The 72,089-nt window shown below is 41.9% G+C and overlaps 1 protein-coding gene and 1 long non-coding RNA gene across 2 annotated transcripts; both read right to left on the reverse strand.

Annotated features, from left to right (window-relative positions):
- Positions 1 to 2,984: 2,984 nt before the first annotated feature.
- IQCJ (IQ motif containing J) lies at positions 2,985 to 12,940 on the reverse strand. Its single transcript, XM_065670376.1, has 5 exons — positions 12,860 to 12,940; positions 9,895 to 9,959; positions 7,435 to 7,515; positions 4,206 to 4,356; positions 2,985 to 3,695 (listed from the first exon to the last, which is right to left on the reverse strand). Exons 1-5 carry the CDS (start codon positions 12,938 to 12,940, stop codon positions 3,639 to 3,641), a joined length of 435 nt encoding a protein of 144 aa, XP_065526448.1. The 3' UTR covers positions 2,985 to 3,638.
- Positions 12,941 to 26,495: 13,555 nt separating this feature from the next.
- Positions 26,496 to 57,931, reverse strand: LOC136011997 (uncharacterized). Its single transcript, XR_010611538.1, has 3 exons — positions 57,837 to 57,931; positions 27,232 to 27,369; positions 26,496 to 26,524 (listed from the first exon to the last, which is right to left on the reverse strand). It is a non-coding gene; the product is annotated as an uncharacterized LOC136011997 (long non-coding RNA).
- Between the last annotated feature and the right edge of the window lie 14,158 nt (positions 57,932 to 72,089).

Raw genomic sequence — 72,089 nt, forward strand, 5'->3', positions numbered from 1 at the left:
ACTGAAACATCGGTGTGTTATCAGCATTGTTCTCAGACTAAAGCCAAAACACAGCACTGCACCAGCTACTAAGAAGGAGAAAAATGACTGTTACAGCTGAACCCAGGACAGCATGCTAGCTGCTTTCAACCTCTTTGAAAAAGAAATGGGGAAACTTCCAAAGAGTCATGGTTTCAGTCTTTCTCTCTCCTCCCAGCTTTTCAGAGAAAGACTGCCAGGCAACAAAAGAAATCTAGGGGACCCCATGTTGCTCAGCACAGCATACATTTGTGCAAAGACTAGCAATACGTATATTAGGGCACCAGCAGCATTACTAATGCAAAAGAAATGTAATAACAACTAATTTGCCTCATTTAAAAAAGTTCTAGTTCTGGAATGCTGGCCAAATTGAGGACTTGGGAGATGGATGTTTCTGACTGCTTGGTTATTCCTCAACTCACTCTCCCCTCCACCTCCCCCCCCCCCCCAAATTTGCATCTGGGGTCTTAAAAGCACAGAACTTCAAGAGAGTGTAACATTACAGATGAGTCTAGAAGTGGTTTCTCTGCTTAGATTTTTTTTTTTTTCTTTTCTTCTTCCTTAAGTTTACCTCATACCTGAGCAAAAATGCAGCTTAATCTCATTGGAGCATTTCATTCTGCCGAAGTCTTTATTTGATTAAAACAATCAATTACTCTCCTGGTCATATGTCAACAGTTCAAGGTTAATTGACCCTGTTTTGCTCTGGCCTTATCCCTGCCCTGCTCTGAATATGACAGTATCAATTTCAAACCAAAAATATGTGACATTTGTCATCAGGAAGGCATATGTGTATTATACAGGAACATACTCACTACTGCATATGATCAGAGTCTGCCCTTAGTGTGTGTGTCCAAGGGCTATCAAGGGTGACCCAGCCCACCTTCAAGAGGAAATGCACTGATAGCATTTCTGTGCACACAACTGGGTGCTCAGCCACGCGCCCTAAAAGCCAAGACCATGATTCACACAGGGCCAGCACTATTTTACTTCATCAGGAGCAATCAGGAGACAAACTACCCCAAACGGTGTTGCTGCCTTTTTGCTTTGTATCAGTAGCTGTTCCCAGACCTTAACCACAGAGTGCCCCCCCACCAGATCTCACACCTTCAACCGTCTCCCTCTTAGGGCACCTGCTGAGCCCCCACAATAAAGTCTTCTCCTCACCTCTGTCATCTTCTCTCTACTTTCATGGTGCCCTGTAGGCCTCTCTGTTGCAGACAGAAAAACATCTTAATTCAGTAGGTCTCATTTTGAGAAGTTTGTGATGTCTTTGAAACATCATTTGCCTGGAGTTACAGTGCCTCATCCCAGAACTGAGTACAGAATCACAGAATCACAGAATCCCAAGGGTTGGAAGGGACCTAAAAAGATCATCTAGTCCAACCCCCCTGCAAGAGCAGGGTAACCTACAGTACATCACACAGGAACTTGTCCAGGCGGGTCCAGTGTAGGAGACTCCACAACCCCCCTGGGCAACCTGTTCCAGTGCTTTGTCACTCTTACAGTAAAGAAGTTCTTCCTGATGTTAACGTGGAACTTCCTATGCTCCAGTTTACACCCATTGCCCCTTGTCCTATCACTGGATATCACTGAAAAAAGCCTAGCTCCATCATCCTGACACCTACCCTTTACATATTTGTAAACATTGATGAGGTCACCCCTCAGTCTCCTCTTCTCCAAGCTAAAGAGACCCAGCTCCCTCAGCCTCTCCTCATAAGGGAGATGTTCCACTCCCTTAATCATCTTTGTGGCTCTGCGCTGGACTCCTTCAAGCAATTCCCTGTCCTTCTTGAACAGAGGGGCCCAGAACTGGACGCAATATTCCAGATGCGGCCTCACCAAGGCTGAGTAGAGGGGGAGGAGAACCTCTCTTGACCTACTAACCACTCCCTTTCTAATGCACCCTAAGATGCCATTTGCCTTCTTGGCCACAAGAGCACATTGCTGGCTCATGGTCATCCTCCTGTCCACCAGGACCCCCAGGTCTCTTTCCCCTTCGCTACTTTCCAGCAGGTCAACCCCCAACCTGTACTGGTACATGGCGTTGTTCTTCCCCAGATGCAAGACTCTACACTTGCCCTTGTTAAATTTCATCAAGTTTCTCCCCGCCCAACTCTCCAGCCTGTCCAGGTCTCGCTGAATGGCAGCACAGTCCTCTGGTGTGTCAGCCACTCCTCCCAGTTTTGTGTCATCAGCAAACTTGCTGAGGGTGCACTCAGTTCCCTCATCCAGGTCACTGATGAAAATATTAAACAGCACCGGTCCCAGCACCGACCTCTGAGGAACTCCACTAGTCACAGACCTCCAGCTAGATTCTGCGCCATTGACCACAACTCTCTGCCTTCTTCCTTTCAACCAGTTCTCGATCCATCCTGCACATCAAAGTATGGGTCCCTCACAGCCTCAGTTACCACAGTAATCAAAGACACATTAAATAGACTGGGGTTCCTTTGCCTTCAGAGCAAACTGGAGGGTTTTTCAAAGGTTATTGACAGGCTTGGCACTAGAAAAGTGAAAGAAAATACTCGCATCTTTTGCATTAAACACGTAGGATGCAAAATTTCATTAATACAAATTAAGTAGCAATTCTGGTATCCAAGCTTAATTTTCTCACAAACATATAATTCTGAGGCTTACTCGTTTTACCTTGAAAATACTGAAAATGCATCCTCTCCCAAATCAAGTTACTGCTGGAGAACCTCTGAGAGCATCCGGGAGACTCTGCGCAGGGTACGAGGGACCTCTTGTGGTGGCCAAGCTGCTGGCCTAGCTCTCCCGTACGGCAAATACCAGCAGCAGATAAAAAATTATATCCAAGTTTATATTGCTCGTTAGAGGAACCTAATTCATTTAATACATGAGACCACGAGTGTATAACCCAATACCAGAACCCAGTTTATCATTCTGGTCGCCAGCTCTGAACTCAAGGAAGGCATCTGAAAATAACACGGTGCACTCTCAGTAATATTTTATTAATGTTGCCCAATCTAATGCAGCCTGCCTAACCACAGTGTCACAAAAAAAAGCAGTTGAATGGAGGAAAGAGTCAAAATGTCTCCATAAGTGCAAGACCAGGGTTCTTTGAACAAAAAAGCTCTGTTGGATCTGTGAGCCTGTGTTGTGTTTCACATTCAGTGGCATTGCTCCAATGTTGCAACTGAAGGCAGTTAAACCAACAAACATCTCTTCCTTGCATAGCAGCTCCACCTACTTGAAGAAACCCACTATCAGTGATTTCTAGATGCTTGTGGTGACTTCAGAAGCTACCAAATGCTGTCCTATGCCTGGCAACAGAGCTTCCTGTAGCTGAGCAATACACACTCCTATCAGGGATTCAAACGACGTGTTTGTACCTCTCCCTGCACATCTCAGTCCAGCTTCTGTTTAACTGTGGCAATTTCCATCTCATGTACTTTCTTTAAACTATTGAACTATTTCACGTGCTCTAGTCTACAGTTCCCTCAAACCTGATATATTGTCACAAAGTTGAAAGCAATATTTATAGACTCTATATCTGCTGATTTGTTGACCTGAAAGATCCCACTCCAGAGACAGTCACAGAACCACTTGTTTTCAAAAAACAGGCTGTATACTTGGGTTTCTAGTTTTGAGTCTCATCAAAAGAAGTTCAGCCTCCAGCCACTGGTCACCCAGTCTGCAAGGTAGCACAAATACTTATTTCAAAACCAATTTTAATTTTTAATCTCTAGATCAACTTCTTTAAGTCTCTTTTAGGGGAAAAAAAACAACCAACCAACCACAAAACACCAACCAACCAACCACAAAACACCAAAAACCCCAAGCAAAACCAAACAAAAACAACACAAACAATATTTATTTGTAGGAAAATCACCACAATGTAGGTTTTTGGAGAACACAAAGTGCTAAACACATGTGAAGATCCCTGCTTTCTGCAGAAGAACACACCACCATTTGGAAACACCTTTTTCCCATCAAAACCATTGTTAATATCTGCTGAGATCCAGGTCTAACATGCCCAGTCACACGTTCAACTGTACTTACAAGAGGCACATCTATTTGCAAGGTTTTTTGAGCCACTACTACTCCCCTGAAAGTCTCTTTCATGATTAGCCCATAATTTCACCTTCATTCATTCAAAGTTCTAGAAAGGAGCCCAATGAAAAGCAACAAATAGGAAAAATGGGCCCAATTGCTGTACTCACCGGTGTGCTGCTGTCGGAAAAGGTGTTCATGCTGATGGACCTGCTCATCTTGTCAGAGGAGAGGGACGATGGAGAGGGACTGCGCTTGTCCAACTGCTCGTGGTGTGACAGGTCCTGGCGCTGCAGGTACTCACGCCATGCTCGCTGGATGCTGAGGCAGACACCGAGGCAGAGGGGTGCAGCCACAAAAAGGACGTAAAATAAATATTCTTGACTGAAGAGGTGGGCTTGGGTGGTTTTCTCTCTTTTTTTTTCTTTCTGCGCTTTGGTTTTTGATTTGTGTAATGATCGCATATAACTACCCTCCATAGGTCTTATACTAATCACTACTAGTATAACTTGAGGTAGTAGAAGTAATTCCTTATTTCAGATCCCTAAACCTACAGGAGTGATTTAAATTTGAAACTGCACATAACTCAGCAAACCTCTTACATCTTGCAAACACAATTTTGCATTTATCTTTAAAAGAATGAACAGCCTTTGGCATCTTATATCAGCTTTCAGTTTACAAATGCAGATATGGTTGGAAATTCAGAGCCAGAACAACATCCTTTAAAATCTCCTCCAAAGAAACATTTGGGAACTGTGATAGGATCTCTGCTTCTGAACTCGAAACTGACCAGATTTCTAAAATCTGGTGTGAAGTTCCATAAACAAATTCTGTTTTCTGTGCCAGCCAGCATCTGGCGATTTAGAGTAAAGCAGGGTGGCTCTCACCAGGTGGCAGTGCTGGACCACCCGTGCCTTTCTGGAGGTGCCAGGGAGACCAGTGACTGGTGCTGGGAATTAAAACTGCGTTTACAATAGTAATGGCATTGACACAAAGCGTGTGGGTGTTCTGTGAATTCTGCAGAAAAGCTGTGCTAAAATCTGACCTGAGGCTCAGCTGCAGCGCAGTGCAATGAGCTAGAAAGAGATCTCGTCAGGATTTTGTAGTAATTGAGAGTTTATTCAGGGTGATATCAAGTCAGTAAAGCCTTCAGTGTGTCTGTTAATCAGCTACAGTACCCTGGCCTTTGCTTAAGCTGTTCTCAGACTAGCAGGTGGTGCAAAGCTCTTGTCTGGGCGGCTCTGCAGGGAGCAGGTGGGAGCCAGTGTTCTTCCATCCTGCCTGCTCCCAAGGGGCTTGGCACCCATTCTTGCTGCTGCGATGCTCCCCGGTAGGGCTTCCATGCCCAAAACCAGCCTGTCCCTGCTACCACCCACAGTTCCTGCACCCAGGACAGTGCTCCTTCCTGAAGGAACCTCACCATGTATGGTATGGTTCAAACCAAAGGGTCCAAAGCGTTTGGCACAGATTTACATTGCCTTAAGAATCCCTTTTTTTCCCCTTTCTATTGCCTATTTAACAGCTGTCATATCTGTCATATGGCCATCTCCATAAGCCAGAAAAACATTTAGTATCCAGACACTGCTGAAAAGGCATTTGACACTGGCATGTCCAAATTCTTGGCTTTGCAGGAGGAGGAGGGTCAACACCAGCACACCTACAACTTCTCATTGACTGCCTACAGCACCGGGAGCTCCAGGGAGTGGGAAGTGCCTCTTGGCATGCAATTTTACTGGTCAGGGAGCAACGCTCCCAATGCACATAGACATTTTGAACACCCCAAGGTTAAGGAAGTCACATATATGTATTTTGTTATTTTTTTAGGACAATACCATATTCGAAACAAAACTATATTGTTAAAACCTCACCAGGATGGTCGCACTTCCGAGCCAGTCAGGTAGGTTAAGGCCTGTGTTGTTTTCATACAACAGCCTCAAAAAGGACAGAAATATCTACCAGAGCTCCCAAGTGTGAGTGCCAATGAAGAAGCTTTCAGTAAATTAATTTTGCTTAATAACCCCCACATCTTCACAGCTCAAGTATTTACACTTTGCATTGTTTCGGTTTCAAGGTTTACTGCATAATACGGACAAGTAGTATTTACACATTTATGTTTACATGTACTTCCTATTTTAAAGCTTGGGAACATACTGAGGTTAAGTCATAACTACTCTTCTAGAAAGCTCTCTGAAAATTTGTTCTTTTGTCTGGCTGCATGACTGAAAGACACTGGCTGGATTTTAATTTGAAGCTTCATGTCTTTTTAATATTTTAATATAGCATTAATATTTTAATGTCCTGTAGTAGTGAGTTAGCTGTAGCTTTTCAACTGAAAGTGAAATTCAGTGTGTAGTATCGCAATGCATATAACTCTGTGTAAAGCTGTGCCTGGTGTCACAAAACTTTGCCATTTTAGCTCCCAAGTAGTTGGGGGCTTCAGCATAAAGATGTTCATATTTTTTTATGAAAATGGAGTCATTTTAAGCTTTCTCTGTCTGCTGGGAAGTCCATGGGGAACATATTGTTGCAGAGTTTGTGCCTACTGAATGGAACTAGCACCTGCTGGAGGAGCAATGCTGGAAAAGGTGCAAAGAGGAGTCCTCTGCTCTGACAGAAATGGGTAAGTTTTAAGTTATATCCCCCGTATTACCACCTGTTCTGTTACAGCACAATCAAGCCTTTTAGAATAATTGACCCCATGGTAAACTATACAACATGTGGGAAATGTATTACAAAGACTAAAATTATTGCATTTGGAAGTTGTGGAGTTCATTACCAGAACAGAGTGATACTTTTCCTTCCAGGTGATGCAGCTAGGTGTCATGCATATGCCTTGGCTGAGTGCTACCAACTGCCTCACTTTCCAGCAAAAACCTCCAGATTTCTTACTGACATATAGCTATGGGGCACCCCCCAGCCTGGAAGCTTGGGTCCCTCAGACTTACACCTCTATCCCCATGCAGACCAAAGACTGCTTCTTGCAGAGGAGTCCCATGAGCTGCCTGGGGAACTCTAACTAAGCTTCATGTTAGATGTGAATACTACTACTGAAAAGACTCCTATTTGCTTCTGCTATAGTTCTCCCCCCCCCCCCCCCCCCCCCCCCCGGATGTTTTCTGTATATATGAAAAATCTAGCAGATTCTCAAATATTCTTTAGTTTCACAGAGGAAATCACAAAATTAGTGCAACACGGAAGTTTAGCATTTGAAACTCAGTTCAAAGAGAATATTCACTTACTTAAAGGTAAGCAAGAGCTTAGTTAAATTGCTAAATTGAGGCTTTTTTAAACTTAAAGTTATGAAGAAGTCCATAATGGGTTCAGTCTCAATTCTGCAGTTCAAGAATCAGACAAACTCTGCTGCATTCAAAGGCAGAAATGATATTCTTCATTACTTACATTTTCACTTTTGATTCCAAGGGCTGTAAGTTGATATGATATTTTTCAATATTATTTTCTTCATCCATGGCGAGGTGATGGCTATGAAAAAGAAAAGGAGTTTGAAGTGTCTCAGCGTGATATTTTTGTAATCGCTGTGAATTAATGCTGAAATTTTGACAAGAGCATGTAAGAGCTGCTTATTATAAGGTGTTGCTGTCTTCAGAGGAAGGCATTTGGGTTCCTGTGTCCAGCCCCATTTGACTGTTAACAAAAAGTACGAATTTGGATCCAGTTTCCAGATCAGAGTCTTCCCAAGTCCTTGCACTAAACCTTCCAGATGCCACAGCTCCAGAGACAGACACACCCAGCAAAGAAACTGCTGCAAATAAAAACCCCACTGGCAAATATAATAGATATTCGTGCTAAATTAACTTTCATCCCTGGGGCTACATTTGAAAAGCTGGAGAGTCAAATGGAAAGTAACAATGGTAATGCTGGTAGCAAATGAATTACATCAGCAAAAGCCATACAGGAATATGAAGAAAAAATTCTTTGTAATAAATCATGATCAAGGAATTGGTGCTGCAAACCAATTGCTTTGAGAAAGCAATTTCAAAATGCTAGAAGATCAAAATCAAACATCTTGGGACACTGCTTTGGATGGGACTAGCAACATGAATGAAAGGTCTTCGCATGAAAATTTGTAAGATTAGACCCCAACCTGTGGAGTTTTTTGAGACTTTACTGGGCACTAATTACATCATTCAATCAGCAGCAGTTTTCAGAAATTATCCTCCTGTAACTAAAAATAAGAATTATTTATGGGGAGAGATGCAAAATCTGGACTGGTTAGTGTATTACTAAGTGAAAAAACATTTTCTACAACAAAGAGACTGTCCCTCATAAAAGGCTTGTTGCCTTCGAAAAAAGCCTTTTCACTTTATCGTGTGTGATATAGTGCAGAAATCACACAGAATCACAGAATCCCAAGGGTTGGAAGGGACCTAAAAAGATCATCTAGTCCAACCCCCCTGCAAGAGCAGGGTAACCTACAGTACATCACACAGGAACTTGTCCAGGCGGGCCTTGAATATCTCCAGTGTAGGAGACTCCACAACCCCCCTGGGCAACCTGTTCCAGTGCTCTGTCACTCTTACAGTAAAGAAGTTCTTCCTGATGTTAACGTGGAACTTCCTATGTTCCAGTTTACACCCATTGCCCCTTGTCCTATCACTGGATATCACTGAAAAAAGCCTAGCTCCATCATCCTGACACCTACCCTTTACATATTTGTAAACATTGATGAGGTCACCCCTCAGTCTCCTCTTCTCCAAGCTAAAGAGACCCAGCTCCCTCAGCCTCTCCTCATAAGGGAGATGTTCCACTCCCTTAGTCGTCTTTGTGGCTCTGCGCTGGACTCCTTCAAGCAATTCCCTGTCCTTCTTGAACAGAGGGGCCCAGAACTGGACGCAATATTCCAGATGCGGCCTCACCAAGGCTGAGTAGAGGGGGAGGAGAACCTCTCTTGACCTACTAACCACTCCCTTTCTAATGCACCCTAAGATGCCATTTGCCTTCTTGGCCACAAGAACACAGTGCTGGCTCATGGTCATCCTCCTATCCACCAGGACCCCCAGGTCCCTTTCCCCTTCACTACTTTCCAGCAGGTCAACCCCCAACCTGTACTGGTACATGGGGTTGTTCTTCCCCAGATGCAAGACTCTACACTTGCCCTTGTTAAATTTCATCAAGTTTCTCCCCGCCCAACTCTCCAGCCTGTCCAGGTCTCGCTGAATGGCAGCACAGTCCTCTGGTGTGTCAGCCACTCCTCCCAGTTTTGTGTCATCAGCGAACTTGCTGAGGGTGCACTCAGTTCCCTCATCCAGGTCATTGATGAAAATATTAAACAGCACCGGTCCCAGCACCGACCCCTGAGGAACTCCACTAGTCACAGACCTCCAGCTAGATTCTGCGCCATTGACCACAACTCTCTGCCTTCTTCCTTTCAACCAGTTCTCGATCCACCTCACTACTTGATCGTCAAGCCCACACTTCCTTAGCTTATCTATGAGGATGCTGTGGGAGACAGTATCAAATGCCTTACTGAAATCAAGAAAAACTACATCTACCGCTCTACCATCATCCCTCCACCTAGTCACTTCCTCGTAGAAGGCTATAAGGTTGGTCATACATGACTTCCCCCTCATAAAACCATGTTGGCTGTTCTTAATGACCCCCTCATCCTTGATATGCCTAGTGATGGAGTCAAGAATAAGTTGTTCCATCACCTTTCCAGGGATGGAGGTAAGGCTGACCGGTCTATAATTACCTGGGTCCTCCTTCTTGCCCTTCTTATAGATTGGTGTGACCTTTGCCATCCGCCAATCCTCAGGCACCTCGCCCATTTCCCACGACTTACCAAAGATGATGGAAAGTGGCCTAGCAATGACCCTTTTTACCTTTGAATGACACATTTACCTTTGAAGCGAGTCTTTGCCATCATTGACCTGTCCCAAGGTGTGCTGGAGCCTTTTGAGTTCTTCCTACAAGGAGAGAAAAAACATTTCAATGCGCTTATGGGAAATCCTTGGTTGACATTGAAGATTCCCTCTCAACCTCAAAACATTGTGAATCAACCACCAAACAAAACAGTTCATGTCTATGGGGTTGCTTTCAAAAATAGATATCCAAAATAATTACAAAGAAACCAATATATTTATCAATATGTCCTGCACAAGTCTGAAAAAAATATAAGACCTAAAAAACCAATAGGCAGAGCAAAAGAGGAAACCATTCTTTCATGTCTTAGGTGCGCAGCTGCTTTGATTTGATAGAAGATGGTCTTGGTAAGAAGAGAGCATCAGCTCATACTTTCAGGCAATCAAACAGCATTCAGTCTCATAATTAAGAGAGTCACTGGCTGAGATTTACAGCCTGATGCCTTTACCAGGATATTTGCATCAGATCCAGTTTCAATAGCAGAGATGTCGCAAATTTAACTGCAGATGCATAGCTGGGATTCCCATGCTAATGTTCTGAGAAAAATCAGCGCAGAGATTTGGCTTTAAGAAATAAATCGTATCTGACTGGCAAAGTTTTACTGTTCAGAAGGGGTGGGAGCTGATGCATAAGTGAGAACCTGGTTGCGATGAAGTGCATGATCCAGGAGATGCAATTCCTGGGCTGAGCTTTCCGTTCCCTTGCAGCGCACAGTCCCACAGAGTGCCCTGGAATGCATGGGACATGCATGTGCAGAGCACACATGCCCAGTCTCCCTAAAGCTGGGCTGAGAAGCAAACACTGAATCCTCCAGAGTGCATCCCTATGATGCAATACAAAGAGCATCACCACCTCGAGATGCAGGGATGTGCCTTCAGGTTTGTGTTTATGCATCAACTGTTTGATAATTAAGCAATGCTGAAAGATGAGAAGTCTATGCAAAACACAAAGATGTTAACTCACTTCTTACAGCTCATTAAGTTGGGAATCAAATGTAAAAGCAAAAGCTACTGAGAGTGAGGAAGGAGGATAATTTACTTAATACCTACCTTGTGTACAGGTACAGGATTTCCGGAAAAGCTAACATTAGAAAGGCAAAACAAGGATATTCTCCTCTTCTATATCTTATCTGACCCGGGGATAAATCAAAGTTTTTTGTTTCCAATAAAACTGCTGCTGCCTCCAGGAGCACAACAGACCTCCCTTCTGCTAGCTCTCCTTTCTGCTTTCCCAATTAAAGCCGATTTTGTGAAACAGAGAAATTTTACTTGGCGCTTTTTAATCCTGTAGAGGATTCAGCCCTGTTTGACATGAAACAAGATCACAGTTGGTAGCTGATTTATTCCTAATACAGCTTTCATTTCCTCCCAGCCTTGGAAGGACTATTACTGCAAAATATATTTTATGTATAAACTAGATTTGTCAAGATGACAAGTTAGAGTTTTCCCCAGTCTTTGCCCCTCTCGGTCTCCATCGCAGCACCATTTTGTGGACACACTGCAGCTGATAAAGCACTGCACATGATTTGGGAGGCCTGGCTGCTGCCTACTGCTCATCAGCCACTGGAAATGATCCACTCCTGAAACTTCTTTTTAGTTTTGCTTTCCTTTTTTTGTTATCTGCTCTGGGGAACATCCTCTTCCTGCATATTAAAACCAAGCAACTTCCAAAATTGTTTTCCTTGAAACACAGTTTATTGTAGAAAATAACTTTTTCTTCTCTCATTATTCGGCTGGTCATTTTTTCAGCATACTCCAGAGCTGTGTACAGGAATTTAGAATGTGAAAACAATTTGCAGTATAACTCAGGGTGACAAAACCTGCATGACTTACATAAATCATTTCTTGTGTTTGACATCATTTTCTATTAACCTCAGGGTGAAGACTGAACAGCAGCAAAAAGTAAACACACTAAAATTGGTTGTGACATTTTTGACTATTCAGTCTTTCAATTAAACATCACCGGACAGTTTTATAAAAGCCCTAATATAAGGCAACTACAGAAGGGGCATAGCAATGTTTGCATAACTGAGGAGAGAAGGAGACATAAAATCTATACTAATTTCAGTTTTGCGTCATTAACCATGAAGTATTGATTATTGCTCCTTGCAACAAAATTTATGAAGCTAGCTATGCTGCTGCACCCACAGAAAGTGATTTGAATGCTCAGCCCTCAGCCCCCAGCATGGTAACTGATGGGTGGCAGTGACAGCCGCGATGCTGCTCTTCCAACCCACAGCCATAAGAGATGCACCTCCCAGACTACACCAGGAGTGACCCAGCTGCAAACTCCAACTTCGGAAAATTAAATTGGAAGGGATCCATACTTCTGTTGGAACACATGATGAATTACAATGCCTCTACAAACCCAGTTATAATGCAAACATATCGTAAAACTTACTGCAGTTTTTGTTTTCCTACTTCATGTGCTTCAAATACAGACATTAATAGCAATCAGGTAGCTACAGACACATATAGATACTTCAGGAAAAAAAACCAAACAATGAAAGGTTGAAGTGCAAGAACAGTGTTAAAACCAAACTAACGTGCTTTTCTAGTCTTTAAAGGGTGCATTCTACTTATGCATTATTTTTCAGCCTGTATATCTGTACTTTCAGGAAACCATTGCAATGACTTAACTATTGTCAGGAAACCCTGTAACCCTGTGGGACAGAAGAGGCCAAGGGGCTCAAATCTGTAGGGTCTCACCAGGGAAAAGCCTGAGTAAAAGATCTGTCTTGAGCTGCACTGAGCTGGCTCCCAGTGTGGTCCATACATTATAAAAGCCTGCTTGGCTTTGCTGTCAGTATTTAGAGAAAAAAGATTTTGGGTCCCTCTGCCTTATTCCTCTGCAAATCAGCTGCTTGGCTCCATGCAGCCCAAGGACAGGTTCTGTATGTGCATGGCCAGTGCAAGCACACATAGCTCAGATTTAGCAACCTCACCCAGCTGTCTTCAGCAATTTTCAGGGTCTTTTTTTCCAATTGAGGGACCAAGAGATCTCTGTAGACTTTTGCTTGGTCCATATCTGGGCTTGTAATGGAATGTCACCTCCCGTTTGACCAGCCACAGAGATGATACCAGCAGATACAGGGTCATCAAGGCAGGCAGAGGAGCAGAAATCCAAGACAAACCAGATGCATTAGTCTCTAAATTCCCTTTGAAGAAGCCTGTCTTAAAAACCAGTTATTAACACAAATTCTAAGGAAAGAAATCTGCAGACATTAAACCACACCTAGATAAATATTTACCTCCAGTACCAGGCAATGATTCTTTTTTTGTTGCTATACCATTCAGGTACCCATTCAGGTCTGTGGAGCTATTTAAACCCGTGGGCTTAGACTAGCACAGAGAAATCAAGGCAGTGAACACATATTCAAAATTAATTTTCAAAATCCTTTTCGGACATGCGTGCTATTGTTTGAGTATCTCTGCCTAAGAAGTCTGTCTCCTGCTGCTGAATATACAATAGTGCTTCCCAAGAGGCCAGAGAATGGAGATGGGAAGAGAAAGTTCTGATTTCAGTAGAACCACAGCCCAAAGACTGGAGTAAAAAAGGTTTCCCCCAGCTGTTTTGGGTAGTTCTCTCTTTCATTGGTGCTCTTCCAAATTTCATTTGAAATTTTTTTGAATGGTGGATTTCTCTTATGCAGAAAAACTTCCAATCACGTGCATTTTGTCCTCTCCCTACTTCCAAGTCACTTGATGAAACACCATGATGCCTATTTGAGAACTTCCTGACATTGAAAGGCCACAGTGACCAGAGAAACCCTACACTGGAGCAGCACGGCTGCTTTTGCGCCATCAGAGCAGGATGCACCCTTCATTTTTGGCTGTGAGGTGCTAGTGAGCACAGGGAGGATACTGGAAAAAGGCTGGAGCATGAGCACTGCCTGACAGCACCTGGGTAAGACGCAGGAAGGAAGAGCACAGCCCAACTGCTGCCTTGAAGAAGAACTATGTCTCACCAGTCTGCCGGTGCTGTGCAGGGAGGGAGCTAGAGCCAAAAGCTTTAATATGAGAATATCAATGTGGATCACTGAAGCTTCCACAGCTGCTCCTGCCAGTGAACATGCTAGTCTGTCTTATCATTCCAGAGCCACTGCATTTAAAGACAAATGTACAAGTTCTTCTCTGTTGCACTAACACAAGCATGTGCAAGCCCAATCATTCCTTTCCCAGCACCACTTCTGAAGTGATGTCATGGCTAGGACAAGCACAGCTGAAGGCAGTCTGAAGCCAGAAACACCGCAGTGCCTTCTGCCACGAAGGCCAGAAGCTGTGCAGGATCCATCCTCTGATCAAAGCCACCTGATGCCTCTTTCTGTCACCTATTAGGAAGCCAATTTATAGGCTTTAACTTTCTCACCTCCTGCCATTTTCCAATCCTGTGGTGATCAGAGATAATGAAGTTCTCCCTGCTGCTGCTCACCTCACCTAGTCTACCATGCCCATCTGGGGACAGCGCATGCAGTGCTTAATCACCTTTAGGACCAGCTCTGATCCATGTGCCATTCATATTCCAGCACAGAAGCAGCAGCCTCAGCCGCTTTCCAAACATCCCAACTGCTTGTGGTTACTGAAAACAGTGCATTGCCAATGCTGTTCTGAGCTGCTTCCTCCCTTGTTTGCTGTTACTGTTACCCATATATTTAAGACTTTGTTTCCCATTTAGCAAATAATTCCCTCACACACTCTTTGTGTAGCCAGGAAACATCTTGGGGTTTATTAATTTTATATTTTTTCATATTCATTTTATTTATTTTCATTTATGTTTTGCCCAGTTCTCCCCAGGAAGACCATGGCCTCTGTATTAAATGAGGTAGAGTCAGCATTTCAGTCTGACAAGACCTGTCAAGCAGTGTGTTAATTAAGCCTTTTAACAAGATACAAAGCGTCTAAAGAGAATAGAAAGTTCAGGATCCTTTACAGTGAAGGCTTTTACGCACTACTACTTTGGGCACCCATCATACTGGCATGGAGGTGCTGCTCCAGTGGGAAACATACTGGATTATTCGAGCAACCCTTAAAGCTCCCATTCTCTCTCAGTAGTCAACAGTGGGGGCTGTTCCCAAAGGAACATCTCCAGTGACATCTGTGTGCCTGACATGGTGGTACATCAGAGGTACAAGGAGCCCAGTTTTGGGCAGACATGAGACCATCTGCATTAATTACTATCTCAGGGATGTGTAGAACATTCAGCATCTCATTTCAGGGGCTGGAACTTAAAAGCTAATGCTGTGCCCCAAATACACTGAGCATTCCATGAAGTTGGTAATTAAATCTCTGATGGTAACAACTGCTTCATATTTTGGAACAGAAAGACACATCAGCTGATAGTGGATTTTGTATATTGGGAGGCGAAAGGTCCTATTTTATTTGCTCTGGCAACCCAACAGAGACCTTCAACACTTCAACAATGAATGTTCAAGAAAAGTACATTAACTGCAGAAGATTAACATAGCTACAGGGACTTTGCAATCCACAGCTGTCAGAGCCATTTGCCAGATCACTTTACAAAAATTATGCCATCCATAGAGTTACCTAAACCTACTTAAACAAGTTTCACATTCAGATTTAGAAACAAAATACAAATCACAAACAAAATATGAATTAGTCTCATTAAACCAGGGAGACACAGCATGGACATTCAGGTTGGAACCTGTATTCTAGCCTGCCACTGACCTCTGATGGCACCATAGATCTTTCCACCTCCTTTCTTGTTTGCATGTAGTCTGTTTGGGTCACAATATCTTCAAGGAAGCGAACAGCGCTTATTTTTTGCTTCTGCATTAAGACTCTGATCTTGATTAAGTAAAATAATAAAATGTGGTTGTTAACTACAAATTAATAACAAACAGCTACAGGCTCTTCCATTGCTCTTCAATGAAATACTGTCTGTATTTTCCTTTCATGGTTCACCTTCACTGTAGGGGGACCACAGACCCTCTGACCGGTCAGCCTTACCTCCATCCCTGGAAAGATGATGGAACAACTTATTCTTGACTCCATCACTAGGCATATCAAGGATGAGGGGGTCATTAAGAACAGCCAACATGGTTTTATGAGGGGGAAGTCATGTATGACCAACCTTATAGCCTTCTATGAGGAAGTGACTAGGTGGAGGGATGATGGTAGAGCGGTAGATGTGGTTTTTCTTGATTTCAGTAAGGCATTTGATACTGTCTCCCACAGCATCCTCATAGATAAGCTGAGGAAGTGTGGGCTTGACGATCAAGTAGTGAGGTGGATCGAGAACTGGTTGAAAGGAAGAAGGCAGAGAGTTGTGGTCAATGGCGCAGAATCTAGCTGGAGGTCTGTGACTAGTGGAGTTCCTCAGGGGTCGGTGCTGGGACCGGTGCTGTTTAATATTTTCATCAATGACCTGGATGAGGGAACTGAGTGCACCCTCAGCAAGTTTGCTGATGACACAAAACTGGGAGGAGTGGCTGACACACCAGAGGACTGTGCTGCCATTCAGCGAGACCTGGACAGGCTGGAGAGTTGGGCGGGGAGAAACTTGATGAAATTTAACAAGGGCAAGTGTAGAGTCTTGCATCTGGGGAAGAACAACCCCATGTACCAGTACAGGTTGGGGGTTGACCTGCTGGAAAGTAGCGAAGGGGAAAGGGACCTGGGGGTCCTGGTGGATAGGAGGATGACCATGAGCCAGCAATGTGCTCTTGCGGCCAAGAAGGCAAATGGCATCTTAGGGTGCATTAGAAAGGGAGTGGTTAGTAGGTCAAGAGAGGTTCTCCTCCCCCTCTACTCAGCCTTGGTGAGGCCGCATCTGGAATATTGCGTCCAGTTCTGGGCCCCTCTGTTCAAGAAGGACAGGGAATTGCTTGAAGGAGTCCAGCGCAGAGCCACAAAGATGATTAAGGGAGTGGAACATCTCCCTTATGAGGAGAGGCTGAGGGAGCTGGGTCTCTTTAGCTTGGAGAAGAGGAGACTGAGGGGTGACCTCATCAATGTTTACAAATATGTGAAGGGTAGGTGTCAGGATGATGGAGCTAGGCTTTTTTCAGTGATATCCAGTGATAGGACAAGGGGCAATGGGTGTAAACTGGAACATAGGAAGTTCCACGTTAACATCAGGAAGAACTTCTTTACTGTAAGAGTGACAGAGCACTGGAACAGGTTGCCCAGGGGGGTTGTGGAGTCTCCTACACTGGAGATATTCAAGGCCCGCCTGGACAAGTTCCTGTGTGATGTACTGTAGGTTACCCTGCTCTTGCAGGGGGGTTGGACTAGATGATCTTTTTAGGTCCCTTCCAACCCTTGGGATTCTGTGATTCTGTGATTACAAACTTTTCTCCTGGTGAGCATAGGGTGTGTGTAGGCTTTGTCCATGCACTTGTCTTTCCAAACACACCAAAGGAGGTGTCAACCAAAACCCGAGGACTGCTCAAGGAAAGAGTGTGTCACACTGAACAGAAAATTAGGCTGAGAGGCAGAAACAAAGGGCAAGCATCTCTAAAACATTTCGGGGTGGAAAAAGGCTACCACTAATCAGAGTGCCACTGGGGTGAGCATTAAGCATCATGGCTGTTCAGCACAAACAAGCATGCTCTGATGCTGCAGCAAGGTTTCTGAGGATCTAGCTGATAAACGGAGCACAGTAGCCATTAGGCAATTAACTCCCACAGTTTATTGGTCATGTTTCCATTATTCTGGATACTGAAGAGATACTTCATTTAATATGCATTTTCTTAGTTTATTGAGAATCAAAGTTATGCTTGTACTGCCCAATTGCTACAGTTTAGGTTGTTCTCCAAGAAGGATTACATTGCTTTCCACTGTTCTCCAGCACAGGCCAAGCCTTAGGGATTTTTTTTCAAAAACAAGTTTCTTGTAAGTTTACTAGCTAATATCTCACATATTCACAGAATAGGGTCTAATTTTGCAGAAGTCCCCTAAGGTACTCCTTACAATGCAACTCCATTGACAAGTCTTTTGTGGCTTCTTTCTTGCTCAGTTTGGAGTGTTTAGAAATCTGTTGTACCATTTTATACTTTTTTACGGTTGTACCATTGTTTTTTATCCCCATCCTTCACATGTAGTGCATATCTATATGCATACATCTGCTGTAGGTCCACACACACATGGCAGTGCAGCATCATGTAAAACACTAGCACTCCAAAGTCCCCTCTGGCTAAGCAACTTCTCAACCAAGTACTCTGTGCTGATTTGGGTTTTCAGATTAACTCCTAAGGTTTTCATAGGAGTTCAAGATGGAGCTAGGGGTGCACTTTTGGGATCATGTGAATCAGTTCCTGTAACACTGCCATAGAATCAAAGAACAATTTGTGTTGGAAGGGACCTTAAGGATCATGTAGTTAGAAGTTTCCTGCCACAGGCAGGGACACCTTCCACTAGACCAGGTTGCTCAAAGCCCCATTCAAACTGCCTCACAGAGAGAAGAAAAAAAAAGGCGGGGGGGGGGACGGGACAGACGGACGGACGGACACGGGGACAGGGAGGGGGCAGCACGAATTTCCCAGCACTTCTGATAGTTCCTGGATTGCTGCCTGCCTTTTGCATCCTGTGCCATTCAGCACAAGGTGTGCCCCACACAACTGGTAGCTGAGTCACCCACATCAGTCCTGCCTGCAAATCCAGCAGCAGCACAGCCCCACCTCCCACCTGGGGCTAGCTTGGGTTTCAGAAGCTGGAACCCATTGCCGGGTTGTAGGTATAGCCCTTTGTTCTTTCACTGAAAAGCTAACAAGGCAGAGAAAGAAAAGCTTTATTAGAGCAGTGGGTTTAATGGTCTGCCAAAGGTAAATTCCTCACTGCATCATTTCTCAGAGCTTTACTCATTAGTGTTTGAAATTCCCATGGGATGCATATGCCTCGTATTTCGCAGGACACTTCCATCACTAAATAGATGAATTAGAAATATTTTTATTTGCTTCATGTAAAGCCCTTCCTCCCTTTTTATACCTACGGGCATAATATCTAATTGTTTCTCTTCCCAATCTTGTAAATCATGACATTGCTCTCTTCTCACTCATCATTTTATCAAGATAAGACTCAATGCAAAATTTCATTGACTAAATGTAAGCCCAGCATAAGGAACAAAACCAGAAAGTCTTGGCCTTCATATATTTGAACTAAGCTTGTGTGTAATCCCTTTGCTATGGTTTTGGCTACATAAGGATGCCCAGGACAGCTGATACATTAATTTCTCTCATAAGTGGGTGTAAATGGCCAGAAGGGAAATGCATATCAATGGTGATATCTCCCAGGGGACGGGAGCACTTACAGGACGACCTGTTGAGATCTTCTCCACTTTCTGTGACATTAATAAATTGTTTTCTTTTCCTTCCTTCAACATTGCCCTCAGGAAGAGTAATCTATTGCACTATTCCTTCCTTCAACACTGTCCTCAGGAAGAGTAATCTATCGCACTGTGGTTACAGAGCATTATTTCATGGTTACAGCAGCTCTGGAAACCTTGCACAAGGATGAATACCATTTAAAAAAAGCTGGATTACTTTTAAAAAGCCTGTTCTTTCTGATGCTGTCACTGTGGTCAGGGCTTTCAACAGTACCACTTCTGCCTCAAAATGCACAAGCTTTTAACTTTTGCCAAGAAAACCAACTAGAGAGAATGAAGCCTATTGACATCTTGGCATCGCTGCTGCCAAAGTGCTTCTGAAAATACAGCCAGTCTGAACCCCGCAGGAAAGGTCTGGAACACAAGTGCAATAGGAAACGTAGCAAAGAGGTGTTTCATAGATTATAGTCCAAGGGACACCCTTCCTCTTCCCCCAACCCAGAGGAATTCAAGTCTGTGGCAAGAAAGCCAATTTCTTGCTGAAATACAGAAAATTTTGAAGTCAGATATGACAGCTTCCCTGTAAGTGGCAGCAGGCACTAAATGGGTCATGGTGTCAGGAGATTCTATAACTGTATCTAGGATTTTAATACCATTTGTGTGGGACCTGATGTAACAGTGCAAAACCTGGTGTAAATCACCACAGCTTGAGCGAAGTGGAGAATGTGTTCCATGTTGTCCGTTACACGTTGCCTTTACTACAGCGACAGCCTACCAGAGAGCTAGAGCTGGTGAAGACAGCAACCAGCATGCTGTAGGAAACACTGATTTCTTTTCCTTTCAAAAGCAGGTTTCCATTTGGAATGAAACACAACCATTTTGACATGCCAAATACCACCACACAAACTGTTAGAGCAACTGGCCTTCCCTGAAAGCTGTGGATAGCAAAGGTAGCCACAACGGGGCATGTCCAGTGCTGGAAGAGCCATGGAGGCTACAGGGCCAAAGCCCACCACAGCTGACCACCCATGAGCACTGCACTGACAAGAGGGCAGCAAAGCCTAACAACAGTATGTTTCAGAAGAAATAAAGCTTTCCAACTCGGTACTGAGTTATGTGAAATGGTATTTTAATCTTCAAAAAAATGAAAGGAAAAGACAATCCTACTGTTGTATTTTACTTTATGGCAGAAAAGCTGCATTTCAGAGAGAATAGCACTGGTCAAATTACATGGGGAATGGTAGGAGAATGTTTTCATGAAGAAGACACCAGTCCATCCTTCAGTGTTACCAACAGTCCAAGTTTCTTCATCTTTACTGTTACTTTACCCTTCCTCTGAAGGTGTCTGCTAAAAGACACCAGTGTTTTGGTCTAATGATTACTTTCCCAAGAACACAAATCTGCACCCAACCCACTCTGCTGAAAGAAACCCACATCTTCCATCTCCCTCTAAGGTTTTTACTGCAAATTACAGTTGAATCCAGCTTAATTTTGAGAAAAATATGATGAGATTGCAACCAAGCCAGTGTGAATTTCAACATGCCAGGAAGGGGCAGACAGGGTGAAAATCTGACATGACAGATCCATCTTCTGAACTCCCAGTGGAGATTTTTCACCCCCAGAAAAAAAGTAGGCAGCTCTTTTTATAGCTTGTGAGCCTATTACTTCTAATGACAACAACAGAGGACTCTTAAAACTGAAAAGAAATATATGAATCTAATTTTCAGCTTTTCAGCATGAGGTATTGTCTACTAATTTTCACAAAAGAAGGCTGATGAGCTATTTTAAGAATCAGAAAGTTACTGTAAAAAAAAAAAAATAAAAATAACCACACCTCTATTACAGAAATGCTTTTCTACACTTGCCCTTCTGAAAGGCCCATTTAGGCCAGCAGTATGTATCTAGTCTTAAACCAAAGTAGCTGCTTTTTGGAAAGCATGAAAAGTTACCTATTATATTGCACTGCAGCAGTACTTACAAAATGGTCCCCAAGCCATCAACTTCACAGGGACTGCCTTTGCTTGGACAATGCACCTACAGGGTTTAATGCCAGTGCTGAACTCCAACAGTACACGCATGTGAATACCCACCCCTGGGCAGGTATCAGAGTGCTGCGGACAGAGGTGAGGCAGAAACACTAAGCAGCTCCAAGCCATGCAGATAGGACTGCATGGAGGAGGCTTCCAAGGAAAATGGACGCAGCATGGCCTGGCTTATTAAGACTTTCTGTGCCATGTAGCTGATGTTTATACAGCAGCTTTGTCCTTGCTTTGTCCACAGCATCAAGAGCAGAGCTGGCTCCCAAAAGGTGTCACCAGTTCTCAGCCAGCCTGAATGCACAGGCCACCATGCTTTGCTCCCATTTTCAGTGGTTTGAGACATTATCAGCAACATGGTCACATCTCTTGCAAGGCATACAAGTGAGAGGTGCCAGCACAGCTGGGAGCCAAAGAAATCTATGGTTGAGGACCCTAGAGAATGCCCACCACATCTACTGATTTTAGGTTCATGGGAGAATACGTGCGTTCACAGAAACCGTTTTCTCTGTTATGATGAACTACATACCAAGCAGTTTGATTGGGGTGTTAATCTTTACGCATATTGTAATTTCCACCAAATGTTATTGTGTTTGTCTTCAAAATGACAAATGGCTTTTCTATGCTGATGATAATGAATCTACTCACTCATTCTCATGCTTATAAGTAGGCAAGCACACCAAGAAACCAGCAACCTGCTTATTAATGTGCCAGCTGAGCTGTGCTTGCTAGAGACAGTAAGCACAAATTATGTCTCCATCCCTGCACTACCTTTCTTTCCATCACCACCATCTCTTGACCATACAATACCGTATTTTCTAATGCAAGTGGAAAATATTTTATATTTAGCATCCAGCAACTACTCATCCATGAAGATCATTACAGCTGAAGAAACACAGAAATAGTCCTCCAAAGGCAAAGCCCTCCAGCAGGAGTGCACCCTTGCATCCAGCCTCGCCACTGCCTGTTGTCATCCATCCCAGACATGACATCCCAGAAGTTAGTTACAAAAGGTTTGCATTTTTCTGTGTAGATCTAACTTCCGTAAAGCTTCTTGACCACTCCCAAGAGGTAAATCTGCATCGTATCTGTTTTAAGGATGGGCATAATTACACTAAGACACACTCACAATCCAATAAAATCAGTAGGGATATTAGCAAAAGAGCTTCCTAGGGTAAAGCTAACACCACGGCCCTCACTTGGATTCCAACACTGAAAACATTTTAGCATTGAGATAGGAGCACCTTTAAAATCCATGTTTCATCATCACCTTGCAGAGCTGAACTGTAAGGCAGGGAGCCAACATGCGCTTCCCGTCAGCTACTGCTCTTCCATGAGCCAGCAGCTCCAACTAGCAACCTTTCACAAAACTCACCAGTTCAATTTTCCAGAGACTTTTTTTTCCTCTTTTTAATTGTCTTCAGTATCCATCTGGCTGTATGCAAACTGGATAGCAGATATATCAAGGCAGGGACCCCGCACTGGCAGAACGGTCACCATTTGTATGAAGCTTCATATACACAGAGCACCTTGACAAGAGAATTTTTTAAACTCCTTCAAAAAGGGATTGTTTATGCCCCAGCATTTCAGCCCAACACAGTTGGAAACAGCCACAGTACAACTTAAGAGGGGGATCACAGCAGAAATTCCTCTAACTTTTGTAGCACTGCTGGGGACCACTATAAAATGGTACCAAGCCAATTAGACAAGTCATAAAGATGTTCCCCTGGCAATCTCACAGGTGAAATAATCTAATCTTCTACACCCTGCCTTCCTATTTAATCTCTTGATAAAAGCCATTAACACAGTTGTTCAGTCTACTGTAGTCACTTTGTAAAGTGCATATAATTTACAATCCCATTAAAAAGATGGCCACAGATTAGTCTCAAATTACAAAACTATTCAGTTGTGGTTTTAGCACATTAGCTATAGGTATATAAATCCTGAAGGAAAATAAATAATCACAGAACATTGCAGATTTCAGAGCAAGTATACCCATCAAACCCCACCTATCTAATTTTCTGCATAAAAATTAAATATAATTGCAAATTGTGGGATATATTGTGCAGCAGCTGAGCAACCATGCGGACCTTTTTCTTTTGTGAATAGCAAGGAAAAAAGAATTAATAGAAGAGCACAAAAGGTATACAAATTTCTTTCATTTAAAAAGCTAGGATTTAGTTACTTCACAGCTTATGCTAAATTTCTGCTGCTATTCAGTATTTGAGTTATTTCCGTTATGTAATCTGAGGTGCTGGAGGATACCAAGCATTAGGAGTTCCAACAGAGCGGAAAGAGTGAAGGCACTCAACCTTGTGAAAATATAATGAAACAGATGTTTGCTGCTTTTCTGTATTTGTGCTTCTTAGTATTGACTTCTAAAATCCAGCATATGGAAGCTCCCAATGCTATCTACTTCTTCCGATACTTCCAAGCTTCCAAACCCACCTTCAAGAAGCTCCCTTTCATCCAGGGAAGTCATTAGGAGATTGTTTCAAAACAGCAGTAGAATACTCAGGTTTTGTCTGGGCTTCTCCAAAAGCTCCAGAGGTCCTAAGCAAAATGCTTGAGATAGACTCCGAAGGCACATATACTGTAAAACATCTACATCAGATCCATGGCCCTGCCTGGAAAAAGCTCAGGTGTGATTTTTCACAGGATACAAGAATAAGCACTCAGATCCTATTAGTTTTCAACAAAGGTATTTGAGCACATTGGAAATCAGAAAACAGGCTTTTCAGGGTTTAACATTACTGAACTTTCCAGTGCAAAAGGCCTCTCATTCTTGTGTTTCTTGTCCCTTCTCAACCTTCAGCAGCACTTTACCTTCCTAAGTGCTTTCCATTTGTTTGTTTGCATTGGATATTTTTATTTTCATAAACAATAAATCAGCAGATGCATTTAGGAAATTACAAAATCGGGTAGCACATACTTCTATTTTGTAAAAGAAACCCCCTCATATTTCTACACCAGCTGTAGGGAGGCTTAAAAAGAAAAGCACCCTAAAAGTCATAGCGCTTCCTAATAAACATCTTCCTGTTGCTTTTTGGAGGAAACTTGAGGAGTCTGTGGCACGTAAGAAGCAAAGGCTGTGTTTGCAGTCTTTTATGTGAAGGTGTGCATCACATAGAGCACGACAATCTTCTGTCCGTACTAGAGCCCTTTGGGGTAGAAAGAAAGGACAAGCTATGACCATCACAGACCACAGAAGATGAAGCAGAGGCAAGCAGTAGTGACAGACAGGGGTGGCAAAATCCTTTCAAAATCTAGACTTAATTCGATTTTGGAAGTTCATCAATTCATGAGAACTATAACTGAGGACTCTTCCAGCACTTAGATCTGAAATCTGTTTGGAGGAAAAGGTTGAGGCTTTTGCATTTCTATGTGTCTCAGGCCAGAAGTAAAAAAATCCTGAGGTCAGAGGTCTTTTCAAGACTCTCTTCCACCTCAGAGCTGTTGTCTGATGTTAACAAGATGCCTGCAACTGAAAACATTTAATGATAAGCATGTGCAGGAGTCACAGCACTAACTTGGAGAGAAATAAAATGGCATTCTCAAGCTTTATCTTATAGGTGAAGTGACAGCAACCACTGATGTAAAGGAGGAGGGATCTCTGGTGCTATCTGCTAGGTTCAGAGGTTGCTCTTGTTTGAGCTCCTGAGGAGTTAAACTTAATTTCTCATATGCTGCAGATATCTAAGAAGATGTTTTAATTGAAGGCAGTTGCTTAGCAACTACCTCCCGTGTGCTGCAGCAATGCTTTTCACCTGGAGCAGATAAACATCAGGATGGTACTTTACAATCTGATTAGCGGCAATGAAATAGCTGGCTACAATGAGCTGCAAGTGCTTTTCCAGAAGTTATGCTTCTAACCTGATACCCATCACCAAGGAAAACCCAATGAAACTCATTTGCAGGTTAGAAGAGTCTCTTCTCCTCTTGCCCAGCAAACATTTCAGTCTGATTCTCACAACCAGAACTTATCAGGAGGGAGATAGCATTGAAAGGATTTTTCTTATTCAAAAGATTTCACTACAGTTGAACACATAATGATAAAATACTAAAGCACCTGCAGCCATGCAGAGATGTTTTTCTGAACAGGCCTATGACTCTTTGAAAAACATTCAGAAAAACCACATTTCCAGACCACAGAGAAAAAGATTTATTCATACCATCTGTAAACTGGGCATTGCTGCTTAAAGACTGCTACAATACTAGCCTTTACAAGCTGTTTAAGAGCTGGTTATTGGTGTATTTCTAACAAGGAATATTAAGTGCTTGAATAGGTCACTTTCAACATCTTTGAATTATGAGGTTAATATAAACATGAACATTTATACCTTAGTTCTGTCATGGTAGTGATCTGCTATGTGGGGGTCTGATACAAAGTGACCAATTAAGCATTTATGATTTAGGAAAGATTTGTATGCATTTTTCCATTCATTGCAAGTAAGCTACATATCCCTGCGTGATCAGATTGGGAGCTGCCAAGGAAATAAAGGCAAGAAGAATAGCCTTATGTTCCAAAAATCACTAATATCAAATGCAGAATAACAGGCTACGAGTACCCAGAGAACTGAGTGCTCAAGTGCTCAGACACATGAGCATGAGACTCACTTCTCAGGGCTTCATATGCCTCCAAGGAATTTTTCACCAGCAGCATTCCAGTTTACAGGGTGGGGGCCAGCCGGGCTTAGGACCGTGGGGCCAAGAGGTGGCAAAGGGGGCTGGAGGGAGTGCAAGCTTGCTGAATTGAGGATCAGGAGACATTCTGAATTAGCCTTAACATGTCAAATACAAAAACAAAGGGCTCCCAGGAAGATAGATAGTTTCTGGAAAGATATAGATCTATGCCCTGGGCAGGCACCAGAAGAGGATATGCTGGGAGGGTTTTCAAGCAAATTTAACTTAACCAGCTGGGATTTGAACACCTAACAACCACAGAGATGCCAGTTCAAAAATATCCCTTCCACTCTAACTGGCACTTGAGCATCCGCTTAGATTTTTTGTGTTAAATAGGACTTGGGAAAACATATTAATTTGCTGTACAGGACTAAAATGAACTTCAGCCCTAGAAATGTTTGTCAGGATTACATGCACCAAGCTTCAGCCTTCACCATAAGAAATATCCTTTGATATCTCCATATCACAGTACAACTATGAGCATATACAGCAGGGGTCTGTCACGTCTTCTATTATCACACTGAAGTACTGAGCCAAGAACATCCTTATCGGAGCTTGGCTACAGTTACTGAGCTATTTGCTGAAGTCCATATTCTGGAGGGCTGTTACTGTAATGTAGACAAAGTAGTAATTAGCCTGGACCATAGAGAATTTGTCCCAAATGTATTCTTTATCTGTGGGATGATTCATGTTGGATCATTGGCTGCAAACCACACAAATCAATTAAGCTATAGCAAGAATTTTCTTTTTTCCATTTAATCTTCTGTAATCTCTCAGGTAACTCTCCATTCTATGTTATTATTTCTTGATTTAAATCTTCATTCTAATCTCAGCAAATGGCAGAACTACAGAGAAAGAGGACACGACACTAAGCAAGTGTAACACAGAAGACTAGCTTAAGCTTGTTGCCAGTTTTGAATGCTGCTCAGGTCATGACATTAAGGTCGTAATGCTTTACATAAGAATGCCACTATTTGGTGGTTAAAACAAAAAAAGTTAAATTAATATTTGTAAGCTCTTTTCTTGAGCTACTCAGGAAAAAAGAAAGACAAAGAAAACTCTTTCCCTCCTCAAAAATAAGAGACTATAGATCTGATCTGTTGGGAGGTTTGGGGGTGGTTGTTTTTTTTTTACCGGAATATTGCCAACAACATATTCAGACACTGATGTTTTGATTTCTATTTAGAAAAAGTAGAAGAAAGTCATCCAACTAAGATGTGGCCCAGAAGCAAAATTTAAAGTCCTGTGTAGTTGTTCATCTCAGACAGGTACACTCTAAATATGTCCTTCTAATTATGAAAAGAGCAATCAAGACCTGTGTTTCAGGATCCAAGGAGCTCCAGTAGGGCCAGAAAGACATTCCCTTCCTTCTTTGCCATCTTCAGACTGGATTACCCGAAGACAGGGGTAGGAAAGTTGAACCACAGTACGCTCCTGTAGCATCCCAGGTTTCCTGTGGGGAGGTTGAAGGTGTGGTGGATGCCCTGGCTGGACCCATGGCAATGTCTGGGGCACTGGGATGCAGAAGATTCTTAAATATCAACACATCCATTTGGAGCTAAAGTAATAAATACTTCTTCCTTGGAGGTAGCGCTCCAAAGTCAAAGCAGAACCACAGCATTATTTCCAAGGTTTCTTAGCTCTTCAGTTATTACATTCCCTTGTTTTCTTGGCTCACCCTCCCACCAGCTGCCTTATTTGCTGTGTGAAACCCTCAGTATTAACCACAATACAGGTTCTTAATGTTTAATGTGTGGCTGATAGAATCCTGCAGCATCCAGCAGAGCCTTTGAATAAAGGGCACCCTGTAAAAAAAACTTTAATGCAAACAAAAAAGGGGCATGTGAAACCATAAGATAGAAGCTGGTCACATTCTATCTCTGAAAGCAAAGAGCTACAGTTTATATGAATAATTCAAAAACAGCCTCAGACAAATGATCCCAGGTCTATAAGGAAATAGTAAAGCCTCTGGAGTCTGCAGCTCTTTTTATTACAGCCTGCTTCATGCTGAATGTTGTTTTCTCTGGGGTTATTTTTTACTCTCTCTTTTTTATATATATATATATATATATATATATATAAAATATATATAAAAATGTAAATGAACAGTCAGGTTCTTCAGATAACATGTACAGTCCAAATAACATGTACAGCAGACCCCAGAGAAAAATTTTAATTTTATATTCATTTCTGACTTGTAAATTATTCATTGACATGGATCCTGCAATTGGGTAAAAATTAAAAATTGGCAAATTAGTTTTCATTTGTTTATATTAATTATTTAGTGTTCTTCCTTTTTATTAGAAAAAAGCATGGAGGGAGATTAGTCTTGTTCTGATGATCTGTGTTTGCTCCCCAGACAGCACACAAATTAGCATTGCTATGGCTACTTTTATGCAACGTCTATAGAAATATGACTCTGCTGCCCAGATCCGTTGCCGAGACATTGTGGCATATGCTGGATTTCTAAATTGCAAATCTGCCTTTGGATGTTTTTCAACATCACTTTGAAAAATAGGCTTTTGGGTCTTTATTTACAGATGAAGTCAACAATTGTTTCCATGACCCTTCCATGAATTCAGCTGCTCTCTCCAGTCCTTGCCAGCACTGCTAATCTCCTCCACTGCCCCAGGGAAACTCCAGGCAGTGGGAGTTTTACCTCCAAATTAAGACACAGTCAATTCGACTTTGATACAAGGTTTCAAAGATAGGGGGTCATCTCCAGGTTAATGTCTGTTGATGGATTTAACTAACATAAAGAAAAATCCAAGTACCAAGGGCCACCGCAGCACATATAGTGAGAACCTGCTGGGTAAACTACTCTGTGTTTCCTGGGGAATGCACATCAGCAGTACCTGTGTATGCAGAAACACTTATCCATTATGGGTTTTTAAATGTTTGAATAGTTTGGTTTTGTTTTCTTTAAGATCTCTCTTGTTAGAAAGCAAGGACTGTACCTACTCTCTATGCAAGAACAGTAGGACAGATGTTTTGCAGCTAGCTATGGGTCTGGCCCTGCTCAGGTTCACCTTCAGTTATGATTGTGACAAGGGGCTTAGTTTGCTCACCCTCCTCTATCCACACCCCTACTCCACCATCGCTTGGCTTACAAACCAAGTTTAGTCAGCCCACTGAGCTGCGCCTGCCATCAACCCCAGACCCCAAGAGGAGAGCTAAATACACGCTCCACAAGAAATTTGTCTGTGATACGTTATATACTCAGAGTATGTTCACCCTGCCCAGGTTATTTGCCTAGACATCAACTAGAGGTCAGGTTAGACAGGGCTTTGAGTGACCTGGATAATGGAAGGTGTTCCTGCACATGGCAGGGGGGGCGTGGAACTGCATGGTCCTTAAGGCCCCTTACAACCCAAACCATTCTACGATTCCATGATAAAGACAGCCCATTCTGTGTGTGCTGAGGTTCATCATGTTTGCTCACCATCTCCTCTGTTGCTCAGACACTTCCCACCCAAACCACAGAGCTTTCATCCATTGAAACCACTGGCAGTTGGCAGCACAACTTTTCCCCTCAGTACAGAGAAGGAACATGAAGCACATTGTCTCTTCCTGATCCCAGACACTTTTGGATACTAAGGAACACATTCTTCATGGTCAGTCCTCAGCTTTGCTACTTGCTACATAGTGAGTTTTTAACATAATGTCAAGCACAGAAAATGCTCACACATACAGTCTGGCCAGGAAAGTGAATAACCATGAACCTGATGTAATTCTGGTAGCTGAAAGGTCGCCTTACGTTACAGAAGGAATCCAAAACATTCCCACGCACATTCCTAATTACTTTGGATGTAACAAATCAGTGCTGTAGGCTCTATAACTGCTACAGAGGGCTACAGATCAATTAATGGTATCAGCAAATTAAAAAGAAAAAATATAAAATGAAAGCCCTAATACATATATAATGCTAGTCTTTCTCTACCCAAAACCTTGTAGCTGTAGCAAGACAGCTTCTCCGAAGGAATTAGGATGAGAACAAAGAGAAGAAAATACCAAAGCCCAAACCAGAACAGTGAAATGCATGTCAGAAGCATTTCTAGCATTTCATTAGAGTGTGACATATAACAATATTGATTAAAAACCTTTTCCTGAGCCTTTAATTCCATTATTTCTAGGAATTGTCCCTGATGTCTGTACAAGATCCATCTTAATGCAATTACTGTGGGTGGATCCTCGAGGTAAACAATATTGCTGCTGCTTTTCAAAAGAAGAAATACAGCATGTTCCTTCCTCTGGCTGTGTTTGCTAGGCTGGATTTAGAGAAATTAAGAGCAGTGAAGATTATCTAAGGTGCTTCAATAGCCTCTGCCGCCTGAAGGCACAGTTACCTGGGAGGAGATGGCTCCGTGCATCTTTGGAGCTTCATTGGAGCCAAGATTCACTCCCTCCTCCAAGGTGAAAGCATGGTGCCTCACATTAAGGTTATTTACGAGGAAATTTTGTCCATCTGAGTTAGTTTTGCTGCATAGCAAGTATAAATATAAATGAACAGTGCAAAGCACATTGCAACTCTTAAAATTTTCATGGTGAAAAGCAGAAAGCCATTTTTATGAAGTGAATCATTAAAAAACAAGTTTCCTCCTTTGACCTACGTCTTGCAAAAATACAGCAGATTTAAATTGTCATCAGAAACAACACCCAAGAGTGATTTTAAACCTATGATTTACGCTTCACTTTACATAGAGAGTCACAGTGTTTAAGTTATGTCTGTCCATGGGACTCCAGGGCCTTCCTTGTTGTGTTAAAAACTGGGGTTGCTCATGCATGCTCTCCCCAAAGTCTGGGAGGGCTCTGCCCAGAAGTAAATCCTGAATTTCTTGTAATGCATTTTATGACAAAATGTGAATTCTCCTCTGAATCCTAAATAAATTGAAAAGAGAGAGGAAAGAAAAAAAACACACCCACTTTTTTTCAAACGTAATTTTGTAGCTAGTGTGTATATATGTAGAAATTCCAAGCATTTAAAGTCATGTATGAAAAGCAACTGCTGAACAATCACTCATTTAGGTGAAACACTAGTACTGCTTCCAGGTCCTTAACCCTGGTGGGATGAGAAAAGCAGTTGTTGCAGAAGAACTGGGATTTACATCAACTACACAGTAACGGGGTCCTTCTCTGCAGCACTGTGCTGTCCTCCTGGGGCTATGAACTGTGCAGATGCTGGCAAATACCAAAAGCCTCCACCCCTCTCCCACTGTTGGTATACATCAGCACTTCCACGCAAGTGCTTTTGTGCACAGGTTTGAGGTTTTCGAACTTGTCACAGGAGGTTTTCACCAGGATAATTGGCATACAAACTCTCAGAGGAAGGAAGTAATTTTCATTATATCTGTGATATTCCCTAAAAGAATATCCCATTGGGAATGTTCGTGCACCTACACATCAGGCCACCACACAGCCCCACAGATCCTGAACCACTTGGCCAAACACTGACAGGCTTGTATACCCAGGAAAGTCAGGGCAATTTAGCTGTGGGCCAAAAAGTGCAGAAACATCTTTGCAGCTGGAAACCAGCAGCACTTTGCAGCATAGCCCATCTCAGTCCTCTTTGAAACTAATCAAGCTCCAAAACACTTTTAATGGAAAAAAAAAAAAAGATTTCTCACAGTAAAAACAATCCCAAAACAATCACATTTATGGCTGCAAAGGTTTTCAGAGCAGACCTGAAAACAGTTTTTCCTCCACTTCTATTTTTTGCACAGTAATGAGGAAGGTAAATTTCCATCTAACTAGAAATATCTTTATACTAATTAAGTTTTGTGTTAATTTAGATTTCTTCACCAGGAAGCAGATACATTCAGAAGACAGATGTAATTTATAAAATCTGGCAGCTGCCATTACAAAGTGGGGAAAAAAATGTATTTCAATAGTTTCAAGCATAATTTTGGCTGCACATGGCTAGCTTTCATTATGGACCTGTGTGAATACAATATCTTAGTGAAAATTAATGGTGAAAGACTGTTTCATGGACAAGAGTCCCAAATGCAAGTAACTTTTTAATAGAACTTCACCTTTAGAGAAATTAGTTATCAAGCTTTGTTCTCTTTAATGCTACAGAAGAAGGAAGAGTCACCAAATTAATTGCTTTGTGGTTGTTGGATCAGATCTTTGCAAGCAAAATTTCTATTAATCGCAATAGCGATTTACCCTGCTAGAGATGACACTTGGGCAATGCTTCATTTCTGTTAGGTGGCATAACTGGTACTTTGTAAGAACAAGAAACAAATAGCTCTAGTATCATAATTCTGTAGAAATTATTTACATATTTGGGTCCCATACTCAAATTATTATAATCAACACTAATTCCCAAAATGAATTCACAGTTTCTTGTAACTCTAGAAACTGGGTTGTCATGGTGAATATTTATGAGGCTGATAAAACAATCTTATGGATACTGTTCTCATTCAGACACATACATGATGCACAATAGGAATTTCTGCATTTTTATGTAAATTGGTCTGTTAAAAAAAAAAACAAACCAAAACAACAACAAAGAAACACCACAACAAAAACCAAAGTTTCCATAGGCCCATCAGTTCCTGCACAGCTCCACACCCTCTACATGTCCACTCCATAGTTTCAGCTCTTCAGAACATTGCTGCCCTTTCCAGACTTCAGCCCAGCTACTCACCCAGCTTCTTCCTTTCGGCTTTTGTTGGAGGCGAGTCTGCACTACAAGGGGAATTAAATATAAATATTCACAAGTAGCTGCATACCTCCCACCAGTTAAATTCACCAATTGGGATAAACCCCTTCAGAGCTGACAGTTGCTTGTACCATGGCCTGTGAACTTGAAGAACCTTGGTTTCAAGAGCTTGGTTGACTTTCCTTCACTTAACATATGCCTTAGCATCACCGCAGTGAAAGAGATTTTACTAATGGGGTTTTCCCAGCATGCTATAGTATAACTCCAAATATTAACTCTATGTATTTAACAGAAATTTTAATAATTAATAATTTGGATTACCAGAACTGCCTTATTGCTTTCCCTGTTAAGTCTTAATGCTGAGCAAACTGACACTGAACAACTCATCTAAACAATTTAATTCTTTATATTTACAGTTATAATTGCCAGCAGGAAAAGCTCATTTTTGTTCTTAGAATGCTCTGTTGAGTGATTTCACTTGCTTAAATGAACACTTTCACACAGACCCAAAGTGTCCTGTCTCTAAAAATCTGAACCTGACTCCATGCCTAGAGACGGTCATGTCCTGGTTATGGAACTGACTGCCTCAACTTCCTAATTTCTGTGAAATTTCTGTCCTTTTAAAAGAAGTGATTGGCACACATGCAATACCTTTGGTCTAAAACTGTTCTGCTTTGTTTTTTTAATTTGGGAGATTAATGTACTTCCTTTCATAATTTAAACATAATTCTAGCTGCATATGTTGTGTCTTGTATTTACTTTGACTCATACTGTTTTCTTGTCCCTGAATGAGATGGTTGAGTAACAAACAGATTTCAGAACAGAAAATACACAGTAAAAAAACTGTCCCAGCTAAGGGGCTGTGAGGCTGGCCTGTTCAAATGGTTGTGAAACACTGCCAGAAGCTGCTCAAGCCCAGTTATAACAATAGGAGACAGTCAGTTAGCCCATGCAGTCATTTGAATAAGTACACACCAAAGGAAGAGCTATCACCCAATACTCATTCTCGACTTAGCACCTGCCAGCTCCACTGGGTATGCCTTGGGTCTGCTAGTGGAAAAGGCTTGATCCTGCTCATCCTTTTCACTGCAATCATGGTTAGAAACCATCTACCACATTCAGCCTCAGTTCTCTCTTTTGCAGACTGAAGAGCCCTCGCTTATTTGTCCATGTACAACCCCTCTACAACTGACTTTGCTGCTTTCCTTCAAAGTGCTTCCAGCTCTGCTCTGTCCTGTTGAGATGCAGGGTCACCACTGCAATCAGTAACATCAGGATAACATCTTCTCTGTTATTTTCCTAATAATGACTAGGATTGTATTTCCTTTCTTTACTTCTCCCGAGCATAGGGTTGACATTTTCATCAAAATATCTATTACAGTGCTAATGTCTCATTCCCCTGTGGTAACGATCAGCTCAGAGCCCATCATTTTATATGTGAAGCAGAGATTTTCTCACACATACAGAACAATTTACATTCTCCATAGCGAACTACTTCTGCAAAATGTAATGCCTGGTCACATGCTCATTTAGCCACTCTTTACAACCAACCTACCCTCACTAACCTGAATAATGCAGCATCCTCGGGAAACATTTTCACTGCCCTAGCCACCCCTTTTTCCAGAAAGACATGGAGGGACAAAAACTTCAGACAAAATAGGTAGCACCTTGACCAGTGATTTGCCAGTAAATAAATATTCAAACAGCAACTTAATTTTCAAAGCTTACTGCTGCCATAAAATTTCATCTTTGAATGATACAGTGGAAATCAGATGTATTTATTGACCTGATCTGGAGATAAAAGTCCATTTTTCAGGACAGGCTTGCAGAGAAATTACATTCTAGTAAGATATCTACATTTTTATGATCGTGGAAAGAAGACTATCTAGTTTGTCATCTACTGCTATTTCATACACTGATATTTTCTAATGGAAAATTTACAACTAGATAGTCATATTTGTTCTAATTCAGAACTCCAAAGGAAGAAAGGACATCTTGCTTCATTATTCGTCGACCTGAGCAGAGTTATCTGTTCCATTCAGCATTTAAGAGAAATGTTTTAATATTTACAGAAATGTAGACTTCAAACACCTGGCAAAAAGAATTTCTTAATCAAGACTTTAAATCATAAACATATCCCAGTTTTCTCTATTCCACTTCAAGTCTGGTATAATAAGAATAAAAAACCAAACAAACAACAAAAGAACAATTCCAACCTTCCCAGTTTAAAAGTGGAGTGAATTTGATCTTGCTTATGAAAATGGAAATTCTGTACAGTCAGAATGAGAGCTTAGATCCCAGAGTCATAAGTCAAGATTCAAGATCAGTTTAAGCATGGTGGGAAAATGCAGCCTTTCATTTACCACTGAACCTGTATCCATCTGGTTGATTTACTGTCACAACAAAACTCCTACTGATATTATCATATAGTAGTGTGAGGCTGTTTTTCTCCCCTTGGAGTTTTAAGTCCAAGCACAACACATATTTAGAATCATAGAATGGTTAGGGTTGGAAAGTACCTTAAGATCACTTAATTCCAGGCCCCCTGCCGTGGGCAGGAACACCTCACAGTAGACCTGGTTGCATAAGGCTCTGTCCAACCTGGCCTTGAAACTTTCAGGGATTAAGCATTCACAGCTTCCTTGGTCAGCCTGCTCCAGTGCCTCATCACTCTAACAGTAAAGAATTTCTTCCTTACATCTAACCTAAATCTGTCCTGTTCAAATTTAAACCCATTACCCCTTGTCTTATTGCTACAGTCCCTGATGAAGAGTCCCTCTCCAGCACCTTCAGACACTGGAAGGCTGCTATGAGGTCTGCATGCAACCTTCTCTAGGCTGAATAGCCCCAACTTTCTCAGCCTGTCTTCAAGGGGCTTGAGCATCTTCCATATATCTTCCTCCTGGCCCTCCTCTGGACTTGCTCCAACAGCTCCATGCTCTTCTTATACTGAGGACGCTAGAAATGTACACATTACTGCACGTGGTGTCTTACAAGACCAGAGCAGAGGGGCAGGATCACCTCCTTCCACCTGTTGGTCACACTTCTTTTGATGCAGCCTAGGGTACGGCTGGTTTCTGGGCTGCAAACACACACTGCCATCTCTTGTTCATATCTACTTTATCTGTGCATGTGTACATACTATGGATATATCCATCCACACACTTATATATACAAGCCAAAAAGCTCACAAAAGTATCTGTTCAGTTCTGAATTATTTTTTTTTCTTTTCTTCCCCCCCTACCTCACCACCTATAAATGAATTATTCTTTCTCATGTTGCAATAAACTGTTCCAGAAACTTAAAAGGCTGTCTGAGGATTTGCATTCTTCCTATAGTTTTACCATCAGGAAACAGATTTGCACCAACAGATTAGCCTTCAAAGAAAGAAAATAAAAACAAATATTTGAAAACAGATGCAGAGCTCAATCTTGCAGCTTGCTTGAGGCAGAAGCTTAAGTGTCATCAGGAATTTTTTGTATCTTGCAGTGTGAATCTTCATTTTGATTCTGATCTTTAATCCTGGTTTATTAGAGCAACAATGATTTTTTTTTGTTGCACAATCTAATACCCTGCTTTACTACAGTGCTTACTGAGAAAAGTGTAGCAATAATATTGTAATATTCCGAATATCCCCAGAGAAATTGAGGCAAACTTTCCTGTGACCACACAACTGTGGAGGTCTCCTCATGTCTCAGCTGGAGAGGGACTGGCAAGAGGCACCATGGGTCTGTGGGAGACTTGGGGCAGAGGAAGGTACAGAAAGACAGACCTTGGGCATGGTGGGAACAGCCTGAGGTTAGGCATGAGCTCAAGGCTTAATTTCATGGTCATGTTGGAAGATCAGTCATGAGCAAAAGGGACTACAGATGTAGTCATCCTCTGGGCTCAGAGGAACAAGTTCACAGGCCACATAGAAATATTCAGACATGTTTTTTCCTGTTCCTATAGATACCTTTCGTGCATTCCTACATGTCACCATGGACAAGGGTATCAAGGTTTAAATAATCTAAGGTCCTGCACTGCTAAGTCATGGTATGCTACTTACACTTATGCACGTGTTTATGCCATATGAAATAGTGAAATGCTATAATACAGGAGTATCAGAAGAAAAAAATGCTTTTTTTTGTGATCTTAAAGTAAATCTACCCATGAAGACCTCATTGAAGGTGAGAGCAATGGGAGAGAGGGAGAGAGGGAGGGAGGGACGGTGGGAGGGAGAGAAAAAACCCTTGAGGACAAAGTAAATCCATAAGCCCCCATTTGGCTTATTCCTTAGGACTTCAGCAGTGCTGAAATGCAGCTAGGGGCTTGAAAAGCACCTAACAAAAAGCTGCAGGTTGTGGAGCTGTAGATATTTGTGAGTTTAAATAATGTCAATCAGATAGACCCACAGAGGGGTTATGTAGGGGGGGAAAAAAACCAAACAAAAAAAAAAATCACTTTGCTTTCACACATTGCACTCAGACTGTTTTGTATTTCCCTTCAGAGCAAGTCTAAACAAAGAGAAATGAAGGGAGACTTACTAGAGCTGCTAAGACACTGAATCCTTTCTTGGAAGCCCTGACCCAGCATGGGACTCAAGCAGCTTCAGCCACTCACAGCCCTCCCATTAACCATGCACCCCAGTCTGCTGCATGGCTTCCTCCCTCCGCCTCCCTCCTCGCAGACTTTCCCATTGATGCATTTGTTTGTTTGGGCAGGATTTACAGAGAGTTTGAAGTGATGGGACTAGATGTAGTGTGGATCAACAGGGTTCAAAGAAGCCCCAGAACTGGTGTGCCTTTAAAGGTACACCCGTCATGGCATTAGTGCAAAACAGATTCCTCTCAGGGTGCAGATCCCTAAGCCTTAGCCACATGCAATTGTTAGCATCAACCTGTAATTGTTAATGTGCTTTCAAGTAATAAGAAAATATACATGTACTGATGTTTAATGGACAGTGGAAATAGGATCCTCTCCAGAGCAATTTTGTTTTGATTTTATAGACTTGCTGCTCTGAAGAACGAAACTCAGGATAAGTTAATCACAAACATTGAAGGCAGACTAAAATTGATCTTTTCTTCAGAAGTGTCTAGGTCTCCCTAACCCTGCTCCTCACTTGGAACAGTTTTATGTAACTTCACTGAGCTGACTCAGAGTTGACAGGAATGTTTGTTTGACATCTCATAAAATTGTTGTTGCTTGTAATGTCTGCAGCTGCTCTGTCCTTGGAGCTTGAAAAGCTCTTCCTCCTCAAAGCTTTTCTACCCAAGCAGACATGCAGCTCCCAATCTCAATACTTCTACGATACTGCATAAGCAAAATCTGCTATAGTGCCACTCATATATGTATATATATGTATACATACTCATATACATATGTATATGAGATGCCAGTATAAAGTAATTAAAAAAAACCCAAACACTAAAAACCTCCAAACTCTGACTTTATGGCTGTCCCCAGTCTGACAAGACTATAACTACTTGAAGTTTTTAAACTGGTTACAGATTTCTCTAAGAGACAAAACTGCACTTGATGATGCTCAGCCAAGAACGAAGAACAAATAATCCCAGCTGAGAAATAACTGGGGAAGTTTAATTCTGCAATCACAGCAAAACATCTGTCCTTCGGACTTGCTGCTTTTGCGCAGCCTTTGTGCAGCAGCCTTGGTCCACTGAATTTTCTTGCTGCAAAACTGAAGGCGACTTCATGAACTGCAGTATCTTCAGCTAATTCAGTCAGATGCAGCCAGTCTATAATGGCCACTTTATACAATATTGGCTTGATTTGGTTTGTTAATTCTGCCCTACTCATTTTAGATGTGCAACTGTATTGTTTCAGATTAAATGTGCAGAAGGAGCCTTTTCATACTAGCAGTTTCCTGAAAACATACATTGTTAGGAACCTTTCAAAGACAGATCCAATAGGACAGGAAATTAAGGCCCCATCTCCCAAACATCATAAGATCAGATAAAGAAAGAAAGAAAGAAGAAAAAAAGAATTAAGTCACAGTGTTCCCAAACAAAAGAACTGCACATATTAGGCAGCCAAAGACTGTGTCAGCTGGGAAAGGTAAAACCAGCCCATTCATTTTAATATTTAGGTTTGTCTGTGTTTCAAGGATGGGGTTTGGACCTAACCCATAGGTCCCATTAAGATCCTGAGCCATAGCATGGGAGCTGTTATGGTAATAAAACTGGCCTTGATGCACTTGCTGGAGCTGCTGGTGGACATCAAGGCTTCCCTCCTCCTTTCCCAAGCTATGCCATCACTATGAGCAATGTTTTCACTGACGGCAAGCAGAAGACCATGGTGGATGTACGTTCTGAGCAGCGCCCAGGGCAAAGACAAAAAGCATGCCCCCAGTTTAATATATTCTTGTAAATACTTTCCATCTCTTTCACTGCATAATAGGGATCAGCAGAATGACATCTGAGGATCATTAGTAAATCAGGCAGGCAGAACACGTAGTCCCCGTTTCCACTAATGAGCCTATTAATTTGTGCTCTAAGAGAAGCCCGGCTGGTCAATGAGCGGAGAGACTGAAGTCTTTGATACAGTGTGCAAATCCAGATAGTCTGGGGGACATTAATGTGGGCTTGCTTTGAGGTAGCCTACACAGCTGGAACCATCATTTCATTCACTGTGCAAGATGCAATGCGGCTGTGGCTTGCACACTGTGATAATGGTAATTAAGGTTTTGGACAGCTTCAGAAAAAAAACCTAAACAAACCCAGCAGAAAACCAACAAAAAATAAAAACCTGGAAACAAAACCATAAACAAACAAAAACAACCCAACAGCAACCAACAATAGAGCAACAACAAAATAAAAGCAAACCCACACCACTCTTCACTCACTGAAAACTCCCAGGGGCAGTATCACTAGTGCTGGTTCTTATTTAGCTATATTAGAAAATACTGACATAATCTGGAGCTCCATATCCACCTTTTCTCTAAACTAAACAAAAATGCTGAATAATTACTCCTAGTAAAGGAAAACCCAAATGCTTAGTGACAAGCAAACCCCTATCCTCAACTGTCCAGTGTCACACACAGATCTCTGCTGCGAAGGCAGGTGCATTAGCCTCTGCATTGGGCTCCCAAGTGCAAAACCAAATATGACTGAAATGACAAGCATGAAATGACAGAAACAGCACAGCAAAAAGCCTTCCTTTTAAATGCCTGCATCTTTCCTCCATCTAAGTGGCAGAAAGGACAAAAACTCAATTCCTGAGAAGTTTGAAATTTTCTGTCATCAAAAAGCAAGATAGAGCCTTTAGTTTCGCGCATGAAAGAACGTGCCTGATTATCTCTCTTCTTTGCAAGGTGCTTTTATAGTGCCTTCAATTTTTAAAGTTAACCCATTACACCAAAAATCTTTCACAGCTGAGCCTACAAGTGAAATGTCCCATTTCTGCTAAGTTCAATAGTACAAGAATGTAAGAAATACCACTATCATAACACAGAACCACTGCCAAGCTACAATAAGGTCACAGGAGTGAGCTTTATTGACTGAAAAGCTGAAGAAAAGGTCGAACGGTCACAGAGAGTCATATCCCCACAGATTCAGTTCGAGTGTGTGCGCATGGTGGGGTGAGGGTGGAAGCTATAGCGAAATGTTATATAAATGTTAAGTTGAAGATGCTGCCTTAATGCTACGGTTATATCTCTGGAAGCTGCAGTATTAACAGGATATACCTGTCAAAATCTAGAGATTCAGGTTTAAAAAAAGCAAATGTTGGCACTGGGTGTTCATCTGCTCCATTTATCATGGTTTGCAGTAAAGGTCAAATCACTGCTCCTACAGAAAACTCTTTACAAGTGGATAAAGTTTGGCCGTGGGAAAGAAAGGTCAGATCAATAATGCTATGTAATCTCTCAGAGCCAGCAAACGTTCACCATTTGAAAGATTGTAAAGGTTCTTTCATTGCTGGGGCAGTTTTGGATGTATCAGCAGGTACCAGCCATGCAAAGGAAAACCATCTCTTCCACCTCCCACGCTGGGCTCTCTGGTGTGAAAGGGAAGTACTGACTGGGTTAATTTTAAGCACATAGAATTCCATCAGACTCTTTCGTAAAGCAATACAAATTGCCACAAAACATAAACCCTAAGCTTAAGCCTGGAAGTATCAAGTGGTTATGCAAGAGTTTTCTCTGGCTCATTGAGCACTCCTTTGCTAAGCAGTCCATTTTCACAGGCAGATGAAGCCAACACAAAATGCAAAAGCATTGTGACCCCAAAGCACTGCCATCGCAACCCAAGGAACTTCTGCTGAGGCCCAAGCCTCACTAACACCTTCTCCTGCTGGAGAAGGGATTGGGCATATGTGCCTCCAGCCCAGCAGCATCTCCCGAGAAGCGAGGAATAGCTGCAAGACCAAAGTGATCTTATGCTGTACCCTTGCAAGGGGACTTACAGTTTCAGAGGAGAGTAAGAATTGCTGTGCTCCTCTATGAGCACAGCCAAGCTCATCTCTATACAAAAGAAAGCCAACCACAACTGGGATGAACTTAGTTGAACTCCACGAAGTGAAGTGCAGGGTCCTACACCTGGGTTGGAGCAATCCCAGGCACAGCTACAAGCTGGGCAGAGAAGAGATTCAGAGCAGCCCTGCAGAGAAGGACTTGGGGGTGCTGGTCAATGAGAAAATGAACATGAGCAGGCAGTGTGCGCTCGCAGCCCAGAAAGCCAACCGTATCCTGGGCTGCATCAAAAGGATCGTGACCAGCAGGTCGAAGGAGGTGATCCTGCCCCTCTACTCTGCTCTCGTGAGACCTCACCTGGAGTATTGTGTGCAGTTCTGGTGTCCTCAGCATAAAAAGGACATGGAACTGTTGGAACAAGTGCAGAGGAGGGCCAGGAGGGTGATCAGGGGACTGGAGCACCTTCTATATGAAGACAAAGAAAGCTGGGGCTGTTCAGCCTGGAGAAAAGAAGGCTGCGTGAAGACCTCATAGAAGCCTTCCAGTATCTGAAGGCTGCCTATGAAGGTGCTGGAGAGGGACTCTTTGTCAGGGACTGTAGCAAAAAGACAAGGGGTGATGGGTTTAAACTTAAACAGGGCATATTAAGGTTAAATATAAGGAAGAAGTCCTTTACTGTGAGAGTGGCAAGGCCCTGGAGCAGGCTGCCCAAGGAAGTTGTGAATGCTTCATCCCTGAAAATTTCAAGGCTAGGTTGGTCAGAGCCTTGGGTGACATGGTCTAGTGTGAGGTGTCCCTGCCCACAGCAGGGGGTTTGGATCTTAAGGTCCTTTCCAACCCTAACCATTTTACGATTCTCTGAAGTATTTTTCTGAAAAATGCTTAGTGTTGAAATACCATTTTAAAAGCAAAATACCAAAAAGAAGCCTGGCTCTCATCAGTCAAGGCTCCTATCCAGGTTGGTATGGATTCTTCATAATTGCTTTCATAACAGAATACAAGGAGCTATACAAACATTTAAATATCTCTTATAAACAATATGCCCAGGTGTTTTTCCTGTTGTTTTCCTGTTGCAGAAGAAAACAAAGATATTTTTCAAGGAGGCTTTCTTGCCTACTCAAGAAACCCAAACCCTCTAATAAACAGAAAGGTCTTACTCAGACAACTTGTTGCAGACTTGTCCCCACACTGTGCGGTAACATGAGCTATTGCGTGTTATGATGCTACTTGATACTAGGAAATACTTGTGCTTCTGCAGAAGGACTGACCACTGGGGATAGAGCTACCAGAAGGAAGCACATTGTTGCAGCACAGAGAACTTAATCATCACTAAATTTAGTACAGAGGCAGTAAAAGCTATTGAGGAAGAAAACGGTTTTCTATTTAAATCTTATGTTTCCTCTTTCTAATTTCACCAGACAAAGAAGCAGCACAATACATTTAATCAATACTTTTTGTATCTACAGTAGAGTCATTACTTGCCTTGCCATTGCACATTAGGTTGTTGCACATTTTCAAAACCTGAATATAGGTAGCATGGGCTTTGCAAAACACCCTGGAGTGATGGCCCCATCTACAGTGCAGACGGAGGAGGAATTCTGAACCTAATTCTTCTCACACGTAGAACAAGCTTTTCTACTCTTATCCAACCAGATCCTTTTAATTAAATATTATAAGGTTTGAAAATATATTTAAAACATATTTAAGACTATCACCTGGCTAAAACCTGGAGACTGAACCAACTAGAAGAACAGGCTGGTCTTTCTTACACCAAGCACCAAGATATTCATGCGTAGAAGTTTCATATAGTGAATATCTAAGGACAAAGGAGTTTTAATTGCTTAGTCTCATTTGCTATTTGACACAACACATAACTTCCCCTATCCATTCCAGCACTGAAGACCATAACCCCTGGCTGACGAAAGACACCTCTGGTAGAAACTAGACTCTTGAACCTTAATGGAGGGACTTCAAGAAAGAGAGGACTCCCCACACCCACAGGTGGCTCTGGTCACTTATCCTTATAGTTGTCATTATTTTGACCTCATTTTCTACCTGCATCATCCTTTTTGGCAGCTGAGATATAAGGGCTTTCCAGGTGAGCCTGACCTATGTCCTATGGAGATGCAGCACTGAAAGCAGAGAGTGGTCAGCTAGGCTCATGCACCCTGGAAAGGGGATGTTCTGCAGCAATTCCTCCCAGCTGAAGCTACCTAAAGGAGCCTAATGGCATCAAGTACAGGCATAGTCATCTTTCTTCTAGGACTGTCCAGAAGGGCTACAGATTTTGTTTGGTTTTGGGGAATTTTTTGTTTCATTTTGGTTGTTGGGGTTTTGTGGTTTTTTGTTGGTTGTTTTTTTTTTTTTTTCCTTTGGGTTCTGGGTTTGGTTTTTGGGGTGGTTTTTGTTGGTTTTTGTGGATTTTTCTTTTGTTTTGTTTTTTTTTTTTGGGGGGGGGGATTGTGGGTTTTTTTTTGTGGTGTTTATGTTTGTTTTTTATTTTGTTTTGTGGAGGTGGCATTTTGTTTTTTTTTCATAAAGTCCAATAATGCCAAAGTGCCAGGCAGTGGCAAACAGAAGGCATGCCTTTGTGCTGCACGCAGCAGCCCTGGTTCAGAAGAGCAGCCCAAAGACATGATCCAGTAGGAAATGCTACTCCGTAAGAACACGACCTACGGTGGCAACTAATTACTAGTGGTGTGGACTGCTGCTGATCTCTTTAAAGGATCAAAAGATGAACCAGGGAATCTAAGATTGAATTTCTGAACAGACTTTGGACTCCACTGCAAGCACTGATTTATCCCTTTGGTCCTTTTCTGCACAACTCCCAGTGACCAGCTAGGCTTTGCCCTGGCTCTTTGAGGAGGTGGGAGTGACTCGCAGCATGCAGCATGAGGCTGATGTGTTTCCTCACTCATTATCCCTGCCACAACAGGCTTTACTGATAATCTCTTCAAAGCTTGCCACACTTAGCTTGTCTCAAAAGAAAGACCAACTTTGCCAGTCCATTAGCTCAGAAGTGCACAACTGAATCCTCAAAGAGGTGAGCGTATACGGTGAAACACAAACCTGCAAAAACACCAAGCTGCAGAGGCTCTCCTCTTCAGAGCTCTGTAATCTTCAATTTAACCAGCATTGTCTCTGAAAATGATGCTGCTCCTCCACTGTCCAACAACCCACTCTATAAAGCTATTAATACAGACTTTTCAGTCTAAGGTAAAAGCTGTGTCTTACAATATTGCTGACCCATTTTATTAAAGAGCAGTTTAATAAATAGCAGTAGAAACAGGCAAGGCACTTGGCTGCGTTGCAAGTTAGGAGAATAGCGAGAAAAAAGAAAAGAAAAAAAAGGCACTGTGAAGTGTTTATCCGCTCATCTCACAAATAATTATAAATACATGAGATCGTGTTACGCTTTTTAAATAGGCTATAGTAATGGCTTGCGGGAATACAATTCAGTGACAGTAGTTTATCATGGTAAGCCAGCTCTGTAGGGTTACAATATGGCAAGTCTAAATGGGAACCATTTGTTTCCCTTCTACATTGCAGCAGAAGCTTGTGTACTTTTTATGGGAGCAACACTGACAATCTCCAACTGTGATTTTTTTTTCCAAATTAAATGCTGTGCCTTCTGAGTTAATAGGCGTGCAGTCGGTAAGGTTCCTCTAGAAGATCCTGTAATAGTGCACACAATACTTTGTAGTAACAGATAATAAAATTTGACAAAGCATTCTGTAATTACTGCTCCGCTTTACAGAATATTACTAATACGCATACTGTGCTGCTCCTGTAATGAATGACACATCACCGAGAGCCTGCTGCTTCCTTAAACTGGAGGCACACAAAAGTAGCTGAGTAGAAACATATAAGTGCGTTTGTTGAAAAGCCAAGAGGCTTTACTATTTGTGAGCATGTGAAGAACAAAACTCTGCCTTTCTGGGCAGTCTTACAAGTCCTTATCCCCTGTCAGCACCAATTTCTGTAACATGCTCTGCAGAGGTCTTGCCTTGGGACCTCTTGGGAACAAAAGACAATACCTGCTCATAAAGGGAGATACTGCCCAGAAAACACTCACCATTGGGTGATACAACTCTGAGATGTATGCTCCTCCAGCTCATGGGAGCTCTTTGGGAAGAAGAAACCAGACAAGTCTGCTCTGACAAAAGAGACATGGGGACAGCTAACATGCTAGGGAGGCATTAATTGCTGTAACCTTTTACCCACCTAGTTCACATTTACTGCAAGAAATGTTACATATAGGATGGCTGCAGAACCTATCCTCTGCTCAACAATTTTCCAGCCAGATCTCATCACTTCTGCTCCTATCCTCACATTGCTGACTGGCCCCTGCACTCCTGCAGCTCTAGATATACCAGCTTTCCTTCCTGCTCCTTCTTTGCATCCTAACCTGTATTTTATTTGGTCCAGATAACAAGGAAGCCTTCAAACTCCCAAGTAGCTTCAAACAATTGTTGCAGTCCTACTAAATTAAACTGGCTATTACAGAAGAATAGCTTTACCACTGGACTGTAACAGGTGAATAAACTTTCCTAGAGCAGGTTGGTTTTATTCCACCAACCCTTCTCCCTTTTCAATGATACTCTGTCCCTCACATTGCCCGAACAGATTTTTGTATGTATAACTTTTTCCAGATGGCAGATTCAGTGCAGACAGTAATTTACATAATTTAAATCTGCTTACTAGCATAAATTATACCACAACACACTGTGGGTTTTTCTTACAGCTCCCTGTGATGCTCGCACTGAGGTATCAGTAGTGCCTGTGCATGGTGATGGATTGCAGGTGGCCCTGGAGGCTTATGCTGGGCTGCGGGCTCAGTGATTGCACAGGGCACCTCTGCAGGTGGAAAAGCTGAGTCAGAAAAAGATTTCTTCATGGCTGTAATTCATATCTGAGTGTGCTCCAAACAGCAACATCACTGTATTAAAGTGAACTCCACTAGTAAATTTAGCCGGACGGCTACTCTGGAGTGAGATGGTCAAGGTGAGCTTCTGGTTACATGTTTGGATTTTCTCACAAAGAAAAATGCAAAGGAGGTTGTGTTTCAAATAGGCTGAAATCAATACACAGTCAGTGAATATCTTTTCCCTTACCGTTCCTATGCAAATTATGTGTTCAATTCTTTAATAAAAAGAAAAGAGTTTTAATATTTTTAGTTTTAATGTTTATTTAATATTAACTTCTGAGAAAACGTAACATACTTCCCTGCAAATATTTTATCATTTAAGCCTATTTATAATCAAGTTTTGATTAGTCTGTTGGTCTTTATTTGGCAAACCATATTGTTATAGCTCAAAATAAACACTAAGGAAAATCTCAGAGAGACACTGGGATCTTCAGGATATCATCACATTTGCACTCCAAATGGGGTTTGAAGGGGAATTTGTACCAGGACCAATACATTTATTCAGGCTTGCACAATGTACCTGTACCTACACATATGGTCACAGATATGAAAATGTCCACATGATCAGCAGGTCAATACAAGAAGATCCTGGAGTTTTTCCATCTCTCCCCATGCTTCCCTGTGACACAATACTTACAGCATTACAGAATGGCTTAAAAGCAGAATAAAAACAGAGCTATGCTTTGTTGAACAATAAAGTCAACTGGCTCCAAGAAAACCCAGTTGCTGACTCTCGAAGAAACTGCAGACAAAGGCAGGCAATTATTCCCACTGAGCCTAAAATGAGCAGAAAGGAAGCACTAAACACATGATTTAAGACTTTCTCAAGAGCAACTTAAGCCTCACCAAACTGATATTAAACCAGTGCAGAGCAAAGTGGCTCTGCTTTCACATCAGTCTGCTTTCATTAAACCGTGGGTAGGTAAGAATAGGAAACATTTTACAACAGCAGAGACAGGTCTATTCATATGAAAACGTGAATATCCATTTTTCTACTGTTTTAGCAAGGGAAGACTTCCATGTCATGCGGTGGTCCCTACAAAAATTCATTCTGTATATGGATATATAAAAATTTCTCAGCTTCTTTGCAAATTGCTGGAGATATTACTTAGAGCAAGAATTGAAAGTTATGCTAACCACAAAAATCTGTCAGATCAATGCTTTCTTGACCTTGTCAATAAAGTAGATTAGGACTTTGAAAGATACCACTATCATGCCTGCCTGGAAAGCTGGGATGAGCAGAAAAGTCTTATATCTTACATGTACAGCAAAAAACCTGATGTCACACTAAATGTCAGCGTTTGTGTTGCCAGAATTAAATGCCAAATTAAATGCCAGAATTAAAGTAGCCTAACCCAAACACTCAGCCCCCTCCTGCATTCCTGGTACTTTTTCTAACTACACAACAGAACTGTATCCCACTTCCACCCTATTCCATAGGATGGGGTCCATCAAAGTTAAAACTATCCCCAAAAACCTGTTTTATTCCATAAATAGTATTCTATTCTATACAGCTTGCTTTCTCCTCTGTTTGGTAAGGTAACCAATGTCTTTGCACATACACTTCAAACTGTGGCCTATGTTGCTCTTTTTCTTTCTGGCCTGTCTTATATGTATACTCATCACAATTTCATCAGGGTATTTCATTATCCAGTCTGGGAAAGAAATGGAAACAATTTCCATTTTTTAGAGTGAATCAGAGCACAGAGAGATCAAGAGCGAAGCTTTTCCTTCATTTTGTGTACACAGTCTGGAGGAAGGGAGAACTGGCAAATATTTGGATGTACTTCTAGATTTTAGCTGCACCTGTGACTTCTCAGACCCTAAGGTCACCAGATGAGTTTCCAGAGAGCAAAGATCACAGCAGGATCTCCAAAACATGACCTGAATGGCCCCCACACAAATGCTGTCATTGAGAAAAGCTCAGAGGACAAGATTCCAGCCCCCTAACCCTTGTCCTCCTCCTCCCACAACGTTCAAATCCATTAGCTAGGATAATGCTCTTCATCTGTCTGCAGTCCCTTCTCTCACCTACACACTTTCCAAAATATTCAACAAGTGACATAAGGCTTGGCCAGCTATAACCTCGTGCATGCTATAGCCCTGCTTTATCTTCAGAACTTGTTCACAGTCTGCCTTTTAGCCACCAGAAACCAGGCTGAGTTCAGGGCAATTGCCTCTTTGTAATTCAAATCAACACATTGATCAGAAATGCGCATCTGCATGGCCAGTTAGGATGCAATCACTCAAAATAGAAACCTACTTCCAAATATGAAGTTACTTACCTTCTAGAGAGCTCCAGTTTATACTGAACATTTCTGTCCTGAAATACACCCAGTAGCAACCGAAACATGAAAGCACTCAAACATGAAATGCAAATTTTGTCTTCCAGAGAGCCCCACTATGTGCAGAACATAAGTCTGAATCCCAAAATAATACCCAGTACCAACTAAAACACACACATTTCCCCACATCTTGTCTTGCTTCCATGAATTTAGCAGCACAATGAAGCAATTTCTATCGTTAACATATGCACTGTATTAAGGCTAGCCAAGATTTAACATTCTTTTGTTAATTTGGCAGAGGGGAAAGACACAATAGAAGAGAGCCCTACAATTTACAGCCATCTGTGATACTGAAAACAGTAATAAACTTGAAAAGTGCTGTTATTATACATTATCGCTTGTAGCAAGCCAATGTCTTCAAACATTTATGCCTTTTAAGTCTAAATTAATGCCTCAATTTCTGTATGAAGAAAATGTTTTCAAACTTCTCATTATATGATCATTAATCTTGCCCACTGGTTTGAGCTCCCCTAGTGCAATACAATTTACACCGTCAGAGATCACTGGATAAGTCATACTCAATTATAAATGTAAGATGCTAGATTACTTAATGGTCTTATTTTTAGGGTTGTGACAGGCACCACTAGTACTCAGTGTCTTAGGCCACTTCGTCTTCACGCTAAGAGCACCTCCCAGTCTGATGGGGCACATCCATCACCGAAATCATTGCTTTGCTTATAAAGCTAACATGAAGTTCCCCAACAGACAATTAAACCAATATTTTAAATTAAAATTTGCGTAAGAATATTCAGAGGCTTCTTTTAGTGACAGGTCTCTATGTAATTGCTTCTCCCACTTCTGCTTGAATGTGTTTGCTGTCCTGATGATGAATCTCCCATCTACCTTCTGCTGGGGAAAAATGACACAGACTTTCCAGCATGCAAGCCCCACGAGTCACATCTATCGTCCCCAGGCCTCAGTTTTACTTTTAATTACAACACTTCGCTCAGGAACGTTACTTCAAATCATAAAACTAAAGAGAAAGTAGCTTTTAATTTGCAGAACAGACATTAAATTCTTTGCTTCAGTGACATTAATTTGTTGGTGTTTTCTGTACTAAGGAGGAGATGATGCTACTTTTCTTTCAGACTTCATGAAAAGACAAGTTTGTCCGGAGTCATGATCACTTTAAAATTAGTTGCATTTGAAGTCCACACGCTTCCTGTGATACTGCACTTAACTAAGACCTCCACTGAGAATCCTTTCCAATTAGCAGCATTGTTTTTAAATGGATAATATAAGATCTATCATTTTGCTCAAGACATATTTCAGTTTCAACACTGTGGTTTAGTTTTACCCAGTTTAGGTCTTTATTTTTATATATAAGTAGATCTCATTTCTGTGAGACCATTGTGATGAGGAGATCGACACAGATTTAGTATGTCGCTGAAACGCTCACCAAAAAATTGACCTGAAAGTGGCTTGCAGACACATGTATACCCCTTGGCTCTCTGCTGAGACTAAACTCACCAGTGTCTCCAACCAGCTTTTGCATCTCTTCCTTTGTGAGGGGACATTTTCCATCACAATTTCAAAGCAATCATGCGGCTGCCCAGATTTCAGATCAATAACCACTACAACAGCTGTGGTGGTTATTGCTGTTCGATGGAAATATGCCCCGTCAGTCACTGCTGGCTTCGTTAGGTTGTGTCCTGCATTCCCCGTAGAAAGAAGGAAAGAGGGGCTACAGCTCAGGCTGCTTTGGGGAGAGGAAAAACAAGAAAGTAGACTAAATATTACTATAAAATTTAGACACCTAGCTAAGAACTAACTTGGAAAAACTGAAAGCTGCATTTTCTAGGTTCCTATAGAGTAGGAAGTTACAGTCTCAAGAATCTTTTGTTGTGGATTTAAAATAGAACATTAAAAAGAGGCAAAAGATAACAAAAAAGTAGTTGTTTCAATAGTGGCCAAAGCACATCTACCCTCATTGCGTAGTTGAAACAGTCTTGAAGATTGCATTTGCTCTCATCAGAAATTTTCATCCAAGGCAAGAGAACAAAAATAAACAGACAACATGACTAAAGTCACACTTCTCTCTCCCAAGCAAAAGTGGTGAACAAGGTGGGGAGACCACAGAAACTACAGATGCACAAATGGGCTGCCTGAAAGCCTTTCCCAGTTCAGGGGCTCCAAAAGGTGCCCATTAACTCCAGAGACAAGCGCAAGAAAGATCCATTCCTCACCCAGCTGGGATTTCTTGTCCATCACACAAAGCAAAGATGCAAAACCACACCCAAAAATGTAAAACAGAAGAGGCATATTTTTAACTACATATTCAGATTACATTTGAAAAATCACTTGTAGAACTTAAGGGCAAAATCCCACTCAGTCTACAAAACCAGTAAGGCTTCATATTTGAGAGACAAGCCCAGCTTCACAAAGCACTTTCTACTCTTCTTGGTGGTATGAAAACAGGTAGGACATGCCAGACTGGTGCTATATTGGTATATGTGCCTCAGAATGTAAGAAGGTAAGTTAGCTGTTTGATTCATAATAATTTTCATGATAAAACTGAAATCCTAGGACCAAAAATCATACACTTCTTTTATAATGTCAGGATTTTTCTTAGTTTTTTTTTTTTTTTTTTTTAACTATACAGAAGGGAATTTTAAATGCGCTCAGTATTTGTCTAGCCTGTTCCTGGTAGGGTCAACAGGAAAAATCAGCATTACTGCTAATGAGAACATCACTTTCAGTGAGAACAGAGAGAACAAACCCTTGGGTTTCTGCTGCTCATCTGAGTTTTGAGGATTTTTTTTTCCCTGCTCCCTCTTGCATGGTGAAGAGATGGTGAGCTCACCATCTTGTGTATCACATGCACATACATGAAATTCAGATGAGCAATGTGTGTACCGGACAGCAATGACAACACACATTTTCCATGTGAAGCGAAGCCCTGCATCAACCCTAGCAGGTAAAGCATTTGAGTTCAGTACAGATGCAGACACCATAAGGTCAGCAATATTAAGGGTTTTGAGCATTTCAGTTTATGCAGCAAGAACCAGCAAGAGCAGCCTCATTCAGAATGACAAGAGAACGGCAGGGGGAATGCTTCCTAAGGTCGAAAATAGTATTGCTTTGCCACTTTTACTTCCATATAAATCAGAAGTTGCCCACCTAGGAGCACTGCTGGTACCAAATTACCTTTTAACAATGAGCGTTTGCTCAAGGAAAATAAATTCTTTCAGATATGCCTAAAATCCAGTAACCTTTTACCAGAATTAAGACTATTTGCCACAAAGCACAAATGCAGAATCACTTAAAATGACTCTCAGACCTCAACCATGTGTTTCTATGGGAGATGCACAAGGCTGTCTTAAACAAAATCTTGCTTAAAGAACTGCTTATTTATTCAGTTATGAGCATGTAAAACATTTTCAATACTTTAAAAAGGTTAATTAAAGCTGTTTAAAGCATTGACAGGAAACACATCTGAAGTGTCTATGTATTTCTGAAAGCAGCTGGTTTACACTGGGTTTTTTAAACAAACTTCGACAAATATTATTTAACTGTTTTTTAATTAATGTACATAATATTCTGAAACAGGGACAAAATGGCAGTAGTTGACGGATAGCCAAGATATACATAGCATGTAAATGAATTCCCTGATGGAGTATCAGGATTTATATGTGCAGCATTCAGAAATAAAGCAAGCAAAACTTCCACAGCTTGAAAAGAGCTTAACAGAGCTTCATAGAATTATTTTTATTATTGATATAGAAAACTAGATGAGCAGCAAGGGTGAAAGATTTGCAGGATTGACTGAGTAGCATTCAGTCAAACCTAACAAAGACCACAAATAATGCTGAAGTTTGGTAAAATTGAGGGTAGATTAAACTTACCATTAATGAGTGAAACGCAACAGATACTGAAGTCTATAAGTAGATTTACATGCAAACCTAATGGCACTAGGGTATTAGACCTATGTTCCTTCACTGAGAAACAAGAGCCTGTAGACAAGTTACCAGTCTGGCCAGGCTATGAAGAAAGTTCATCCCCAGAGAACATGTTGGAGCTTCTCCCATCAGAAAAAGGGTGGAGAGAAACAGTCCCCCATAAACCTTCCAGCTCATTGCTGGGACTTTAGGTCAGCAGTTTTCAGTCCTGGGTATTAGCATTCCTTTGAAAATAAGCAGCAAATAAAAAATGACCAGAAGAAATGCTCTCACACAACAAGCTCTGGATTTATACAGCTCAGCAGTATGCTAAGGGCAAGACAGGTCTAGATGTATAGGGAGAAAGGATAACACAATGTACAAGTTACCACAGAAGGATCTATGCCCATTTCAGCTTCTGAACTATGAGCCGGATTATCACACCAAAGAGGATGTCAACTGCCCCAGCCACCGCCGCTTGGGATCCAGGCTACTGCTGCAGTGGGAGCACTTCTGCATGATGGCCAGAGCAGTGCCCTGAGCCCGTAACCTCAACAAAAGATGGCTCTTTTTAAAAATAATGAAAGGAAAATAAGAACAGAGCAGGGTCCCCCTCCCCCTCAAGGCTGCACAATGCCAGTACAACACACATAATGGCTGGTAGATCTACATGGTCAGACAATATAGTCTGACCATTTGACCAGTATTGACTATAACAATGTAGTTAAAAATAAGCTTACCATCTATTACATTTTATAAAAAAGGACAATGCTATACTCAGTCACCGCACGAAGGACTTGGAATGGGAAGGAGATAAATAGGGAGGGAAAAGATAAAACAGTAAAGATTTCAATTTTACTTTATTTCTTCTTTGCTTAAATAATTTCCAAGTAATTTAAGAGATGGGAGGAAATCCCTCGAAACAGGATTCATAAAATATAGATATATTTCTTTTTTTTAAATAATGCTTTTCACATGGCAATTTATACCATTAATGATTAACTTACATAATCTGATAGTGTTAGCAATTTGCAAGATACTTCAAAAACACTATTTTATCATTCAAAAATTCATAAACCAAAACACCAAATGTCATGAAACTCAATTAAAAAAGAGTTACTCTAAAAACCTGTAAATATTGGTGTTCTATTTGCCTCTGGGTTTTTGAGCCTCTGGGCTTCACGTTTGTAAGCTATCCTCTGCAAACACAGGCAACCAGAAATATATTTTTTCATTAAAAATGTGAAGTGAGAATATTTCTGTGAAACATGGAGCTGGAAAACAAACAGCAAGCTCTTCTTAATACTGATGCTTCGATATCTTATCCAACCCTGCCAGCAGATCTGATGCAGAAAGCTCCACAAATCTGCAAAGTGTGATTTTAGCCAATCTTCCCTCTTTAGGTTTTGCTTTTTCAGTACATTTTTGACGGTATAACGCTACACTAAAACCTGCCTTTGGGATTCACACTGGAGACTCAGAGACATCTATTGGCTTGAGAAATAAGAGCCGAGGTCACATTTTTGACTACATTTCCAAACCTGTTCACTTCTACTGATGAATTTTATTTCTAAGGGATGCTCTAACAGGCAGGGTCACAGGAAAGAAAGGGATAAATTAAAAAATTTACATCTGGCTTTAAAATACCTTGAAAGTACTCAGGAACAAGAAAAAAACCTTTGCTGGGTTGTACCACTGCTGTTAACATCCAGTCTTACGCAAGAATTTATCCAGAGCAAGATATGAACTGCTAGGAACATACAGAGGGGGAACAATACAGCTCTTATGGGAAGGTGGAAAAAAGCAACAAAACAAACACAACCCACAAAACCTAGAAGCTGATCTGCTTGTCACCACTTCCAACCACGTAGCTACAGACCAAGCAACACCCCCAAACACCCCTGCTTCCCCACAGCTTCAAACTCTGTCCCAAAGGTTTTAATTCCACTGCTTTCCATGAAGCTGATAAATTGGAGGGGGGGTGCTTTGGCCTGCAGCTCACACCTGCTAACCCTTCTGGAGACAAGATGAAATCAAGAGCAGAGACAAGTGCACCCTCCCAGGGAATGACTGGTAACTCTTCGAGCACTAACTGGATGCTAGCTGCTCTGCAAACCTTCTTAGTGAAATACCATTTGCACAAGGACTAGAGTGTTTTGAGGAAAGGTCATTCCTGTATAGCCATTTTTCAGCTACGTTTAATTGTGTTTTAGGAAGAAGGTTAACTAAATTGCATCACTCAAAAAGACCTAGGAACGACTTTGCTCTCAAAGCTGTGCACTCTGTGTTCCTAGAGAGCACAGGTATGTAATTTTTCAGAAGAAAAATGCCATTTGGTAATTAGCTTAAGTGATGCAATTTTCTTCCAACGATAACAACAGTGACTTGAAGCATTTGATGTCTGGCGACCTTTGCAGCTGCAGCTTCGTCCCAGAGAAGGATATGAAAACAAAAAGAAGAGGAATCCTACAGCTGGTGACAAAGGCACATCCACCATGACCCACTCCTGTCAGCAGTGGGTACCAATAGGTCAGTGATGGGAATAGCACACCAAGAACATCATTGATTGTCCTCCACTGTTTTACAGGTTGTAATGCCCTGTTAACCTCCATATCCCTTGAGCTTGCATTCAAAGTATTTTTTTCTTTGTGCTTTTCTGGATTAAGTATGAAAGCCTGCAATATCTTACATTTCACAAGATGGGCTGTTGGCCACATCACATCATACCAGCAGTGATGGGTCAGCTGGGGAACTAGCAAATGTCACCCACCACCAGCCCTTGAGCTCCTCCTGCAACACCAGTGTCTGACTGATACCTGAGTACCAACACAGAAGTAGCTGCTTATTCAAAACTAGTCTACTAAAAGCAAGAAAACAGACTATTAAGAAGGGTCCAAAAGGAAATAAGAGCTGATGGTTTTGCTATGCGCTCATGAATAACCTGTTTCCAAATGGATGTGAATTCAGCTTGTTAGGCCATTTGTCGAGGTGTGGCCATTATTCCTACTGCTTCCTGGCAAGGGACATGTTGGCAGGCAGCAAGCATAATCACCAGCCATTTTTGCTGAAAGATTTCCAGACCTAATGTTTCTGGGATTATGCCCGGGATAGCAAAAGAAAGATCAAGCTCAGCCACCTCCGGCGCTGCAGAAATTGATGAGAGGATATCTGCCAAGAGGCAATCTGAGGCAGGACTGCAGTAGATGTTAACATGCCCTAATTTGTTTCATGCTTATCAAGAATAAACAAGATGCACTACATTAACACACCAGAGTTAGGACTCGCTAACAGGGATGAATGTATGATACAACTTGTGCAAGGGGGCAGGGGAGGGGAAGGAGGGAAAGTCACTCTAAAAGGATTTTCCTCATTTCTGATCATTCTCAGAGTGAGTAGAGTTATAAAGGATAGGAAACAGCATTTTTTGACGTTTTCTAACATTGTATAAAGATGTTTCTGCTCCTTAAACAAAGCTAGCACCGAAAAGCCTACAAAGCAGTCCCTTAGGTCTTCATCTTAATAAAAAAATAAAAAAGAAAATAAAAAAGAAAGGATTAAAGAAAGGGTGTTTTTTAGTTTCTAGCAAATTGATTTACCTTTTCCTTAGGAGCTTCTCAAAGCAGTCCTATCAGTCAAGGAGCAACTTATATTTTCTATAAACAAAGGCTTCTGTTATCCTGAGCAGTCGCAACCAGACATGCCTTTGCAAAGGAGACACATGGCCACTTACTTTCAAACAAGTAGAAGTTGATTGCAAGCCCTTGGAAATAGATATTTGCTACTGTACAATTTATCCAGCAGGAAAGCTGGAGCTTTGAAGGTCAGGGACTAATATTCTATGGAGGGCACCCTTCCAAAGGGTATCCAAAGACTATTGAAAATTAATATCAAGCTTTACAATGCTATACCATATCACATCTCACTCAGATGCTGCTGTGGGGCAGCTTGCAAACCATATTAGTTTATCTGCAATTAAACTGGCTGCAGGTAACCCCTGCAACTCTCCCACAAGGCATTGCATTGCCCAGCCTGTCTTTAGTACAGCAAATTAAAAATATTGTGCCCTGAAACTGCAGATGGAACAAAATCACCTGTTCCAACTTCCAAACGTTGTTTTCTCTCTTGTGCGAGAGAGCAGGTTTGTGGGCAGATCTAATCTTTCATTAACACCAGCTGATGCTGCTGGAAACACTAGCCAAGCTCCCAGACTCAGAAGCCATCTTCAGTGCCAAGAGAGCAAACACCAGATGACAATGAAAGATACAAGATGAGAGATAAAGCTCATCCTGTAGATACACAAAGCAAGATGACCACAGCTTAGAGCATGACACTGCTAGATGGTGTAACAAGGACATGAAGGACACCACAATGCTGCCACCAGCCAATTCCCTTCCCTCCAATTGGAGGGTCTGGCATGGCCAACAGCAACCCATGCATGTGTGAAGCCACCTTTATCCACAGTGAACTTTCCATCTGGAGCCCATCCCACATTAAAGATTTGTCAGGATTGTGAATTATAGGAGATGGTTCATATCTGCAAGCTATCTCACCCATCTGTAACACTGCCTGTCAAAATATCGGAACGTTTCTAACTTCACCCATGTTTTGGAAACAGCAGTACCACAGATCTTCCACTATAACAGTACCAAGCAGTTACTGCAATCTCTCAGGTATCAAAATGCTACATAGCTTCCAGACAGAGACAGAAGTTTTTTGCCCCTTCCTTCGCTGAACCACTGGTCCTTTTCAGATCTGATCACAGCCCATTCCTTGCAGGTCTTGCTCCAAAGGGAAGGACTGGAAGAGGGATCTTCCTTGATCCCAGCTATGCCCAGGAGCTCTGGCTGCACCCCTTTGTGAGGGCATAGCAGATAGAGAGCATGGACCAGAGCTGCATTTCCAACATCAGCACACACCAACAGAATAGCTTCCTTGCATTTGGTACCATTAGTAGCAAAGGGCGTTTTATAATTAGCATACACACATCCCACCTCCCACTCTGCTTGCAGTCAGGGAAACTGCTTACTCTCAAATCTGGACCTTATCAACTATTTATCCCCAAAGAAAATATTACATTGTGTTCTTCAGGGAGACAAATGTACCATGGGAACATCAGAAGGTACTGTCCACTCCCTTGGGTAAAAATTTGATCAAATGCAGCCATTACATTTGGAAGCAGTAACACAACTGAGACTAGGTCAGGAACACCCTACTGACATCTAATCAAAAAAGGCACTTCGGTATAGGGCCTGCGGAGGTAATTCAGCTTTAGGTCGGTCACAGAATCCAGTGCCTGGAGTCACAGAAGCTTTACATAGACAATGTGGTTGTAAGCTACTTGCTCAAAAAAGGTTCTGCCCAAGAGCATCTCAACAGATTTTCCCATTCCCACCTCACCACCGCCCAGGGAGAAAGGCCGCTTTTCAGAGGGACATAGGATGAATGCAGCAGCACACCAGACCCAGCTGGGACCTGTGCAAACGAACAGTGTCAAAAAGAGCAGCCATCTCTCTCCAGAGTCTGCAGGTTATTGCTGTATAGTAAGTTACACGTTTTCCCTCCTGTGACATACTTTAATATTCTGTTTTTAAGGTGCAAATGTGAAAGAAAGATAAACAACCACAGGAGATCTCTCTCCTGCAAGCAGACACAGCACTCACATTCTAGCCTTACCAAGAAGAGGAATAACACTCTCTTACCTGTTACTCCCCACCACTACACAAGTACAATGGTAAAAGGGAAGGTAGATGACAGCTCTAACATCTGGCAATGGAAAGGCAAATCTGCCCACTCCCAGAAGATACTGGCTCTTACCCAAGCAGCCAAGCAGGAAAAGGAATAACACTGGTCCCCACCCTACTAAGGTGGAGATGCTAGTACCTGGGTAATTGGCTTCCTGCACTCTCAGCCAGCCAGGCTGAGGCTAATTACAGGTATTTCAGGTGCAGCAATAAGAGTAATTACAACCAAAACACTGTAGCAGAAGCCTCCCTTGGTTTCAGCTTGATGCACTAAGATAGTACTCAATGCATTAAGATGAGAGTGTTTCATAAAACCTCAGAATCACTGCACAGACTAAACCTCCCAGGAGGGGAGTGTGCTCGGAGACCACCAGCACATTTAATTTCTTCCTATTCCTGTGCTCTTTGCCCAGGAAGGGGAGCTTTTGACACAGAAAGTTCAGTAAAATCTCTTGCTGGTGAGAGCAGTGGATTCATGCTGCCATGAATACCGCAAAGTGGTTTTACAAGTACTTTTGGGTAATTCTGTAAAGTGACTGGCAACCGTGCTGCCACCCCTCAGAGAGGCAAAAGGCTTGGGAGCACTTTCCTGCAAATGCCTTTGCATTTAAGTAGCTTAGCTGTTTTCAGATACGTCAGTTAAAATTGGGCATGGTGGGTTGATTACACCAATCTCCACATCCAGCTGGCTAGCACAGAGCATCAGATACAATATGCTCAGCCCTGTGCAAGAATTATTGGAAAAGTTTACCATGCTCTCCTAGTTTTATTGTTCTAATTTCTAGACAGAAAGGTTGAACAGTGCTGCTGATGTGGAAATGCACCTCAGCTACACTTTGCGTTTAATAGTCCTGTTGAACACCTATATTTTATAGGTGTTTTAAACACTTACAATTTAATAGTCCTATTTAAACACCTCATTGAATTCTGAAAATAACTTCAAGTTTTACTACAAATTTCTTTTGCCACAAAATGAAAACAGAGATTTTTTTTAAATGAATCCAGTTGCCTGGTCCAATGTGTGCCATATTCATTTGGGCACAGAGCTTGTCACAGCTCTTTTCCAGTGCTTAAGTAGTAAAATTTTATTTGGCTCCCTGTAGAGGTTATTTTGCATACTATAAAAAAGACCATGCAACAGGAAAATTTTCCTATATTCAGCATAACTATGCCTTCATCATCTTATTCATTACATCTCTTCCTACCACAATAAATCATTCCTTTCAATCCTCTTCCTTGAAAACTACAAAGTTTCAGACTGACGAGGGGTTTATGTTCCAAATCCTTTCCTGTTTAGCCAAATTACATGTACTTCACTTTTAGCGTCTTCCCAGGAACCAGCTCCTCTGAGACGTCACAGCCAGCAGGAGGGCCAACCACAGCTGAGGTGCATTGTTACAGTCAATACTAGGGGTCAAATGCCATCTCCAAAGGTGGCTGCCTCCACTTTGAAGCCTCTCGTTTCAAGGTATTTTTACATCCATCATGCAAACTGCATGGGGAATGCACCCAGTCTTATGGGCTTGGAGCTGCTCTCCACTTTGCCTCCCAAGAGCTCAGTCTGGATCGTCTAGTCCAATTTAATGGCCCATTTCCGTGTCTACAAATCATGTTAGCCTGGCTCTACCAACACCCACTTATCATCATTCACAGTTTTCCTAAGGACAATTTTAGACCACGTTTATCTTCACTTCTTTGACATACCTTTAAATGAAGTATTGTCTAAGTTGAATTGACTCTCCTGTTCCTATAGAGATGCTGAAGAAGAGACCTGATTATTACTCTTGCCTAGTAGATATTTTCTCAGCATTGTTTTTCCTCAGAACCACATTATATACGATTGGATGGATCTGACCTTGCTAAATGAAAATGTCTCCACATCTAGCTTCTGTCAATTCCAGGGAGAGCAGAGCTGACTTCATCTATCCTGTGACCAAACTCTAATTAAACTCCCTACATCATCATTGTTTCATTAGAAATTTTTATGTTACCTCTGGTGTTGCTGCAGGTGATTTTGCACATTGTATTTACTCATCCAACCTGTTGTAGAGGAGTGTATATCTGAACTCAGTTGAACCTGTTGCTCAGTGGACAGCATAGCGACCTGGGACAAAATCTGGAGTCTACGTTTCTGTCCACCTGAATTACTGCCTTTCTAATGCTCTGAGATGTGACAATGCAAGCTTTTCAGACATAAAAATTGTTAAGTATTGGTTTTACTGTAAAGCTTACATACAGCTACAAGTCTGTCTTACAGTTACAGGCATTCTGAAATAATAAGATTTCACCTTCACAGAGCATACTAACAAATTATGTAATTTATTACTGTATTTTCTTTAGGAAAATCCAGGGAAATGACTGTAAATGCAAACATTTTCCTTGCATTTGATCTAATTTTCATATTTCAAGCTTTTAAACAAAACAGGCGATCTAGCCCTTAGGCACATAAATAGCCTTCTTGGGTTTATTGAGAGTACACAGGCCCACAAACTGCAAAAGTAAGAACCTGCAAAAGTAAGGACCCTCAAGTAACGTAAAATCAGAGCTTTAGGAGGCCAGAGATTTAAAACAAGTGAAGGTCTCGTGCAGTATCTGTACTTTGAATGCATAGTGCAAGCAGGTGAGAAAATAATTTGACATAAGGCACAAGACTTTACAGTGCTACACTGTGAACATTAAGTGAATCCTAGCACCCTACTACTAAGGTAAATCCTTTATGTATTTCTTTTGTTTGTAAGACTACCTATACAGTTTCTCTAGCCTATTGGAAAGCTGAAAAAACTTGAATCAGGCAATAAAGGGATCAAAATACATCCAGCTCTAGGTAAATTAGATATTCCTAATGCATTCTTTTTTCCTGTGCAATTTAGCAAATTAGTTTACATTGTCTGACAAGTTGCCCTGGAAAACAGAAAAGCTCAGATTAATTTTAGCTTTGTAGAATGATAATTCAATATTTGCTTATTTACATCCACCCACACTAGAACTAAGAGCCATATCTTCTATGTCATGTCAGATATATCAATATCAACATGTTAAACCTCCTCCTCCTTTCCCACTGAATTAAGAAAAGCAGCGGATGCTACGTGGTGAAGAATTGCCTGTGCAGGATGTATCCTCATCTGCTGCACCAGAACCCTCACCATGAGATGCCTGAGCTACCACTCACAATTAGCTTTACCTTCAAATGTTGTCTCAGAAGCAGGTTAGTCTGTTCTATCTCTTCAGAGTTAATAGCACCTAGTTTTATTTTTTACCCTGTGGTGTTTACATATAGTCATTTTAATACATTGCCTTCTGATGGATAGCTCTGTAATGAGGCATAAAACATTTAAGCTGTCTGTTTCTAAGCAGAAGAAAATGAAAAAGCCTCGTGGGCTATTTCAGCACTGTACTGAGATGATGTACAGTTTATCATCAGGTGTAAAGATAACACACTGTGTAAGCTAGTCTTGAGGGAAGTCTTGCTGTAGGAAAACAGCAGAATTTGCTCTTAAAGGAACTCTGATGCTAAATACAGACAAGTAGCCCCTCCAAACTAAATCTCTGCTTATTACAATTACTGTTCTAGGAATGGAAAAAAATAATTAAAAAATAAATCTGAGATTAATTACTTCAGTCCTTTGACCACTGTCAGAGCCAGGATTGGTCCTCACAGCATTTCCTGGATGACTTCATAAGAATCTAGGAAGCTGCCTGTAATGCACCCGATGAGAGCTGTGAAATTTTACATGTTGACAAACAGCTGAACTCCTGGCTGCAGGAGCCCTACATTGATCTGCTTGCTATTCCGAGGCTTCTATTTAGAGGAGCTGAAATGCCTGCTGAATACCGAAGCTGAAGAGCCCTGTAGGGTTACCCCATGAATCCATAGCCATGTTATTTTCTAATAATTGCAGAGCAAAAGAAAAGGGCAGTTAAACCTAGGGAAATTCTGCCACAGCAGCCTGACCACTGCTCAGCAGAGCCTTCTGAATCCTCAGGCATCTTTTTCAAACACTGTTTTAAATTGTTAGCACATGAAGGTGATTCTTTCCTTTCTGAGCCTACAGCATAACACAGCCTTAAATTTCAGTTCCACTAATAAACTTACTGCAGCTCTGTGCATATTAGAAATTTCATCTGCTAATCTGTATTTGTTCAAGCTTCCTTATCTAAAGGAAAAAGTGCTGCTTGATCTAAGATTCCTTGAGGAAATCTGCCTCTACATCTCTGGCTGGAGAGTAAAACAAACAGCATCCATGTCCCAGTAGGCATCCGCCACCTCCCGACATCTCTTCATTTAATTAGTTGTAAGAATGCCGGTCTATCCAAAAGCTGACAAAGCTGCACGAGAGGAATGCTTAAGTATTTATTTAGAAAATTAAATACATTACCAGCCGCATTGTGAAGTTTCTGAGTCACCTGCAGGGAAACAAGGCAGAAATCCGATGTTCACACACTACTCCTCACTGTACCGGCGCCCAGGCTGGCTCTTACAGAACAGCAGACGAGAGCGAAGCTGCAAACCTTTGAGTTGAGCTCACTCTATAGGCATCAGAAAAACCTCAAAGAAAAAAAAAAAGAAAGAGCCAGAGCGGGAGCGAGCAGCCCACAGACAGCGAGATGAGAAACTTCTGGCAAGTCTCCAGCGCAGGAATGAATTTGCTGTCATTCAGAGACGTATAGCAATGGAAATGAAGGGAAACTTGAATTTACAGGCGGATTCGGATCCTGCTCTAATCGCTCTGCAAAGATGTGCAGGTTGCAGCTCAGCTCATTTCACAAGGCTCATCTAGGAACAATGCTGGATCAGAAATTAAATAGCACGGTAGGTATGTATACACGCACACATATAAGCCAAAGTGCCAGCACAAACTTCAAATGGCTCATACCATCAGCTATTTGATGTGAATTTTATTAAACTCGGCACAGAGGGACAGTGGCAACTCAAATTCCTGTTATGCATCAAGGTGGATTCACAGGATTTTAGAATGCTCTTCAGTCGCATAAACAAATTCGGTTAGGTATTTTTGAGTAACGCCAGGAAGCTAAAATACACTTTACAGAGATAATTCAGATGTTCCCAAGCATGTGGCAAAAGTGTCAGCACACTGAGACGAAACTTGTCCAAACATTTATGCATTTTCAGCCAACAGAAGGAAAATAAACAACTCACAGCTGAAATAATAAGCAAAAAATATGTTTAAATCTGAATTTGTAGAAAACACAAAAAATCGTGGTAATAAATACGGTTGATTTTGGTGTTGTGCACTGAACCCCGGCTCCAGCACGTCTCAGGGATGGGCTGTCTGCTGTGTTTAGATATTTTGCAGTAGTGTATGCAAAGCGAATGTCGACTCAGGAAAAGAATTGTAAATAAACACTTTCTTGGCATGAAAAGGGAAAAGAGGCTCCACACAGTGTGGGTTAAACTGTGCAACTGAATTCATCTTCTTTTATTCCCTACCTTAATAACGCACTCATTTAAAATCTGGTTACAAGTTCAGACAGTGTCTTGGTAAATATAGCTCCTAATAATTACAGCTCTCTAAATTAGAAGTAAGGTTCCTGTAGATCTGCATTGTTTCTAATTTAGCTAACAAAGAAGAGTAAGAAGTCAAGCTAAGCTAAATAACTGGAGGGATTCTTTATTGCTTGTTTTCTTCCTATTAATAAATCAGTCCCCTGTGGGAAGAAAATCAAACAGTAACAAACAAACAAGAATTTATTAGTGACACAGAAGGCGATGCCATGGAAGGCAGCAGACCTCCATGACAAAGAGCAAAATATTTGCCGCCCATTTTTGTATATATAGAAGCAGAAGCATCCTTAATGTCAGCGACGCTACGACATTTGGTTCATCTCCAGTGTTCAGTTCCAGCCCTGCAGATGGAGCGGCTAAGAGGTGCCAGCTGTGCCCAGCTGTGTGGATGTCAAGTTCAGCAAGGCACCGTATGGCTGTCGGAGCCCAGGCTGTCCCCACTGACCCAGTGCTGGGAACATGGCTGCGTCTGGTAATCACCAGCCAAGTCCATCTGCCATCTGAATAAGCACAAAGGCATTTTTCAAATAATCCCATTTCTCCTCTCATCTACGTATCTCCCTTCACATCAAAAGGCAGTGGCACGCTGCAGCTGGATGGGAGCATTGGTGAGGTCTATGCTGCAGGATGCAGATCCTGAGGCTGGCTGAGTGTCCTGCTCAGGATCGCAGATTATTTTTTCACCCCAGACACATGCATTGAAGCCAAGCTGATGCCATGGGTGGGCTGGGACAAGGAGGTGTCCTGGTGGTGTCTGAGCAATCAACCCACTACAGAACATCTCCTAAAATGTAAGATGAAAATGCTCTCCAAAACTTCATCTCTGGTTTGCATTGCAAATCTGCATTTCTTAACAGGGAAGATGGGCATTTTTATTGGTAGATAACATGTTTTTTAATAGCATCATTAGTACAAGCTAAAGGGGGTGTCTCTAACATAGTAGGGAAGATCAGGCATTTCAGGACATGACGAAATCGGCCCAAGCCAACTACTGTTGAAGGCAAAGGTGATGACTTGAACACTGTCTGTACCATCACACTCAGGTTGGTACTGGACACTTTGTCTAAGCCTGTCAGCAAACTCTACTTTGATTATAGGGCTGATGCCATTTTCTGACTCCAAACTGGACTGAAATTACTGAGCAAACCACAGGCTGGCAACACAAATGTAGGAAAGTGAAGACTGGTGCAGAGGCAGACAGAGCATCAGTGGGATGGCTGAAACCTGGAAATCTGATTAAAAACTGTGTTTCGTTTCCTGGCAGAATCCCAGGTTGGGTACATTGGGGTCAGAGCCCACAGTGCTGCAGCAGGGCTAGCTGTCTCCTCCCCTGCCTTGCCTACAGTACAGTCACCCACTGTCTTCTCAGTGGGTATGTTATTGCTGGCAGCAAGTTGGAAGCAGAACCAAGTTTGAGTTCCCAAGGCCAGACTGAGCTTGCAGTGCTTGAATTTAGAGCAAGCCTGCTTTCACTGGCACACAAAGCAGCCGCAAAACTTATTAGTTTTAGTCCCTTACTTATTAGTAAATTAATAATGAAGGTGAAGGAACTGGCAGGAGCTGCCCCAGGAGCACACGCCTGAGCCAGGGACAGCAGAGGGAGGCCAGGCAGGTGGGGGACAGCATGTGGCTTCTCACACCCGCTTGATTTTGTGTTTTTAATGTGAATCCGTGCTGACTTTCAAACAATTCCTCGTGCTGCCATTTACACCCACTTCTTTCTCCACATTTCCCTAAGTTTCTCCCCAAATTTTTTTTTTTTTTTAGAATTCCCTGAATTTAACCTTTGATGGGAATATTTTTTGTCTCAAGTTTGCTTTTCCACACATCTTTATTCACCTCCACCAACCACCTGAGAAACGTTGTCATTGGCAGGCTTTATTTGCATCACACTTCCAGCCACCCTATTTTAATTTTCCCACCCTAACCTCATGCGATAGCTGCGCTCTCCTGATTTTCCTCGCATAGCACCATCAGCTCCCCCCAGCCCTTCTTGTTGCCATGGTAGGAAAGGACCTAAGGACAGAAGCAGCCAGTTTCACCATCTAGCAAGGAACTAGACCAAAAATTAAGAAAACATGTCAGGGCTATACAAATGGAGAGAATCCCTGATTGCTTGGAGGAAGTGAAACCTGGGAGACCCAGGAAAGGTAGGAGCATAAATCTTTATTTCAGCAGCTCCCTGACTGTACAGATGCCTCACACTCCTGTGACACAGGGAGTTTCTAAAGGACTGTAACACTTAGGTCTAACGAATATCTGTAAACTTAATACAGAGGCACTGGGGTGAGGCTTAATGGCCTGTGATGAAGAAAAGGTCAGACCAGGTGATCAATGGTCCTTTCTAAGGACTGAGACTGAAAAGGATCTCCTAACACTTGCAGGATTTAACCTGAGGAGTGATTGCGTGGCAGTAATTCCTGGGCTTTGTGTAAGAGTCCATCAAGTTTAAAGCACCCCTCAAAAATGACAGCTCCACACCTGGGGGAGAGCCAGGAACAAAATCTGTGCCAGCAAAACCACTCTGGATTTTGCAAAACTAAATCATAGAGTTACTTCTTTGCACCACAAGACTCTTCCATGCAGAGCCCCTGACATCTGAGATCCAGCCACGCAGACCCAGCATGGCCTCATGAGGAACATGAGTAAATATTTAGAGAGTATCCTGCCCTCAGCTGCATTCCTTGTTGCTACATTTGCACATTCAGAATACCCATTTCTGTCAAATAGCTTGGCATGTGGAAAGAAACAGGCACTTTTTTGACTGGGAAGATGCTGAAGCTGTCTTAACGTGTTAGAGTTACAGGCTCCAAAGGGCTGGGCAGAGGAAGGAGCAGTAGCAGAGAGCCAGTGTGTGAACATCAGCTAGACAAGGGATTTTCCTAAGCTGGATTCTGCCTGAATTATTGCTCTGAAAGTCTGAAACGTGTAACGTGCTCAGTAGATTATTTAATTTGTCCTCTGTCTCCCTATGACTGAAGAGAGATCATCACCAACAGGTAATCAAAGTTGCCAAGCTGATGAAGCATATTTTGCTCGGAGCTAATGTCATTTGAGGTTGGGGGTTTTTTGCTGATTTTCTATCTGCTGTCTGACAGCCCACTGCACATCACTTCTCTTAGCCAGTGTGTCCCAACAACCATGCCAGCACAGCCATAACTCCCAGCTCCAGCACTTCTTCATTTATTTATGCCATCGTTTTTCTCACAGCAAAGGCAGAACTCAAAACACCCTGTCCTGATGCTGCTTTAAGGTCTCCATTACGCATCCTTTCTGTGCACCCAAGTTTGTCTTTCTCTCAGAGCATTAGATTTCTCTCTTTAGACACTTCACAAAGTTCCCTTCAATTTGTAACAGCAGACGATAGACTGGAAAATCTCCCTTCTTTGAGCACCTTTGCAGAGAGCGATACAACAGATACAGGTATATATAACATAACAGCAAATGAAAATGAGTTGTTGCACTCTTCGCATGGTGCCAAAACCCAGTTCCAGTACCAAAAAGTTACAGTGCCAGGGGCCCGGACAACCATGAGGGAGCACCGGACCCTTTCTCTGGGAAGCCTGGGGACACTGCCCACGCCCTCGCCCCCCACCCCTCACAGCTTCCTTAGCACCAGTGACAGCATTTCCAAATTCAGTCTTTGGTTTACACTTTGATTTCCAGGCTCACTCATTTTTTATAAGAACACAGAAGTTCTGTCCGCAAAAAAAAGTGTCTTATCTGGATAACACTGGTTAGAGAAAAAGTCAATTCTTTCCCTCAAATAACAAGATAACTGGAAAGCTGCTCTTTGAGCCAAGAGCGGTATCAAGATCCCAAATCTCATTGCTGTCATTTGCTTATGCAAAAAAGGGAGAAAACAAGATCTTTGGCAGAGCTGCAGCTGCCCTGACCCACATATGCTTACCCCCCACGCCTGCCACATTATGGTCAGCTCAGTTTCATACACTCTGTTAGAAGGATTTGGGTTCAACTAGGTTTTGTTCGTAATTACTTTTTCACGTACTAAAATAAAAACAATTTAGAAGAAGAAATAGCAAAGTAAACAGCAATCTTGCAACCATCTGCCTACCACGGATGAGCCATCTTGTGCACAAATCCATGTGCAGAGAGGGAAAAAGACTTTCCTCTGGCCTTGCTGTGATAAAACTAGGTGCCTCCTCATAGAAGCGAGTTTTTGACTGGACATCAGCCCCAAAATTTTTTATGCAACTGATGATGCTTGTTGCTTCTTCCTCCAGACATAGGACCTGAACTGCGCGCACTGCCACCTGCCTAAGGCTGGAACCAGTGGAGCTGCTAGGTTCTCCCTGTCCCCACAGTGGGCTGTCTGTGGGTACTCAATTGCATCATCCACATCCTCCTGGCAGACCTTGCACACCCCATGGCCTCAGGCTGCAGCCCCCTTTGAGAGAAGGATCAGCAAAATATAGTTACACAAGACCTATGGTGGTAAAAATGTACCAATCTGTCCTAGACAAGTCTATCGGAGAAAAGAAATGTGGATTTTCCTCTTAAAGAAAGGAAGACCTGGCTATCTTGGAATAATTAATAAGCTGAATTACTCTATCTGTAAGATAATAATGCACTATTAGAAAAAGATCCAATTTTTATTATCCAATTTTTATCAGAAATTAAAATTAACTGTGGTTTAGTATAATTCAAAGTCAGCTAATTATAGCTTAGGCAAGGAGGAACTATTTTCTATGAACATACCAGCTCCATCAGACACAGAATGAACTGCTTCCCCTTGCCATGCCCTCCCTCCAGCCCTACCTGGGGACTTTCATACACTAAGCCCCTTGTTTGTAAAGGTGACCACTGTCCGTGCAGTGCAATTAAGTTCTCCTTTCTATCCACAGCAAACCTAGTTTTTAAGAGTCTTTTTGATTTCATAATAAACTGTGTGAATTAGGAAATAAATATCTACCCATTCCTGCAAATGAAGCCGGAGCACTGCTGTTTGACAGCCACTGCAAAGGTGCAAATATTTTTTAATACCCAGTTTGTTTAAAGGAGGAATGAACAGAATTACTGAGCAACTTGGATTTTCCTGGGGCTGCATGCTGCCTTTCTCTGCCCTGCAGTCTCCGGCAGGAGTTAGACATTGTACAGATGCTGCAGATAACGCCATGCAAGAGTTAAGTTTGCCACATTATACCCTGCCTTAAAAAGAAAGAGAGTGAAAATCCATCTCTAATATTACATCTTTAAGCCTTTTTCAAGAAAGTTTGCAAGCCACACCATGAAGTACTCCCCAGCAGGCTGCGCAATTGCCTCCCACCATGCCACACAAAAGGTACATGTGCGTCTGTTCTCAGCCACAAACGCTGATTTTTGAGCACGAAATAAAGCTGGAAAGATTGACAGTTCCCACGTTGGGCAGTACTTTCCTTAGTTCATTCTCAAGTTGGATGCCAAGAGGAGAAAACCAACCCTCAGTGCTTCTTCATGCCTCCAAAAATCCAGTTTTCCATGAAGTGCTTCAGCCTCTCTTCCTCACCTCTCCACACAGGAAAACCCTCATTGCTCTCCCCAGGAGCCATGGTTGCCCTTCCCCACATTCCCAAGACATGGTCGGTCAGCAGCATGAGCACGGTGAGAGCTTGATGGATGGACTTGGGACAGCAGATGGAAATGAAGAACTGTTTCCTGCTTGGTGCCTGGTAGAGCAGGAAGGATGCAAACAGCTATAGCTGTGAAAGCGAGGGTCTGTGCGAGTTGCTCGTATCCAATCTGCTTAATTCCTATTTGCTTCTTTAAATAACGAGGGATTTCTGCCCAACAAGCAGATTTTAAGGCAGCCAGTCAGCCAAAATCCATGAGCTCCTGCATTCTTGTGCTTGTAAACCCTCTTGTAAATAGCCTTTAAACCAGGAGTTAAATTAATAAAGCTAAAGGCATATTTTCCTCACCCAACTAATTAGTCAGATAAGAGATATGCAATGTGGTCTACAGAGCTACTACTAAATATATATCCATCCGTACATGTATATACATTTAATTTAACTAGGGACAATATGGTTTAACCAGCTTTTTATGAAGAAGCAGTTCCCATCTGCTGAAGTTAACTATATTTCTGCTATGTTTTACAAGCCATAGTGCTTTGGCCCTCATTGCCCAGGCAGAGCTGGAGCAGGGTGATCCTGCTGGAGCAGGATGCAGCTCCTTGGCATTCCCAGGCACATCTCACACCTCTTACATCAGGGCATATCCGTGGCACAGGCAACTCCTCCTGAGCCATAGCCAGGGCAATCTGTCACCTATCACAGAAAAGAGGTTTTTAAGGTCTGTCCTCGACATCATCAGGCGGGATGTGTGTCATATATGCTGTGTCAATACATCTTCACAAGACTGTAAGGCTACGTGATATATTGTTTTAGGCTTTTGACCGCTGCCAGACCTAACAAGCAGCATTTCACTGTAATCTGGTTTTAAGAGCTTTGAAAGGCTGACTAAAATGTACCTATTGCATACTGAAGAAATTGTATCCTATAAAGAGCATATTAATCATTTATGGCGATCAGCTATGGCTGGAGATTTTAAGCTGTACACTCCTTGAATGCCAATGGAAAAGAAGAGGAAAGCTAGCTCCCTCTGCTCAAATCTCATACCTCTTGGGAGCTAATTAGCGTGGAAGCACTTGCTGGAAATTTTCAGCAACCTCTTTGCAATGTATTTGTTTGGGATTTCAGCTCTTAGATACTACAGCCAAACAAAAGCTACTGGACAGCTCCAACAGCCTTCACCGAATTTCAAGAATCAGACTTTAACATATGTAAGAATGCAATTATTAAACTAATTCAAATATTGTATTAAGAAAAAGTTGTCTCATCCCACCTGCACTCAGTCACTTCCAAATGTATCTATCCAACAGAAAATGAATCCTGGATGAGGCTCGCTGCTGTGTTATCACACAGGGGTATCTGTATGAAACTCTCCTTTCAAAACATCTGTTTTCATTTTAAGCCTGAAAAATGCAGTTTCCTAGCATCTCTGAAGATGCTGGTATCTTCTCCCATTTTGCAGAGGAAGGGGATTGAGGGGGCCAAGCACTACATACAAAAAGACACCTTTTCTAATAGAATGCAATGTGCCTGTGCTGCAGAGCCCCAGTCCCAGCTCCCCCAGAATTTACCACTTTTAGACCTCAGATTTTGCTTCAGATTTCCTTGTCTGGATGAAAACATTCACCTATTTTGTGCATGAGATAGAAGCAACTGTGTATTTGAATAAGATTTTATAATTCAACAATTATCTTAAAATACAATAATTCCACATAGAAACATCTGGCAAATATTGGATTTAGACATGAAAGCACCTGGAGATGACTTTGGATGCTCCCATCTACATCAGCATTTAGTGCCTGCATTTTGGTGGTGTGAAATTCCCCTCTTCAGAAAGGGAGATTACTAAAACCCAATGTTGAAAAATGCATAATGGCTTAAGTGGAAACTGGTTTTATTTTCTCCACAGACAAAGAACTAGGATTTAATACATAAAAGCAGAAGCAAGTGGCTTTGGCCATGATTTGCAGCTCCCTGCTGGCTGTTTGGGAGCGCTGATTGATTGATGCTCATGTAAAGATTTACAATGCAAAGTAAAGAATAACTGATTAATCCACAGCATTTCAGGACCTTAATGAGTTGTTGGAGGAAATCAATTTCCATGTTTAATATATGCGGAGACTATGAGGAAATTTTAGAACTTAATTAATCACAGCATAAAAAAGTTATTGGATATAATTGTAAGTAAATACTGCTTAATTATTCTTCTAATACCGTGGCTAATTTAGAAGTGATTTCCCCCGATACTGTTCCTGGTTCAGTCTGCTATATATTTATTGGTCCACAATAGTCTCCACATTTTTTGACATCTCCGTTTTGATACATTTTTGACATCTCCGTTCTAAAACCAGCGGATTCGTAGCACAAAACCACTTTTAAGCCCCGGAGCAGATCTGTACAGTGCAAAGCCCAGCCTGCCCAAGAAAAGCGGCAGAAATAATGCAGATTCAAATTAGTTTCTCTTCCATTTCGGTGCTGTCATTCCTACCCCTTTTATTAGTTGTCATTTGTAATTAACTAGCCTGCCCAAGACCTATTCCAGCTATACTTCCTCTTTCTGATTTTATTGTGAATACCGTTCCATTTAAAGCTTTACAGTGCTTATTTTCTTCATTCAAGAAGCTTCCCCTAGTTGGAGTGGTGTATTTTAGAAACTCATTTATCTCAAAAATGTTTCTTTTGAATGTCCTTGCATTGTGCAAGACAAGTGGAAGCCCTTGGAAAGTATGATGATCATCTTTCCATAGGCTACTGAGCAAGATGCCCTTGCTCATTGAAAGCACTATCCCAACTGGATCCCATAGAGCTCAGATCAAATTCAGACATCTCATCTGTCAGTCTGAAGTAGGAATGCATGGAAAAACCTCAAAAAACATCCTGTCTGTATAATGCCCTTTCCAGCCTGTACATTCAGGAGTACGGGAATTACAGCCAGCTGAAACATCAAAGCTTTGCAAGGGAACGTGAAGTCTTACGTGTGGATAAATGCTGGTGTTGCATTAATAAAATGGTTTGGAGGTTTGGCTGCTGTTGAGTGACAAAACCCTTTAATAACTGAGTATATACATCATTGTATACATGTGCAGGTATCCATTGTTTTTTAGGGCAGGTCTGCTC

Source organism: Lathamus discolor, chromosome 3 (genome assembly GCF_037157495.1).
Source record: "Lathamus discolor isolate bLatDis1 chromosome 3, bLatDis1.hap1, whole genome shotgun sequence".
Taxonomy (NCBI): Eukaryota; Metazoa; Chordata; class Aves; order Psittaciformes; family Psittacidae; genus Lathamus; species Lathamus discolor.

Coding starts and splice junctions, on each gene's coding strand:
- IQCJ (XM_065670376.1), bottom strand. CDS start 12,940: ATGGACCAAGCAAAAGTCTACAGAGATCTCTTGGTCCCTCAATTGGAA. Junction 9,960..12,859: donor AAATTGCTGAAGACAGCTGG/GTGAGGTTGCTA, acceptor CTCTCCTTGTAG/GAAGAACTCAAAAGGCTCCA. Junction 7,516..9,894: donor GGCAAAGACTCGCTTCAAAG/GTAAATGTGTCA, acceptor TCTTTTTCATAG/CCATCACCTCGCCATGGATG.